This window comes from Mixophyes fleayi, chromosome 7, assembly GCF_038048845.1.
Source record: "Mixophyes fleayi isolate aMixFle1 chromosome 7, aMixFle1.hap1, whole genome shotgun sequence".
NCBI classification, from domain to species: Eukaryota; Metazoa; Chordata; class Amphibia; order Anura; family Limnodynastidae; genus Mixophyes; species Mixophyes fleayi.
The window spans coordinates 52867098-52939186 of record NC_134408.1 but is presented as its reverse complement, the minus strand read 5'-3'; the positions used below and the strand labels follow the sequence as shown (position 1 = coordinate 52939186).

Sequence of the window (72089 nt, the reverse complement as noted above, 5' to 3'; positions counted from 1 at the left end):
AAGTTGTTTTCTTCAATATGGGGCAATTGACACTGATGTGCCCCACTTCATCACATTGTAAAACACCTGCGGCCAGTTGCCAAAACAGGTTTACCCCTGCCGCCCAAAAGGTTCAGCACCAGCTGGTTTGGTTGACGGGGAACTCAGGGGTGATCCACCAGGTTGCCTCCCTTTCCACGTAGTTTGCCCTGGCGCTCCCCATCTCTTCTTTATTACAGGAGCCCTGATAACTGGTGTACTTGTCGGCCAGGCTAGCAGCCGCTTGCGCTGTCTTAGGGTCAAGATCCACAGCCCATTCCCTCACCTCAGCTGGGCACAGTGTGAGGAACTGCTCCTGGAAAATAAGATCCTTTAGCTTTTCATAGTGCAGGACCTGCAATCCCTCAATCCATTGATGCATCATGGATAATAATAGAGCTAACAGTCCGGTATAAGTATCAGAGGGACTGTGCCTTGAGTCTCGGCATTTCCGCGGTAAGCCTCAGGAGTTATGTTGAAATGAAGTAACAAAGCTTTCTTAATTGCGACATAATCGCTATCCAGTTCCTGGGGAAGATCTACAAATGCTTCCAAAGCTTTCTCTCTCAGTCCAGGGGTTAAATAGCTGGCTCATTCACTGGGGTCTAGTTCACACTGTCAGCAAGTCCCTTCAAATCCCCTCAGGAACGTATCAAGGTTGACATCTTTTTCCAACACAGGGAATTGGTCGTACCTGGGTTTTTCCATACCCGGACCTCGGTCCGCCGACTGTATGTTGAGCCTGGCTAGTTCCAGCTGGTGTTCGCGTTCGGCTTGACGCAATGCAGCGGCAGCCTCCCTTTCTGCATGGCATTCTGCAACCTGTTGGAATTGCTGGATCAGCCACAGTGATGTTGCAGGAACAGCATCTTTCAGCTGTTTGAGAGCAGTGTGAAGGGAACTGTCCAAGGTAAACTCCCCACTTGATTGAACAGAGGTATTTGGTGGTTATGTCTAGTGCTGACTGTTCTCCTGAAGTAGAAAGATTTTCACTCTTAAATGGATAAGAATGTAACTTAAATTATCCTTAAATTATTTAAAATTACGCTGTGTGTTCTCACTATTAAAACAACGTTAGTTAGGAGTCTATAGGGCTCTAGAGATGGCGGCATGTTTGGCTGTTTGTTTAAAGTCTGAAGACTGCCTAATTAGATAAAAGCTCACAATTTAGAAGAAAATAGATTTATGAGACACAAGCAGTGAACGCGGCGTCCACCAACGCGCGTTTCGCTAATAGCTTTAACTAGGCCTGACAAGTATCATTGTCTATTTTATCAGTCAATTGTTCTTTTCATTTGAATTCATAAACATTTTTTAATATTTCGCTATTAGAAATGATTTTATGATGAATTTACTTAATAAAGATGTATTTAACAGAATTTAAGGATAATTTAAGATACATTCTTGTCCATTTGAGTGCCCCTTAGGATCATTTGTTTCTACTTTGGTTCCAAATACTAATGATTGGGTGCACCCTTCCCAGATCTGGATAGTTACTATTATCCAAGCCGAATTGGTGTATTTATCTGAGAGGAAGTTAAATGGACCACCTAGTGCGGTCTTTCTTTTCATTGTATTAAAGGTTTTCACCACTGTCTTCTCCAGTTCTTAGTTTCTGATCAGCCTCTACAAGCGCTTGAATCAGTTGCTCAAAGTTCCTGCAGGGGACAACAGCAATTCCTCTTTTGACACACAAAGTCAAAAGCTCATCCTTTTTCATGTGTTTATAGTCAGGGGCCATCATGAACTTCACACTTCCACCAAATAGAAAATAGAAAGAAAACAAGAAGGAGGGGAAAAGAAATTATTTGCGCAGTATGTCTTTTAAAATTGTGTAAGCCTTGAGCATAATCTCCGGTCAATTAGGATGCTGACTTTCTCTAAAATTACACACCAATAATTCACTTAAGTTCTTATGTTAAAAAGAAAAATATTATCAATCCCACCAAGCTGCTACCAGTTTGTCACGAACGCCCAACCTGTCCCAGATACAGAACAGCTGGCCGTGACTGGCGTCACCTTGGTCCATTAGCAATGAATACACCTTTTCTGCCACCACAAAGGATTTATTATGGTGTCCTTACGTTCACCAGAACCACTTATTAATGTTTCACACTTAAATCATATACACATGTAGCATGAGCCTCCCTGGGCTTTGTAAGTTCACAAAGAATCACTAGATTAAATGTATTTAATCTGAAAAATGTTTCCAAGGCTTACTTACAAAATTAATAACAAGACATACAATATGTTACACAAATGAGTTTCAGAAAATAAAACAGGAAATAAAATCAGAGTTACTACTTACTAGCTATGACCTGATGTGTGAGGAAACACAATTGAGGAAAATGACATATTTCAGTCTTGACTGACTCCCTCATGAAAATGCACAATCTGAATCTAAAGCAGAAGATTTTAAACCCTTTTTCCACATAGCACTCCCCCCCACCTTTGAAGTTTAGCTGTCAATAAAGACAGATTGATCTCCCAAATGTCACAGGGCTTTCGAAGTGAGCTAGGGATGTCCTGAGATCGGAATGTTCACAGGGCCTTGAATTCTCACCTCTGCTCCTTCTGCTTTGCTACATGCTTTACAACTTTGGGCTTCAAATTCCTCCAAGATGCTTATCTATCCTTGGTCTGGCTAATTTCAACAGATTAATGACACTGCATAGGTTTCAGACTCATGTCATTAAGCAAAGCACACGCTGAGATTGCATTACAAGGTTACATCAAATATTCACATTGTCATACATGAATTCAACAGAAAATAACAATCAGCCATTAGATAATACTACATAATCGTCACCTTTTATTTTGGTCCCCAAAATAAAAGGTAATCTTTCAACCTTAGTACACAGCTAACTGGGGTGCAAACAATTGACATTGTTTAATATATTGCAAAATTCTGTGTTTGTGAATAACTATATATTTGCCTTTTGTCTCTTTTTACAGGTGATGAAGGGGAGGAGTGTGGCTGGATCACTTATCGATAACTTAATGTATAAATTTATTTGAATTAGTAGCTCAGTGCGCCAATGTACATCATTGCAAATTAACTGATTTTTGTATTGGAACTGTATTAATTTCTGAGGCTGGATGCCATGTAAGAGGAAATTTGGTGTAGCTTTTTATCCTTTTTATTTAGAGAGATAGAAAACCCAACAGCAAGTATTTTAGGAAATCATTGATTGATGTGAATTTTGCGAAATCCAAGATCAGAGAATATATTACATCCTGATGATAAATATCTGATGTAATATCTCAGACTTTTTGGTGCCAGCTAGGAACGGAGCTGGGTTACGCCCTGCCAACATGTGTGTTAGAAACTGTATAAAAAAGTCCAGTTTGGCCATGTTATGTATTATTCTATATGTGATATCAGGATGATCACTAGTACGTCAAACTAATGTGTAACTGTCCTTGTAAGGACTTCTTGAGCTAACACCACTTTAAGATCCTGCTTTTAATACCTACTTAACTGCTGTAATTCCTGTGACCTACAGATTAGATCACTCTAATATGTTATCCAGCTGTTCTAAAGTTGGGACACAGCATCTAATAGCAAAGCTCTGCCCACTACCCAGCAGCTCTGGCCAGTTTAATAGGCCAGGGGGAACCATCTACAGCAACCCTGATCTGAACAAAGGGGTACCAGCCCATGCGCCCAGCAAGGATGTACACTAGCAGCGAGCTACCAAGAACAAGCCATTCTAGGTGCCATTGAAGAAGCCAATTGGTGGCAGCAAAGTCCCTCCTACTGTGTTTAGAAGAGCGAAATTTGGATAAAGAAAGGGAACGATGGCAAAACAAGCCCAGTCGTACCCCAACAACATGACAGGGTAGCATAGGAGGTCCTATAGCAGATACATAGATTAATTGTTTTTTATTTATGATAGGTGTCACGAGCCACGGCGGTACTCACAGCCGCCGCGGCTCGCTTCTGGCGACGTCATTTCCTATTCCTGCCCGGCCGTCACCATGGCAACGGCCGGACGCCTCTACTATAGCGCTGCGTCCTGGCAGTAGGCGGGCGCATGCGCATGGCAGGCAGCCTGTGGGCTGATTAATCTGAGGTCTGATTTACAGGCATTAGCCTGCATCTGTTTATTTCAGGGACAAGCCCTGATTGGCCCTGCTCTGTATGAGCAATTAGTCTGCAGCAGTGTATCCTACTCCTGATTGGTCTGTATTTGTATTTAAGGCAATGAGGTCTGCTGCCTCATTGCCGGTTATATAGTCTCTGTATCCAGTCTGCTGTACCTGCTCTCTGCCCTGTTCCTGTCTATTGGACCTGCTGTTGTTTACCCGTGTATGACCCTTGGCTTGGATTTGGACTTTGTTTGTGAATCTCGTGACCCTGACCTCTGGCTTGAATACCGACCTCCCTGTCTGCTCGTGACCCTTTGACCTCAGCTTGTATACTGGTACTGTTGTCTGCTGCCGGCCCCTGACCTCTGCTTGGATTCCACTCCGCTTGCTTGGGTTCTCCCCAGCCAGTACACACTTCACGACCCTCTGTCAGTCTGCAGCCCAGTCTGTCCCCACCATCAGGGGCTCCAGTGAACACCTGACTGGCAGAGTAGATTCCGGGTTGTGTTGTGCCATCTGGAGGGGTTCCTAATAATGGGGATGCACTTTTAGGTGCTTTTTTCAATGAACACTGTAATTGTAATGATTGTAATCTAAAAATCATTAACATTTGGCACCCCACTTGTATAACATTTTTGGATAGCTCCCTCTCAATAAAAGACGAAACAATTGTCACAAAAACATTCTGCAACATTGGAACTGCTTTTTAGATACTCATTATGGCCTTTGGAAGATGAATATACTAAAATGTTTCTTTATTTAGATTAGATGACATTGTAAGACCTATTTTACCTGATAAACCCAGTTCTTTTCAAAAGGGCAGATACATTAAAAATTAAACCTGAGCAAAGATTACCTAGGCGGAAAGTAAAAGAGAGAGAAGGGGTGAGAAATAATTCCTTGGACAATAGATGGACATTTCCAAAGATTATTGTGTGCTATAAATGTGGCAGAAGTGTATGTATTATGTGCAAATAAATGGTACATGAATATAAAAGCTTTATATCTTACACCACATTAAGTAATTATTACATAGAGTTTCATTAATTGTCAAAATGATTATATTATTTAGTTATTGGAATGTAATTGTGGCAAACAATATGTGGGTTGCATGACTCGGACTTTAAATATGTTTCCACGAACATAGGAGGATTATCCAAATACATCTTCTCACGCAGTGTGTCACATCACTTGAATATTTGTCACAGTGGGCAATTGCAAGGAATTAAGGTCCGTGGGATAGAACAGATTAATGCTACTATATGTGGAGGTGATAGGTATAAGCAACTTAGCCGCAGTGAGGCATATTGGATTTTTAATTTGTTTATATTCAGAGGGGTTAAACGGATCAAAAGAAATAGAATTAAATTACTTGTGATTATTTGGTATAAGCATCTTTCAACATATATATGTGTGTGAATTTACTCTGATTTGTATATAATATAGTCCCCTCCTTTGAAGATTGAACTCTGAGATGTTGATAGAGTGCATTATAACTAAATGATGTGTATTTGAACAAATATTTTTAAATTTATTGACACTCTAATTAGGATCTGATAAGAGATAGGTTTAAAATGTAAAATGATGACATTAAAACTACACTGTCATCAAGAAACTATTCAAGAGCTATTTATGAGATATGCATAATTAAGTAACTGCCTTTATTTTAGTATTGGCTAGAAGAGGCTTTTCATGTGCCTATTCAGGTGCACCTTCACCTTCATCATCATCATTTATTTATATAGCGCCACTAATTCCGCAGCGCTGTACAGAGAACTCATTCACATCAGTCCCTGCCCCATTGGAGCTTACAGTCTAAATTCCCTAATATAGACACACACACACGCACAGACAGACAGAAAGGGAGACAGACAGAAGTATACAGTCAAATGCACACAGGAGCGTTATATTACAGGATCAGGTGGTCTAATCTTCAGCCGTCCTACAAACTGAACTCCAGCTGGATCCATTGGTGGGAATTGCCGCTATACAGGAAAATTCTGATTTGGGAAGAGAAAGGAAAGAGTAGTTTGCCCATGAGTCTTCCAAGCAGTAACGTACATGACATTTCAGTCGTTCACGTGTCGGGCTCTGTAGTGTATGATTTTTGCCCATGAAGGTCATTTACATCGGAGTCCTAATATTCAACCTAAGTCTTTCAACCAGCAGCATAAAATGTCTTTACCAACTTTTTACGGACTTTTTGTCACAAGAGTGAATATTTTAGCTCTCTTGTCTGTATTACTCAGTATTGTTTAATTAATGTTTGTTCCCAATTGTAAAGCACTATGGAATTTGCTGGCTCTATATAAATAAATGTTGATGATATAGGTGAATCTGATAGTATTTTCTATGCAGAATTCAAACTTAGTTTTAGAATGTCTCTATCATGTAAGGAGTACATCCCAAGGTCTTGTAAGATTTTAAAAGATTGTCCACTATTTCTTCATAGTTGCCTGCTTTATGTTTCCCTGAAAAATTCTGGCAAGTACTCTTGAAAGATTCCCATGCAGCTTTTTCAGCCTGATTCAACTGACCATCGAAGCTCTCATCTTGAATCAGTTCTCTTATTTGAGGCCCTACAGAGATCCTCTCTTTGATCTTCAGATCACTGATCTTCTGGAATTTTTTCCTCAAGTATGCAAATTCATGTCCAGTTCGATCTAATGCTTTAATAAAGTTCTTCATAAGACCAAGCTTTATATGTAGTGGAGGTAGATATACTTTTTCCAGATCAACAAGTAGTGTACTGACAACATTCTTCTTTCCTGGGGTTAGTGATGTTCACTTTGGAAAACTGCTTCTGAGTGTAATGATTTCTCCGGTCTCTGCTGACCCACTCACAAAGAAAACAACAGTACTTTGTGAGACCGACTTGTAGTTCAAGCAAAAGAGCAATGACTTTTAAGTCACCACAGACATTCCAATTGTATTCTTCATACCTTATTTTATCCAGTAGAAGTTTCATGCTCTCATGTTTCTTTGCTATCTGCAGCATGAGCTAGTGGTACAAATGGAAACTTATTTCCATTGTGGCTAAACGTTACAAAAATCGTTATAATATATGCCAATCTTCTGTTTTGTACTTGTGGGAAAGTGCTTCCTTAATATTATTGATATCATGGAAAAAAATAAGTCCATCTTTAAGGAAAAAGAAATCCTTAATGTACCTATATCTAAACACACATACTCAAATTTCTTTGTGGAGGAGATTCCAGCCTTTCAATATGGAGCCTAACATTTCTGCTTGCTATATGAGATTTCAAATCTCAGACAAGGTCATTGAGATCTCTTTGGGTAAGTAAATGTGGTTCAGAGAACGAACAGGAAGCTTCAACGGTTGGATCAAGCCTTACATGATCGTCACCATGCTCTACAGCAGGCCTGTCAGACTTGCGGCCCTCCAGCTGTTGTGAAACTACAAGCCCCAGCATGCTTTGCTGGTAGACAACCAGTTGATAGCTGGAAGAGCATGCTGGGACTTGTAGTTTCACAACATCTGGAGGGCCGCAGGTTGGACAGGCCTGCTCTACAGGCTCTACTTCTTGTTCATCATTACTTAGTATAACATTTTCTGCAGGCTTTGCGCAGGTTTTATGATAAATTAGGGTATGTCACAGCGTGCATCAACTTAGAACTGATGCCTGAAATGTTCATAAGTAAACACAGAAAAGTTTTCTCAGTCCTATAGTGGAAAAATTCAACCCAGTGCTTCTACAAGGTGTTAGCTTTATATAGGAGGGTTTTTATATTTAGAAACAGGAGCTACAGCAATATATTTTATATGCGGTAGGATGCTCCTGTACGTAATTACCCTAGCTGGAGATTTTTTCTGAGTTTTAAGTGATTGATCAAACGTATTTGTTGTGAAAGACTCTATTTATGCTATGTTTCATTTATTTATTATAAAGTTATTATCACACTACTTGTTAGCTCTCTGTTAACATTTTAAATATTTTATATGTTTATTTTTTATATGTATATTTGATGTGGTAATTTAGAACCTAATAAACATCTTAATGAAATGTTGATAAGACAAAAGTAACAATATGTACAGTGATCTTTTGGCTCCAACCAAATCATTGGAACAGCAAAATTCATGTGCCAAGAACCCTTTGAGCAACCTGAGAGGAGTCTAACACAAGTGATGCAACAAAAATGAGGGGCCCAACTTTTATCCTTCTCTCCAACTTTGCATCCCAAGTAAAGCTCATAATAACACTTCTTAATGAGTGAAGTAAAACAAGGTTTCTGAAATTTAAATGTTACCTCACCACAAATGTAGCAAAAAGAGTTTGGATAGTTAACACAATTTTTAGGCATTGTGTCACGTTGTATTCTAAACACTATAAAATATATACCAAACTATATAAATATCCACTTATGATAAAGAAACACACAGCATTACATGTTTACAGAACAAACTGACCACCAGTTAGGAATAGTGACTTAAGGGTTCATGTTGCCAATAGCAAGCAATCAGCATCTATTTTTATAGAATGTGTTTGATAAATGCTCCCTTAAAGTTGATTGGTTGCTAAGGGTAACTTCTCCACTGCTTGATACATGAACCCCTTAGTAAGAAAGATTTATTTGCTTAGTGATCATTCTTAAGACTCGTGTCCAAAGTGCATCATCCTGCAGAATGTGTCTCAACTGTTTAGTATTCTGCACCATTCTTAACTTATACTAATCTTCCCTTACAAATATAAATTAGCAAAAATAATTTTTTGTTAATTGAACTGAAGAAACCCCCTCCCCCTAATACTGTATAAATGTATTATATTGAATATTCTTACAAAGGGTGTACATTATGGGTGACAGAATTTAAGATTTTAAATCAACGTAGAAAATAAATATTTACAACCTGAGGTGCCCTGTGACTAAATATTTTGTTTACCAGTGTTATCAAATAAATTGTTCTGACATTTAATGGTAAGATTCTAACTATATGGATGAAAGACCTTGGAGTAGGCTGTTATTCATTGGTTAGATTGTGTTCTATTTGGTGTCAAGAACTTTCATATTTTATATATTTTCCCCTGACCACCTTACGCGTTTCTCCACACCAGAAACCACATATGTGGAGAAAGGCGTAAGTCAGGTGGTCACTCGTTGATGCAGGACTTCACTTTGCAGCGCTGGCAACTAATTGCAACATACAATTCCAAAGACCCGGGTCTAAAAAGTGGTGATAAACACCCAGATATAAAGCCCATAATATTGAATGCCATCACAAAGAAGCCGGAATTTGATTATTGGAGAGGAGACATATCGATTGTCTGCAACCAGTGGTGTGCTTAACCCAGATCCGAACAGGATGACTTTAAGGGAAACAAATATTTTATATAGTGAAAGTTTACTTCCTTGATATACAGTGATATAAATTGTTTTGATTATCTGCTTTCATCATACAGTTTGTAACCAACAGTTGATTATAAGCAGCACTTTACCAACTAATCTTCCTCTCATTTTGCATGAAAGGAGGCGATGTGGAACATTGAGTGAGAGTCCTGATATACATAAAGTGTGATCATTGATAGACACATCATGGATTGCTTTATTATGTGGAGTTTTTTTTTTATATGTTTATACCATGTTTTATTTGTTATTACATTTGTTTATTAAGGGAAATGTGTGAATTGTTATCATATGGTGGCATCCAATTATGGTATATTGATTGCACTTAAATTCGGGAAAAAAAAAGTTGTTTTTATGTATCAATGGGTTGTAACACAAACAACCCTCTAAGGAGTAACAAGTAATTGGTCCTTTATTAATTATTAGGTATAAATTGTTTAACTAACTTAATATAAAGTACAGATTTTAGAATCGAAGTTGGTCAGCACCCATTAGCAGTCCGTTTAGCTGGGCAGCAATATATGTATACATTTAGAGCATTTGTATCATATATTCATCTCTTATTGCCGATTTTATGTTTTGTAATGATGGAATAAAAACTTATTGAATTTGAAGCTCGTCCAACTTAAGTTTATACAATTTCTTGTGGAATGTTCAGTCTTAAGGTTTCTCGAGTGTTGTTTAAGATTTGTGTAAGAATTTTAACATTTTAGAATACAGTGCAAAAAAAGTAATGTTTTACTTTTGGTTCTCTTATTGTCACTGTGTGTGCTGTTTTTGATATTGGATTACACTATTCTGGTATTATATAGATCACGTAGTTGTCCAAGGGGGAGATGTCTCAATCTCTCCAGTATTGTGCTGTGACTCGCCTCCATATCAGGTGAGGGTCCCAGGCAACTGAACACTGCATCATTTAATAACAGATAAAACTACATGCTCTTGGTATATTTACAGGCAATGCATTAACATCCTTTTTTGTCAAATAATCATTTTTGACAGCCCTTGTAAACTAAGCACTGATTCATATGTCAGATTTTTTAGTTGTCAATGTAGCTTGGTCACAGCACTTTTTTTTTTTGTTTGTTTTAAGCCAAGGCAGCAAGTTAGTATTTAGTATTTCATTAGCTAAATCGCCAGTAGGGTATAAAATGGTTTTCAAGATGAAGTAATTAGCCCAAAGAGCAATTAAAGGCACACAAAGCTAGCTAAAACAAAAATGAAATACACTGGTAGGGACTTCCATTGTAAAAAAAAATGCCATCTAAGGCATACGTAAGGGCTAAACTTTATTCAAAGGTGGACATATTATTTAAGGAAGCCCAAATCAATATCTGTTATTTACATGACAGAACAGAGGAGTCTGTAATAGCTTCCAGTATAGCGATATCTCAGCTGACATTTTCTATTCACCTTTGCCCTCTTCTCTATAAGGCTCCCCATACGCATACAACGGTATACATCTGTAAGGTGCACCTGAATGGACCAGCTGTACAATTTGTTAAATGCAAGTGTATGAGCGCAATAAAGGCAGATGCAGTATGACAAACGTAAAGGACTTCAGGCTTACCTCTGTATATTCGTTTTCTTGCTAGTTTCATATGAATAATGTGACAAGCTACACCACTACTCTCCAAATATAATGCTAGTTTATGGGACTGTGTATATATGTATCAGCGACAACATTAAAACCACTGACAAGTGAAGTGAATAACATTGATTTATTTTGTCACAATGGCATCTGTCAAGGGGTGAGCTATATTAGGCAGCAAGTGAACAGTCAGTTCTTGAAGTTGATGTGTTGGAAGCAAGTAAAATGGGCAATGGTAAGGAATTGAGCAACTTTGACAAGGGACAAATTGTGATGGCTAGACGACTAGGCTAGAGCATCGCCAAAATGGCAAGTCTTATGGAGTGTTCCCAGTATGCAGTGGTTAGTGCAAAAAGTGGTCCAAGGAAGGACAACCGGGAGCCGAAGACAGGATCATGGACGCTTGAGGCTCACTGATGCATGTGGGGAGTGAAAGCTAGCCCATCTGGCCCAATACCACAGAAGAGCTACTGTAGCACAAATTGCTGAAAAAGTTAATGCTGGCTATGCTAGACACTGCATCGCAGGTTGCTGCCTAGCCACAGCTTGCATCCATGCTTAATTCTGTCCACCTCCAAAAGCGTCTATAATAGGCATAGAAGTTAGTCTTATCTGATGAATCAGGTTTTCTTTTACAACATGTGGACGGCCGGGTGAGTCTGTATCGTTTACCTGGGGAAGAAATGGCACCAGAATGCACTATGGGAAGAAGTGAAGCTCTAGGCAATGTTCTGCTGGGAAACCTTGGGTCCTGGCATTCATGTGGATGTTACTTTGACATGTACCACGTACCTAGACAATGTTGCAGACCAAGTACACCCCTTCGTGGCAACGGTGTTCCCTGATGGCAGAGGCCCCCTGCCACACTGCAAAAAGTGTACAGGAACTGTTTGAGGAATATGACAGACTTCAAGGTGTTGATTTAACCGCCAAATTCCCCAGATCACAATCTGATAGAGCAACTGTGGGATGTGCTGGAAAAACAAGTCCGAGCCATGCAGGCCGCACCGCACAACTTACGGAACTTAAAGAATTTGCTGCTAACGTCTTTGTGTCAGATACCACAAGACACCTTAAGAGATCTTGGAGTCCATGCCTTGACTGGTCAAAGCAGTTTTGGTGGCACGAGGGGGACCTACATGATACTGAGCAGGTGGTTTTAATATTGTGGCTGATCTGTGTATAATACACATACAAGTCAATTGTATATTATACAGACATGTCTTCATTATACAGCTATTTACAGCACACCTGTATTATAGCATGTCAGTAGCACAACTTTCCTGGTTTACCGGAGGCACTGTAACATTCTGAGTTTTTCTACATTTAAATACAAATTAAAAAATAAACAAAAATTAGTGGCTTTCTTGTAAGGACGGAACTACTTTTATGAAAGACTAGCAGGGATTTGATATTTTAGGTTACAGTGTAGTTTTATTTACATATTCTACCACACCAAGAGGACCTGAAACTGCATTAATTTTATTCACCTGAAGACCTTTTAAAAAATAAATAAAACCAAAAACAAATATAAGTAACAAATACGGAACTGGGCACAAATCTGCAGAATCAATACATTACATTTCTGTAAAATCTTCCTTCTGACGGAGAAACTCATTTTGGTGTTATAAATGGAGAGCAGTGTTAATATTGCATATCATTCACAGAAATCTCAATTTTTTAGAAAACTTTTATTCAACAGACAACATTTTCCAGCAAAAAGGCAATATACAGGTAGAGTTGTACACTGCTGCTAACAGAGCGGAAGAAACCCCCCCCCCTCCCCCCCAAAAAACAAAACAAAAAAGGAAAGAATGTAAAAATTATTTGAATGGCTGTAACCTATTTACTGCACTCAAACTAGACACACTTCTGTCCGTAAGTGTAAAGGAGCAAGATCCAATAGAAATAAGAAAAACAGAAAAAAAAAAACAAAAAAAAACAATAACAAAGAACACCCTCCCAGAAAATTAAGGAGAAAACGGGGAAAACAAACAAAACAAAAAAATTCCCACGGAAATTAAACTACACACAAGAATATCAACATCAGTGAAAGACCGAGACTCAACCAACAATATGAACCTCCATGTGTTAATTTGTACAAGTTCAATATACAGTTTTAATTTTAGGTCTGTAGTTTTTGTACATAGTTATCCTACTAAACACTAGTGAGCATGCCCTCTGTGCTCAAAGGCAGTAAATGACAATGGTGTTTTTTATTCCAATCAGCATCAACAGCTATATACACACACGTGGGCATACAAAGATTTTTGCCAAGTTTGGGTGTCTTTCTAAATTGCATACAGGCAGCCCTGTACATCTTGCTTCTCCTAAGCATCTGAATTGTAGTCTGCTCTCCAAATTGGTGGTTTAACAATATAGAAAGACAACGTTTGAAGATATTGTGTGGTAGTATTTGACCATTCCCAAAAAAGTGCCAACAATGTACACGATGAAGTAGATTGCTATTTATTGAAGTAAGGGTTTCTGCATTTACAAATGCACAAGGAAGTAATTTAAAGGGAGAAAATTTGTTGCGAGTGTAAACATAAGTTACTTGCTGCAATGACGGTGGAATAGGAACACCAGGGTTGGCATGCAGCCAGCCATCTTATGCCTCATACACTATCTTCTATGAACAAATTGGGCCAATTCCTTTGTTCTAGAAAAGCCATCCCACAATCTCCTTACTTTATTCTTGCTTTAGTTACCATAAAATATTTCACTGGCATTCAAGCTTTATAAAATCACCTTCATTTTTCCTCAAAAAGGGCAGTCAACAGATACAAAGAAGCCAAACGGAACAGGCTCAACAAAATAAAATTAACATCAGCAGCAAATCTTCTTGCTGTAGACTTCGGATATAGTGCACGTGTACCAAAGTTCTAGCGTTGTTAGAAAGGTGCACACACACACACACACACTTATTTGTCCCTTGTCTCGGATAACTTGGTTACGGTGAGTCAGTTATGGATCTTAATTGCTTTCTCAAGGTATGTATAGCGGCTTCTCTTTGGGGCTTTATTGAAGTGGTCAAGTCCTAGCCAAGGCTTAGGATGGGACATGTTGCCTGGAAAAGGGAGAGAAAATATTGTAATTAAGTCCAGCATTTTGTACTACATTAATGACCAATAATAATTAGTTTGAATTGAAAATATTTTTTTTTTAAATAAAAAAATCAAAAAACAAAACTATTGTTTTTACAGGACATCCTTTAGCAATTTCTGCCCAGCACTGATTTTAGGTCACCAAATATAGCAGCCTGACACGCAATCCGAACTTGTGTGTTCACATGGATAATTATTTGTCCATTTACTCAATTACTGTAGACAAGCCTGAAAAGGATAAACAGAGTTAAATGACTACCTAAGTCTGTGGGCTGAAGTCAGCCTTAAAGAGCTTTATTTATGGTCACTAACCATGGGAAGGCACTAACCGTACAAGCTACTGCTTGTGGCTACTACATATCACCATGATACCCAAACAAAAACATGAATATACCCCTAATTATCATAACATGTTTCATTGTGAATAGCTTACAAACACTTAGCTATTTATAAGCGTCATCAATTGTACACTGCATTAATGAACAGAGTGGACACTTAATAGTGCAGCATATAAACCAAACCACCACCACCTGCAAGGATATAAATATTGTGTACTGTGTCTCCTGAGGAAGTTTGATTTTATGATAATATATTGTGTTAGTTTTAAATTAAGATTTGGGAGTTACTGGTTATTTTAACTCCATCAGCTGCACCAGGTACAAATTTATTTATCTTGCGATTGACTTTTGATTTTTTTTATTATATACGGGAGTTGGCAGTGCTGTCCCCACCCCACTGTGTGATATTTCACTATATAGGGTTTTTTACTTGTTCTATTTTGTCTGTATTGTTGGAACTTTCACAAAAAGGAAGAAAGATGTAAATCGGACAGGCCAAAAAGATCATGCGACACTAATGTTTATATATCGTATCCTTGAATGTGGTGGAGGTGGTGGTGTGTTAATATACTTGCACTGTTAGGCGCCCTTTGTGTACGTTATTTTCAGATTGCTGACAAACTTCAGAGGAGGCTGCCAACCTGAATTCTAAGAGGTGATAGCTCAATATCCATAAGAAATACTGTGCGTCTTATTAAAGAGTGGTGTTTAAATGCTTTGAAATTAGCACACTATATTAGTATGCAGTACAATAGTTATTCTTTTCATAGGATCAGTAAGGATTATCTTTATACATACATTTTCCTTTTTTCTTGTTAATGCAAATTATACTCACCAGGCTGGGCCTCAAAATCTTTTACGCTCACTTCATAATCCTCTTCGTTTATGTACTGGTGCCGGCCCATCATCACAATAGCAAACTTGAACTGTAACCAGAAAATAATTTTTAAGACTTCTATTTGCATATGCTAACATCCTTCTTCAGTCAAATAAGGCTGCCAACTTCCTCTCACTAAAACCTCTAACTTATCCATCCTTGTGGAAGACTTGGCTATGAGCAGGAGACTGCTAATGAAGAGTACATCTTCCGTTGAAATAGCTTTAAGAAACTGAGAAGAACTGTGCACACACAGGTAGTGAACAAGAAAAATGTAAACACCAAAGTCACTTAATAATTGGGCTTTGGGCCACCAGTACAGCCTGTATGTGCCAAGGCATCAAGCCTTCCAATGGTGGTTTCCAACTCTCAGGTTTCATTCCAGAATAACCCATAAATGTTCAGACCTGGTGGAACAGAAGGCCATGACATATGGATATCAATGTCATGCTTACCAAACCTTTGGGTAATCACTAGTGATCTTTGGGTGGAAGCAATGTCATCCTGGATGACACCCCTCAATCAGCGTCAACAATGTCTCCTAATGGAATGACTGCATCCAAACCAAGCCAGAATAATTCTTTAGGAAAGCTGCACACATGCTCTCATCTGTTTTGTCCAGAACATGTTGAAAAATGATTGATCGGAACATATATCCTCCACCGTTCGGTAATCCATTATCTGTGCTCTGCATTACCGGGTGTGAAGAGTGGTATATGCACTGCAACCCAGCTATGCCATCCTGCTCTGTGGAGTGCTTGCTGGCTTTAACATTTTATTAGCAAGTTATCTAGATCACTATTCATACTGAAAGTAATGTGACGTTATGCAAGAAATATTAAAACATGGAGAACTAGCTTGAATGTAGCCTCTAGAAGAAAAAAAACCAGATTGTATTCTTGTATATTCTTTTTGTATATTTAATTTCTATTCCACAAATATAAACAAATGTAATAGTATTCCTGTTTCAGACTGTTCCCTAAAATAAACAAAAGTGTTGCAAACTGTAATGCACTGCAAACAGGGAGCTATTGTATTAGTCTCCAAACCAAAACCCCCATATCTCCTATAAAAGCACACCTATCCTAACCATGTGGGATTATCTGCTCAATAAACCTCAGAGGTGTGACTGAATGTGGTGTTGGTCTCTGATATTAGAAGTCACTGGGGTGAATGACCTGGCTGCAGCGGTTATGAGCAGACTTAGGTGATGTCTGTTTTGTGCCTTCATAGTCCTTTTCCCATTCTTTCAGAGATAACATAGGAAAGGATAAGACATAGGGTTAGAGTATCTTTTAACAGTACATTTCTACATACAGACAGACTTGCTTAGTAACAAAATGTAGCACTGGTACAAGAGTTCTTATCTGCACTGATCAAGAGATACACTTACATATTACTCCACAGAAGACAAATCCAACACTACCTTTTCAAACTCTTTTTCTTGTATTTCCAGCATAACTTGAATCCTCTTCATTACCTCTCTGAAAGGCTCCCCCTAATGAGAATAATGCTGGAATTTACCTCTTCAAAGAATGTTTTATGAGAAAAAAACAACTGGGCAACACAAAGAACAGCTCCCTGTACAAAGCAAACTGAAATATCAAACTGCAGTTCTCAGTCTACATTGCAAGAATCTATATAAACTTGTCACATTAATATACAGACTTCAAGAACCATTAAAACATTTTTTTGGTTTACAAGTTTATAACAGCAACATAACACATTTGAATGTGGTTACTATAAATCACAAAATTGGCAATGAATATTAATTTTCATCAAATGGATATACTAAAAATACAAACTACAAGCAGGGCCGGATTAAGGGAATGGAGGCCCCTGGGCTAAGAGGGTCTCCATTCTCCCGTGATCCGAGGTGCTCCCAAGGCACTTACCTCCTTCTCCCGGCATTGTAGTCCTTCCCCGGCGCTCTGTACGCTCTTTACTGAGGAGATCTCGTGAGAGTGAGACTCACGAGATTTCCTCAGTAAGGAGAATACAGCGCGCTGGGGTAGGACCGCAGTGAAAGTGCTCAGCAGCATTGATCGCGCCGGGAACGCCCCCGCCCGATCAATACTGCTGCTGAGCACTTTCAAGGGCCCCCTGGATGCCCGAGGCCCCTAGCCCTGTTAGCCCTAGGGTTAATCTGGCCCTGACTACAAGACATGATGACCAAATATAAAAAAAGAAAATTTATATATTTTTAATTTCATGACCGTTCTCCTTTAATTAGTCAGGTTTAAAAAAGCTAAAAACTTTACATTTCCCGTATTGTAGTCTGTACATATAAGTCACCAACAGACTTTCTTTGGAGCCATTATGTGCAACTCCTGCGCATAGTCACATACATGTAAACTGGGCTGTGGAAGTTCTGCACACATTTGGCTAGGAACTGCTCTGTACAGCTGCAACTGGGGAGTAAAGGACATATGAAATTAGAGCACCAGGCAGTGTGACATGCTGCCTGAGGAACTGTTGCTCCAAGTAAAACCCAGTAAGGACAGACAAACAATCTGCCCTGTGGGTGTGAAAGCTGCTGGGTCTAAACAAGGCCAAGATGAGCTCTCACTTGAAAAAAAATACAGTGTTTTATATAACAGTATTAATGAAGTGGGCTCATCTTTAGTTCAATAAGTCAAATGTTATTTTTCCAGTTTAGAAAAGTAAATGGCGAAATGGTTGCTACAAGCAACACCACCTTTTCTTCACTTATCTTGGGAAGAACTTCCATAATGTCCACAATTGCATTTTTCAGAAAAAAACAACTAAAATGTATGTTTTAAGTAAGCATATAACAAGGTAACAGACACCAGTAACAAAAGTCAAAATAAATTGTGCTACAATATACTCAAATTTATACCACTTGCACAAGTGAAGTTATTTAAAAGTATAAAAGGTGTACTGTATTTTAACGCCAACTTATAAAATTCGAGATATTGTTTGACCGCTGGTTGGATAAAAACGTAACATCAGACCACTGTAGGCAATGAAATACATCGATACATACCTGTTGTACCCTTAGCAAAAATGGAATTCCAAATGTGCCAAACACCTCCTTGTGAAAATGTGCCACATGAATTAATATCTCATTTTCTTTGTCTGTGTCTACCTGGTCCAGAGGAATTTCCTGTAAAGCCAAAAAGGTAGTATGTATGAGAGATAATAAACAACATGTTCTAGACACGTTTCAATGATCTTATCAACTGCATTTTTCATACAAACCACAACTAATGAAACCTATTGGCTGCTAAAACTGCCATACAGAGATTATGTGATACATCACTATTATGGAAAAGCTGTTTAGCAGAAGATAGCCAGGTCATCAATTTACCTCTATTCGAAATGTTCGACTTGTAGCAGGTGATAAGCACTCTAATAGTTCCTCCTCTTGGTGTGTCCCGATTATTTTATAGCTAACGATCTCTAGTAGTCTAAATACAAAAAAAAAAAAAAATACATTTAAATTACCATTCATTTTATTTGGTTTGAGAACTAATAAAAAGCATTAATGGGAATGCATAACGCTCATATACAAGACAAGTAAAAACACCCCATTGCCATCGTTTTGTCACCAGCAGATGGACCTAGACCAAAGCAAATAAGATATACCACAATGACATAATATCTAGCACACCAAGATAGCAATGTTAGTAACACAAAGCAGTACAAAATCTTCATAACATTAGTTGGACATAAAATTATATTAACCTCTTACCTCCAATGCTGCATGTGGCAGCCTACCTCGAGCTAGGCAATCTTAGCCGGCTCAGGACTGTTGTATTGCATCCAGGAACATAATACTCTACACTCCCTCACTAAGAGCTAAGTATTAAAGTCCCAGTGAACGAATATACCACATAACAGGAATTTTAAGCAGACCTCCATACTTGAAACTATACCTCATTTCATATAAATTAGCACATTCATATTACTGTATAACATCAATTATTAATAAATTAAGATAGATGAGAGGCTAGAAGTCTGCGGAAGGGATATATAGCACGGGGAAGTTCTACAGATGCCAATCAAGCTAAGCACAAACCTAGAAACAAACATAAGCTTTTAAATAAATAGAGAAGTTGTTCAATTGTGGGAACGCAAAGAAATAACTGTAAAAAGATGGACATACAATTTTAGGTGGTGTACATGCAGGAATGTGTGTAGGATTTAATTAATTCTTAGGATGATGATCCCAGGCAGGAGCTTTCTACTGGCAGACTCATTTAATTATATTTTTTATAGCTTATCTGCTGTCAAGTGAACAAGTCGTATCCATTTTTCCCCAAGCATGAAACATTGGGGGTATAAGATTTTAGAAAATGACTTTAATGATTTTGAAAATAATTTACCTCAATTTACCCGATCCCTTGTCAGAGAGTTCAACAGCTCTTTTACATTCTTCTAGAAGATCTCGTACACAACCGTGCTTGTCTGGATATAGTGTTATTTCCTATTAAAAAAACACAAGCAAAATGTTAACACTAGAACCACAGTAAGTGGTGTCTTTATAGTGTAATGAACAATGGCCAATCCAGTTTATTCCGACACAATGGGACATATTCAATTGTCCGCGGGATTGCCGAAAATCCTGCGGTCCGCGCACGATTACCGATATTACAGTAATCGTGCGCGGAAAAAACATGTAATACGGTAATTTACTCGCTCAGGGAGCTGCGAGCTGAAATCCAGCTACAAATTACCGTATTACATGTATTAGTTTTTCCGCAGTGGGATTTTCGGCGATCCCGCCGACAATTGAATATGCCCCAATGGGTGAGAAGGGGGCTGTACTTAAAATGCTCTCCTGACACAAAGTGAACTGTCCAAAGGAAGCAAGAGCAAATATGGTTGAACATTTCCGAGATTAAACAGAGTGCACTGCCAAAGAGACAAAAAGTCCTGTCTCACTTTTGTACAAGAGAAAAGGAATTAATGTACATAAATCCTCATTTCCTCTCCATAATATTAGGTGACAGGAACCATGGAAACACCCAAAAATTGTTGCAATAAATAGGAGGGGGCTTGACAAAACATAACACCAAAAAACTGCCAACAAAAAATGTGCTGACCAGAAAACTAACCTCTGCCGGGTAAATCATCTTTGCTTCACAGTGTTTGGATTTCAGTGCATACTTTGGGTTAAAGTATACACATATATCCACACAGCAACTTTGCAAATCCAGATAATATGCTTTAAGAGGTTTTCCATGGGAAAATCAATTTTAATAAATAATTTCAGACATAGCAAGTCTAAAGCTTTCAATTAAAGCCTCTGCATTGGATCTCACCTTACAGAGAAAAGCAAGCAGTAGCACCGTAGGTGATAAGCTAGAGGTCCCAGCGGAGATACATCAACCAAAAACTATTGTTGAAAGGGGGAGGTGATATTTAGAAAAACATATGTGCAGTAGGTGTTGTTTCAGTGCAGCTCATTATTGAGCAGAGCCCAACCAAGAACCACACTGAAAATCCTTTCCCATACATTGCAGTTACAAGTAATGGCGGTGGCCCAAATAAATAGAGAGATTCTTACACCAGTACTACTACATTAGTAATGTATGCTTAAAAAATTCCACAAAGGGTTTAGATTAAGCGTCCATGTCTGATACTGGTAGTTGCATAAATGCCACTGAATAGCATTAGGGGACATCAAATCACCAAATTTAAAAGAAACCTTATAAAGGCACATTTACTACACACCTTCTTGCAAGTTTAATTAAGAACATTCAAAAATTGCCCAAGCAGATCTCTTTGTGAAAATGATATAGTACACGATTTCCCCAATATACCTACCTCTTCTCTAAACTGACTATTCAGCCATATGCATTTGAAACTCCTCCTGTTCTCAAAGTCTGTGATTTTCATTTTAAGCTGGAATACAGAAATATATCAGTCACTCACACAACCACATTATACAATATAAAACAACATTTTCAAAAGAGAACATACCTGTTGATAATATAGTTTCTTAGGTTGTCTAGGCTTGAAGAACTGCAGAAGGTCCCTTAAAGTTCCTTCATAATTATGCCTAAGAGGGTTTCCAGGACCATCCCTGTAACTATAGATACTACACAGTAAAAATAATGTCCACTAGAATGTCAGCAAGGTAATGACTATATTAAGGAGTGAATTCAATTCTGAGCAAAGTCTCACCAGACCCAAGCGTGATGTGCACGCATTTTCAGGTATTACAAAATTTAAAACATTCCTGATCTTTGCTCACAACTCTGAGATACTACATTCCATGGAGTTTCAACACGCAAAGCTCTGATAGGACTTGAATTGAACCCCCCCCCCCTTATGTCAGATTTTCTAAACTCTCAAATCTCAGCTGCAACTTAGCTTTTAGGGTATTGGAGCATAACTAAAGTGTGGCTAAATCGGTTAAAAAACAAAACAAAATATTTAATCTAGTGGAAGATGTACGACAAATAAGCACATACAACGCTTACCAATTAGGTATTCTATTTGTTAAAGTTGCTTGAATGCAGTGTGTATACATTATCTGAAATAGGGATCAGTGATCCATGTACGCGTGCCAATAGTAGTGAACCCTTAAAGGACCGGCACCAAAATTATTATAGCCTTCAGTCTGTCAACTGCAAATGTTCAAAAGTCATGCGTACTGAGGGATTAAAGAGCCATACACCAAAATATTGGTAGGCTGCATTCATAATGTGGATGAAGAAGTTCCATGGGTACCCAGCTAAAAGGTCAGCTGAATAAATCTCAGATCTACTTTGAAGAAAAAACTCCCCAGAGCAGCACACATCTGAAGGAAATGTTGTGAAACTGCAGAAATATGGAGGAAGCTTTTGCTTACAAATTTGGTGCAGTAACTAACTACCTGACATAAGTTATCCCAAAAAGTACCATAAATGTGGTGTTAGTACACAATTTGAAAGATTAAATAATCTTTTTGAAAAAATTCAATTGAACGAACACAGCACTTACCCTTGTGATTTAAAAAACTGTAGAAGCATTGGATCAGTGTTGAGTCTTTGTGCAACAGTCTTTGCAACCTATAAATTGCAATACAATTTTTTTTTAGAAAAAAAACAAAGCAAAACACACACAAATATTAAAATGCTCGTTTCGAAGCTTCATATTTTACACAATTTACTTTATGTAAACACAACTCTTTCTTTTAGAAGCTTTAGTAAATCTACCCCTAGGACCGCGGTTCCCAAGGGTGCCGCAGCACTGTCACAGGGGTGCCACGGGCCAGCCATAGAAAAAACAAACACAAACTTACCAATCCGCGCGGCGCCGGGACCCAGCATCCTCCTCTCTCATGCAGCTTGTCACAAGCTGTGTGAGAGAGGAGGATGCTGGGTCCCGGCGCCGCGCGGATTGGTAAGTTTATGTGTTTGTTTTTTTTTATGGCTGGCGCGGTGCAGCGTGAGAGGGGGCAGCGTGAGAGGGGACAGAGGGGGGCATTTTTGCATACAACTAAATAAGTATTTCTGTCCTGACCTAAATACTTATTACGTTTTTTTTTTAACCAAACTACTTCTGAAACAGGACTGCTCAGTAATTATTTTGGAGGGGTGCCTTAAAAAAATTATGGAGACTCTAAAGGTGCCACGAACTGCAAAAGTTTGGGAACCACTGCACTAGGAGTTAAACACAGCCATGTAATAATAAATGTGAATCATTATGTACGATTGAACAGCAGCAAAGACATGTTAATCTGAGAGGTGTACCACGAACATAGACTTGGGTTGTGCTATTGCTCCCAGTAAAAATATGGCCATCTTTATCCAAGAGTCGTTTATTTTCCTTGCTCTTGGATATAATACAGTTTAGCTTTGTGTACTGGTACAACATGCTCTTGCAGGACCAAAAAAAAAAATATACAACTCCAGCAACTAATATACAGGACTAAGAAATTCAGGGAATTTAAAATGTGCTCAGTAGAAGTTTACAATACCATAAAGAAACAAATGAAAATTGCCTATACATGGACAAACTACCAGCAATCGTGAAATGTAAAATACATACATGAGAGTAATTCATTCTGTTGGACAATGTCACAACGAATCCTGGATCATTAGGAATTGTTTTGTCACAGAAGATTACATCAACACGGTGATAAAGGTCTCTGAAGTATTCCTTGGCAGTTGCCAATTCACTGTTCTCGTTCTCTGGATCATCTCTAGACAAGATCAAATGGAATGGTAGATATGGAGACTCTAGATACAATCATCACACATTTACATTGTTCTGAGAACTGACATAATGACTCATGCTTATCACAATAGATATGGGATACAGTTATAGGTAGACAAGCTCATAATAGAGCCAGTTATAGTTAGAAGGTGATAAGTTTCCCTAATAAGACTCTTGACTAAATAAACAGGCATCATATTACCATGGTTTAGCTTCCAGGACTTAAAGGTATGAGTAGTGGTATGAAGGGTAACTGAAGAGGCCACAGCAATGTGGAGTTTTCCTATGAAAACTGCTAGACATCACATTTACCCTAGATGAGCTATCCTACAGTATATCTGGTATCACCTATGTTGGCCATGTGAAATTAAAAATGTAAACAAAGAACCCACTGAGCAGTGTATCCACTGTATGAAGGGTGCATGAGCACTGCCATTTTAAAAACATTTTACATGCGTTATCACATTTAAAACACATTTGAGTCTACACCAATTTGCAGTTTTACTTGTGGTGCGTTTTCAAATGCCTCTTGTCCCATTTCCATGTGCTTCCATGTTTCAATGCATTTTGAAACTATACACTCATCTCTAAAATGCTAGTAAAAAAGTAATATTAAATGCATATTTGTTTGATGTGCATTTTTCCAATGACATAAACCTTTCAAACACCAGTGGGAAGTTATCCTTTTAAACTGTGACAATGGAACAGAAAATAACTCAAATATGGCAGCATGAGCACCTACTAGAGGATTTTCTGGTTAGCCATGGCTATTGTTCCATTTCAGGAAATGTATTAGCGCTTACCCTTTTCTAGAACATTTCAAAAGATCTTGGGGAGTGGAATATGTTTCAATTTAACAGAACACAAATGATCTCCTATAATTGCAGATATGAAATCAAAAACAATTTGACAATTTTACTTTTTTGATATACTTTTTTTTTTTTTTTTTTAGATCTGTGTGGAAATCACGCTACCTTAACTACAGTCATGGGCAAAAGTTTTCAGAATAACAAGTATTGGTTTTCACAAACTTTGCTGCTTCATTGTTTTTAGACCTTTTTGTCAGATGTTACTATGGTATACTGAAATAATAATACAAGCATTTCATAAGTTTCAAAGGATTTTATTGACAATTACATTAAGTTTATGCAAAGAGTTAATATTTGCAGTGTGACCCTTCTTTTTGAAGACCTCTGCAATTCGCCCTGGCATGCTGTCAATCAACTTCTGGGCCACATACTGACTGATGGCCACTCATTCTAATCAATGCTTGGAGTTTGTCACAATTTGGGAGTTTTCGTTTGACCACCCGCCTCTTGAGGATTGACCACAAGTTCTCAATGGGATTAAGATCTGGGGAGTTTCCTGGCTATGGACCCAAAATTTTGATGTTTTGATTCCCGAGCCACTTGGTTATCCCTTTTGCCTTATGGCAAGGTGCTCCATCATATGGAAAAAGGCATTGTTCGGCACCAAACTGTTGCATTCTTATGCAAAATTGTGAGTGAGCCCACTCTCTTAGCTGAGAATCAACCACACACATGGTCTCAGGATGCTTTACTGTTGGCATGACACAGGACTGATAGTAGCGCTCACCTTTCCTTCTCCAGACAAGCGTTTTTCCTAAAGCCCCACACAATCTGAAAGGGGAGTCCTCAGCAGTCCAATCCCTGCACCTTTTGCAGAATATCAGTCTGTCCCTGATGTTTTTCCTGGAGAGAAGCGGCTTCTTTGCTGGCCTTCTTGACACCAGGCTATCCTCCAAAAGTATTCACCTCACTGTGCATGCAGATGCACTCACACTTGCCTGCTGCCATTCCTGAGCATGCTCTGCACTGGTGGTGCCCTGATCCCACACAGCTGAATCAACTTTAGGAAACTGTCCTGGCGCTTACAGGACATTCTTGGGCACCCTGAAGCCTTCTATAACTATTGAATTTCTCTCCTTAAAGTTCTTGAAAATTCAATAAATGGTTGATTTAGGTACAAACTTACTAGCAGCAATATCCTTGCCTGTGAACCCCTTTTTTTGCAAAAGCAATGATGACTGTACGTTTCTCCTTACAGATAACCATGGAAGAAACAATGGAAGAACAATGATTTCAAGCACCACCCTACTTTTAAAGCTTCCAGTGCTATTCTAACTGAATCAGTGTAACAGACTGATCTCCAGCCTTGTCCTTGTCAACACGCTCATCTGTGTTAACGAGTGTGAATGACTGACCTGATGTCAGTTGGTCCTTTTGTGGCAGGGCTGAAATGCAATGGAAATATTTTTGGGATAAAGTTCACTGTCATGGCAAAGAGGGACTTTGAAATTAATTGCAATTCATCTGATCACTCTTCATGACATCCTGGAGTATATGCAAATTGCCATCATAAGAACTGAGGCCGCAGACTGTGAAAAATAATATTTGTGTCATTCTCAAAACTTTTGGCCATGACTGTACATTACTGCTACTCCCTCAATTTCCTCTACTAGGCTTGCACTGCTAAGTATCACATTACTTAGAGTTTGACAGACTCCAAGGAACATTACTAGATAACACTACAGAGCAGACCCTGTATTAATGGGTGAAATCCACACACATCTTAGCAATAATTGATAGAAGAGGCCAGATCATAACGTTGGATGGCAATAAATGGAGAAAATATACTCACTTTTGGAATACTATAATGTCTCCATCCATAAGCTCATCAAGTGCTTTATCAAGGGACACATCATAATCTTGAATGCGTTCAGTTAAATTCGGTTTAACTTCCTATGAAACCAACCAAAATTTAGTTCAACATTGCAATTTAAGACGTTGTTGTCCTAAACAACGAAATTAAATAGACACACTGGGATTTGTTGACTGTTATAAACTTATCTTTTTTTTGTACTTTGGAAAATAAAACTGAAGGAATTTGGAAAATTTCTTGAAAAGGGCTACTGGAATTTCAGGGGCTCAGTCCTGTAGCTGTGAAATAGCCAACATCTCTGCAGACTTAACATACTACAGTTTCTCGCCCACATTATCAAGAAGCAGTCATGGCAATGAGTGACAACTAACGACAGTACCCGTTTCTACTGTGTTCCATCTAATTATACATATTGTGTGGTGTTATAGCGTTAATATCACCAGACCAGTAAGCTCGACTGTGTGTGTGTAATAATGTGACAAGTAGGTTATATTCACCATATTTACAATTATATAGCTGCTTGCTGCTTTAACATTTATTTATTTTTTGCACTTTAACAACAACTGTTGATTAAAAACTGGCAATAGATTACCCAGCTGCCCTGCAATTGCAAGTTACTATGTAAAGCAGAGGTGCAGAACTGCGATCTGTGTGAGCGACGTACTGGGAGTTAATTACATGATGTAGAACCGGATGCCATACACTGTCACAGCTGGTGCAGCGCTTTCAGAGGGCCAGTGCGTGATTGGACAGGTCAAACCTAAAGTGTTCTTGGTTTGGTCCAGCTTGTTATGGAGGGCTAAATTCAGGCAGTGAGAAGGGATGAATGTAAAGGCATAGATAATATGAATGGTGTAAACGGATGGATAATACCACTAAGGGAAGGAGTGGCCATTCAACAAACATGGACACATTCAGGCAATGGCAGTTACGGATAGGACACAGAAGCCAAGGTAACAGATTTCGTTTTAAAGGAGTGAATAAAAGGGTAATCTATAAAATGAAAGGCACACAAATGTTATTTATTTATTTGTACCTCATAGAGGATAAGGTTAGTTCCTTGCGGAAATCCAGCTCTCTCACACATAACTGGCAGTAGATCACCTATTGGACAAGGTGAGGGATTAATGTACAATTAAAAGATAATAATCAAACCATTATAAGCCCACAATGCAAGAAACTTACGTATTTTACAGGAAATTGGGGTGTAGATATGTCCACAGTAATTTAAACTTCGACCTTTCGGATCATACATTTTTAAAAACAGCATAACGTCATCTGTGGAAGATAAAGGTAAAGATTAACAAATCAGAAAGCAACTTACAAGCACTGTGCAACTACAGGAAACTTCTTAAGGTAAACAAACAACCACCTTTTCAGAGGAAACTCACTATTGTTATCAGGCACAAGAGAGACATCTATCCCCCAAATCAGCATCTGTTCATGTAATTTAAATGGCAAGTATGAATAGGGATTAATACTAGAAAAGCTACACAAACTGCATCCGAAATTGTTTCCAAAATGAAAGCAGCTGCAACTTAATGGCCCAAGTGAGGTTGTATGAAATGTGGAAGAACTCCGTACTGAAAAGGTCGGTTCTAGACATAGAATCTGCATTTATGGAACGAAAATCTACTGAAAACATTATAAACTAAACCCTTTGTGATATTTTTATTTTTAGTAATAAAAATAAAATGAAAAAGACTTAATGGAAATCAATTGACCTTCAGGTGAAGCAGGTCTATTGAAGGTTATAGTAATTACAAAGCAGCAAAGACAACCCATTTTACATAAAGCAAAATTTAATCCCTAAATAATGGAAAACTGCACATTACAAACAAATTGAAAACATTTTACATAAATCAAAAAACAAATTAAAGCTCCTCCAAACGGATTCCATGTAGAAAGAGAAAAATATTGAGAGGATAGCCTACACTTACGATCTTTGTCAAATTTGGGAAGTGTTGCCCCACTAGCAGCCATTTCTGGATCTACAGTTTCCAAAAAAATTGTCCACGGGTTTTCATTGTCACTCAGCTCAATCATCTACATGATAAACAAAGTTAATTTAAAGAATATGTACAAACATTAAAGCTAAACAAACATTAATGCTTTCAGTAACAATACTGCAACACCAAATAGATATCCATTGTAGTAAAAAGTGTCCCAGTTGCAAAAATGGCCACGTGGTTTCATCCTCTGGTCATTTGTACGATCGCCACCCATGCCGAAATTTCATTTGCATCTATTTTCTCCCCAGATGAGGGTGAGGTGGGAGCAGGAAATCATCTATTACAAACTGGAGATGACCCTGGTTCTACCAATCCCATTTTAGCAAGATGCTTATGAAAACTTGAGTAATGTCACTCTAACCCGGCGGTTCCCAAAGTGTGCGCCGCTGTCACTGGGGTGCTGCGGGCCAGCCATAGAAAAAAGAAAAAAACACAAAAACTTACCAATCCGCGCGGCGCCGGGACCCAGCATCCACCTCTCTCCCGCAGCTGTCACTGAATATCGACGTCACTGACAGCTGCGGGAGAGAGGTGGATGCTGGGTACCGGCGCTGCGCGGATTGGTAAGTTTTTGTGTTTTCTTTTTTTATGGCTGGCGCGGGGCACAGTGTGAAGGATCGTGACAGCAGGGGGGGGGGGGGGCAGCGTGGCAGCAGCGTGCCTAGGGCAGAGGGGGCATTTTTGCATATAACTAAATAAGTATTTCTGTCCTGACCTAAATACTTATTACAATTTTTTGACCCAACTACTTCTAAAACAGGACTGCTCAGTAATTATTTTGGAGGGGTGCCTTGAGACTAAGGGTGCCGTGAACTGGAAAAGTTTGGGAACCACTGCTCTAACCAATATATTCCCTTGTAGTGTTATGCACTTTGAAATGATTACACTTTCCCACCTGAAAGCAAAGTATAACAAAAATCAGTTTAAATTGAAAATTTTCTCCTATTTAATGTAAAAAAAATAGTTTGGCTGCTTTTTAAAAGATACAGTTTATGCTCCATGACTAGTGTTCTAAAACAATTGTCAGGAATAAAAGCGGACGTAGGACACAAGATTTAGCAGCAGATTAAAAAATAGTGACAGCAAGAATACGATTATGCTGTCGTATTGATCACTATGGATGTTTAAATCTCTATCTACATTCAAGCTTGAGCAGAGTGTAGCCGATCTTCACTGAATGCCCAGATAGAGTGTGTTCCTTGTAGAAAATCACTAGCATAATGCAAATCTCAATGAAGAGGATAGAGCAGTTACATCCAAACTAAAATAGGACTCAAACCAGAACTATTTTAGCAGGACAAATTCATAATGTGAATTCAGTCAATGAAGGTATTTCAATTGGTTCTAAAATACCAGGAATTGTCAAAACAGCTTTGTCCTGACACCATGGTTCATTCCCACTCTCTTTCAAAACTCCAGACTCGAAAGCCATGAGCAAGCGGAGAGACTAACTAGAGAATGGCATAAGTTCTGGGGGTGTTAATATTTCCTGGATCCTGCAGTTCTTCTTAAGCAATATACAGGCTCTCATCAACATTTACAAAAAAAAAAACACCCCCAAAAAACGTTTACTTGCTCTTTAATTTTGAAACTTATAAGCTTTGCCCCCATTTCTTTAGTAAATGAAAAACAGACATCATAAAAAGAAAATGGAAGTCAATTTAAATAGCCTGTACTGTCAGCTGTCATTTGTACACAAAAATGCATTGTTAGCAATAAAAGAAATGGCAGGTACTGATATTTCAAATCAAAGTTCTGTTATGAGAATGTACATATATACATTTAAGGGAACTTATTATAGAACTTGCTTACACATAAGCAACTACACATGGTTAATGTTAGAGATTGGCAATTTTCATTCCCTAGGCAAAAACTTCATGTATGCCAGAGAAAAAAAATGTTATTTAGAAGAATGGCATTATCAATTGCCTGGAGCTAGGAGTGTTGATCGGACAGCCACACTCACATGAGACTACCAAGCGGGTGGGCCTTTTGCATGTATTCCATTTATATGCCAGCTAGACAATGTTAGGAAGAAGACAAAAACTAAAACACTAAATTGCCTTCTAATATTTAGGAAAAATAATCTTTACTTTTGTACCAAACCAGAAAATCATGAGCTCTATAATAGTAATGGATCACCTTGTGTCTTAACTATACATTTCAGTTTGAGAGAGCCATCTTCCCTTTAAAGGGACACTATCACAAAAATAAAGGATTGACATAATTAACAAGGCAATAGCTACCATTTCAGGGATCCCATTCATTTATTCATTACCCTGTGCTAACCAGGCTATTATAATACTACTTATTACTAGTATAATACTACTTATTATAAACGGAGGATCTCTGTTATAACAATAAGCAGCTAAGGCTGGCTATAGAATTTGTGGGTGGGTCATGCTGCCCTTTTTTTATTGACTGCATTGGTCCTATTTTAATAGGAAGTTCAAGCCGTCTTATTCCTGCAGTAATAATTTCAAAGACTGAACCCCCCCCCTTCCCATAAATGATATTCCCCACCCTCATAATTAGTTATTCTGGACGGATTATGATTTATGAAATGATAATAACTAGCTCAGAGACTGATCGGTGCAGGGCTAGCGCCTCTCTTAAAGGCTACCATTCCTGTACTGAAAAGTGCTAGGGCTCTTCCAGAGCTCGCCTGGGCTGTGTTCCCTGGGTAATGAATAAATGGGAACCCCAGGGTGACAACTGTGCCACCCCTGCCATCCATGAATAGAGGACAACGAGTGCCTCTAAAAGGACAAAATTAGAAATAAAAACAGACCCATGGCTTATACATAAATTAAAAACGAAAATAAAGTTCCACCCTTCATTTAAAAACTCTTGGATACAACATAGTCCAGGCACCAACTGTGCTTTCCAATTCCAAGGAGAGCGCCCCATAAAACACCACAGACCACAGGGAGGATTGGGGGTTCAAGTCTCAGCATGTTGGAACTTGTAATACTGCAAATGCCAGAGTGCCTCAGATTTTCTTATCAGCACTGTACAGAAGACAGCCTTCAAGTCAGAACCCTAATAGTGTGTCGTTATTCCTCAGAAGCAGGTGATCGCTTTCTGCTGCAGCAATCATTGGCTTCTACATAACAGAAACACTATGCGTAGGAGCAGATTCTGGAATCCTGAAAGCTCCTCCTGTTGACATGGTGGTTTTATTAAGCAGAAATCGATTACCACTAGTGCAGAAACAGATTGTTTGTTGAAGAACATTACACTGATAGTTGTCCTGCTCAGAGGAAGACGCCAGCGGTGGTCGAGCAATAGAAGGGAAGGTATAGTGACTTAATGACATCACTTTTCCATCCCCTCAATCTCCCCCTGCTTTCCCACTGTAAGGGATAGAGCTAGGCCTCAAGCCTACCTTTTACACACAAGGAGGGAAAATATATCAAAAGGGAATAAAGTTGTACAGCAAGAAATACTGCTGTGAATGGAGCTGGGGAGGGAAGTGTTAGGAGCACTACAGTCCGGCATGACCTCCAGATATAAAAATACACGCTGAATTAAAAAAACAGTACTAGATTGAGTGCTACTAAAAAAAAAAAAAAAAACCAAAACAAACCAAAACCCAACACACAATGTACAATTTTTTTATTTTTTTTTTTTAAAAATGATAGTGTCCCTTTAAACTAATAAGAGGTTGCATTTAAAAATACCACACTAATTACATTCAGCACATGAATCCAGAAGAGAAGTGAAGTCTCTCCTTATATATTGAATATTTACAGTTTTGCTGCAATCCGCTTCATAATCCAACATTGCTGGTCTTTTAGTTCCGTTACTGCGGGCTTGCATGGGCCATAACCGAATTTGGTCTTGTGGAAATCCCTGCAAGAGGTAAAAAGCAGTATGTACATTTATATTTCAATCTACTAGTTATTAAAGTGTGGTTAATAAAGTTGGCGATTTATCTGCTGTAAATTAACTTGATGTCTGCAATATATTATACATCTAACGCAGGCACATCAGCCTGTTTTTATTTATTTAATTTTATAGCTTGACAAGGTTTTCACTAGCAATGTGTGAACCTTGCTTTCCATCATGTTTTATCATCAGACTGATGGCGGGTCTACTAACCTACTACAGCACTGTTAATTGTAGACTGCATGCTACAAAAAAATAGCACAGCGAAAAACTGACAGTTCAGCTTCGGATATCTAAAAAGAACCAGTTGGACAATGAATTCATGAATTAATCTCAATGAATTTGCTTACCATAGTCTGTGAAAGATTTTGAACAAATTCGGCCAGGGTGGAGTTTTTTAATACTTTGAACACAGTGTATTTAACTTTCTCCTCATCGTACATGTCATTCCCTTGATGTCCACAGAACTGGTCCTCTGCCACTATCTGATAGAGTGAAACAAAAAGGTCTCAATTATTTCTAAAGTAATTTACCAGGCAGAAATAGAGAGTACCCAGGTTTTCAAGTATGTCCTGGATATATCATACACAGTCGTGACCAAATTAGACAAAAGGCATTAAGCATTCTAAAAGAAAAATGTCTAAAAAGAGGCAAATTACACTTTGGTTTTGACAGATCTCAAAAAGATGGCAGATGTAAGAGATTCCCATAGGTTGTTCCATAAATGTGGGACTTTGGTAGAAGAAAACAGAGTGCCCAGGTTTCTTAATGAATTTAGGAACCATTAGTTGGCTTCTGGAGTTAGATCTTAGATGGTAAGTCTGGTTTGCTGCTGGGATAAGAAATGTGTTCAGGTAATTGGATAACCTGTCAAGAAAGAATATGAAGGACAGTCTTGGCAATAACTGCCATTAGTTGCTGATGTATGATGCACATTCTGGCATATTACAATTTTGATGTCAGGGTGACTATTTGCAAACCAAATGAAATTTCAAGATTATTGTGTTATATCCAAGTATTTTATATTTGGATACTGATGTCAGAATAGTGTTGAGTTTTCTCCAACCCATAGATTAGGTATAATACACTTTGCAAGTGTATACTTTGTCCCAAACAAACATGGACATTGTTGTATCAGTTAAAGCAATGTGCATTTAAAACCCCTTTAATATATTTCAATAATTTCTATCAACACTAACTGGAGAAGAATGTACAGGTTTTACTACACGTGCAGCTATCTCCCTGGCTTCCTTATATGCCTTTCAAATATATATTTCTATCAACCAAGGAGAGCTATTCATTTTAATTGCTCTCTGGATACTACACATCAGGTCTCTGAAAACAACTATACCCAATGCATAGACCATGGAAACATCCATGGGTAAAAAAATAAACAATGCCTAACAAATATAGTATAAAAAATAGTAATCTAAGTATAGTTGAAGTATTCAATGCATTCAGCAAACTTGAAGGGAATGTGCAAGACAATACATATAACTTATCTAAAATTATGGACAATTCTTTCAAGAGCTATAATTTAGCTTTTTTTGTTACTGCAATTTATTTGCATTTATGGGGTAAAATTATAGTTATAATTTATTTATTTTTTACACTTTCACTGTATTTTAGAGCTTGGTGTAGGACAGCACTGTCCAATTTCCAACCCCTTCCATCTCTCTAATGGAGAGCCGAGATTATACTAAATACAATGAATGAATGAATAAGATAGGTTTAGTGATGTGAAGAGAACCAAGATGCATAAGACAAATATTACAAAACAGGTAACCTGTGATTCTCCAGCTGCTGTGGATCTACATGTCCCAGCAAGCTGAGACTGTGATTCACTAGAATAGGAGAGCCACAGCTTGACCTGCTCCAACCTTTTAGGTATAATGGATAGGGGTCTTAACCATAATGGAGGGGCCACAGGGGTAGCAAAGTTGCTGCACCTGGCGTCACTATGTTAAAAATTATCCCATGGAAGCTCTGGGGCTGGATAGAATTTGAAGTGTGGTGGGGCATCTGGTATATAGGATTTCTATTATGTACTGTTTTTAAAAGCAGCACTAGCCCTGCACCATTAGGAAGATTTTAAATTGTGCTAGACTGGAAGAACCAAGAACTGTAAAGTATAAAGCTGTTTCCAGGGAGACAGAGAATTGAAATGTGGATAAACAGCAGTAAACTAATAATCACATGTAATTATTGATACTAGGGATATATACTAACAAACACCAACAATTGGGTATGTAAATATAAAGGAAAACAACTGCTAGCACTTTAAAAAATATTAAGTTTAAAATAAAAATTTTAAAAAAAATCTCCTAAAAATGACTAGATATCCCATGAAACTGCCACATATCAGTGGTAAAAAGCTGTTGCCAGTTCTCTTCATAATAAGTAGCATTTCTCATTATATATGATGAAAGTAGCCATAGCGGACTGACCTGTACTTGCATGTACAGATGAGCTTCCTGTCGTTCTTTTCTCTTCTGAGCTTCTATCCGTTTTTCTTCCTGTAGCCGCTCAACAAGCTGCTGGGGAATATCATGATCTGTGACAGCTTGTAAAACCTCATCTAAGAGATAGAGAGAGAGATAGAATGAATGTTAATATTCTTATACTCTACATTCGTGGTGGGCAACAGGCAGTCCTCCGAGTCCTCACCTGCATTACATTAGAGCAGAAAGGATTGGGGGGATCCTTTCTGCTCTAATGTCAGCTCAGACAACTTGCTTATCTTACATTAAAATGTCTGCTGAAACTTCATTACAGACAGGTGTCTCTTTCTTTGTTTAAATGTATTGTTTTAAAATATTACTGAGATCAAGTGCCCTTTTGAATATTAGAGGGCTGAGTATGCTACACCAGAAAATATATCCGGTCGCCATCACGGTTCTACAGCATGCAAACATTAGGTTAATATTTTTATGACATCCAAATGATCATTATAAGCACTACATTCTAATACAGGTATGTAGCAGGATATTTTACATAGCAGACTGAAAATTATTGTTCTCTATCAGATATTTCAGGATATGGAAGGTAATGCAGACTGGAAATCAGGTTTACAGAAAACAAAATATTTCACTTCCCCAAAGTCACTGGGAGTTGCCAACACCTTGTGTAAAACACCCTTTGTTCTGGGTGTTTAGGACCCTCTTGCTGGTGGGAAAATGACACAGGTGGGCCCCATACAATCATTTTCAATGGGAACATTTTCTAAACAATTCGGGACATAAACCACTGAACTAGGAGTATCTACCCAACTATCAATACATAGTAAATACATTTTTGCAAGGAACAATTTGAGTTCTGTTCATTTGAAATATAAGAGACTTAACTGCACCCTTTAAGAAGCATAATAGACAGAACATAGAAAATGTATGGAACCACTTCATATAGATTATAAGACACTTACTAAGCTTGGATTCCCTGATGTAAACCAGCATGTAAGCATTCGTACAATGCCGTACAGATAAGTCATCATCATGGCCTCCATAATTATGCTCAATAGCTTCCTCCTTTGTACATCTTGAGACAACATCATCGTCAAATTTACACCACTGAAGAAAGAAGAAATGCATCTCAAAGATAGAAATAGCTAAAAGGATATCAAGTGAATGGCCCAAAAAACAGAAACTCAGACTACTGTTTAGCATGGCTATTACATCCATTCATGTTTACTGTATCATGAAAACATGATTCACCACTTTTCCAACACTATAGCGACAACTGCTCATTGGTGTCATGCTTTCAGACAGTCAGATATCCAAAACTCATACTGACAAGCCAAGATTAATGGCTATTTTTTTCATGCTACCAAGTTCTCTGTAAATAAGAATTCCTGAAGTAAACCAGTGTTATGCATTAAACAAAATACAAAACAGGACCATGCAAACTACAATGTCATGAAGAGGCAAATGTAAAGATCTGGCATATCATATTTTCATATAAAGAAATTAAGTCTGCAGTGAAAGCAAGTAAATTAACATATGTCTAAAATATCATTAGGGCTTTGATACCTAGAATAGTAAAACCTGTTTAGTATTCTGCTGCTTTACATAGTAGTAATGTTTCAGCTGGCAAGCCATTCTAATTTACTAGATAGCATATAACCCCCCCCCTTTTTTTTTTTTTCACAGTAGTGTAACACAAGAAGGTAAAATCACTTTCCCAGAGTACACTCTGAACAAAAGAATAGGCCACTGTAACAAAAACATTGCAGACTGGTGTTAAAGCAAAAATCTGCATAAGCACAGTTATAGGTCTCATGTTTTACTATCAGATGATTCAGAAGCTAATTAAGAGTCATGCAGCCGTACTTACTTTTGTGCTTTAACAGTTAAAAGACTACAGAGAAAAACACATTTTTCACATCATCTAACATGTATGTATATGATCTTATCCAGAAAGGTCCAAATTATGTAAAGGATAAAGCAAATGTGATTTAGGTCAGATACAAAGATATTACCACCAAGTAATTCCCCATCGTTACTATGAGGAGCTCTGCTAAACGATTTAAGGACAAGAGGCATGCAAAGGGTAGTACCAGGGGATATTTCAATGTGTGTTAGTAAATTTTAGGCATGATGTCCCAATTTTACACATGTAATTGTACTCATTTTCATCAGCTTCTCAAGAAAATATAAGAAAACATCTTAATAAGGGTTACTCCACTACTATGCTAACACAGGAAAGCCATATTAAACTGCAAGTTAAGACATTATCGTGGGCAATAATTGCCATGTAAAATAAATTATCGATGATTTAAAGCAGCAGTATTTTTATTTATTAACTACCTTTCCATTGCCTTTATCATCCTGATCACATACGTCACTGTAAATGCCTCCAGTAGTTATCTATTTCAGAGAAAAAACAATAATTTAGGAGAATATTTGCAGGACGTGGGCTGCAGCCTGACCCCAGTTAATAAGCAGTTTTACCCTTCAAGTTCACTAAGTAACCGTCAAAATCATGAACTAGATACTTGAACTGCAGAAACAAATGTGAAAGTAAACTGTATAAAGAATAAAAACATTTCCGTTGGACTGCTGCTTTAAATTGATTAAGTCTCACAGGTCCAGGGCAGTATTGTCCACCACTAAGCCAACAACAGCTATAAAACATCTCTCACAGACAGGTAATTCGTACTTTAATTCCATGATTCCAAAGCCTTAAGTCACCTTAGTCCCCTAGATTAGGTAAACACATACTTTGCCTTCTCCTTTGGGATTCAAATAAACAACATAATGCCCTCCATGGTTGTCCCCACTGTGCACCAATACGGCATGTAGTATGTAGTTAGCAGGGTCCTTGACATCGGGTTTTTGCAGGAATTCATCCAGTGGCAATTGTTCCGGAAACTCAAACCTGACAAAAGAAGGAAAAACCAAAAGGCAGTGACCTATGACAGGCAAACAAACAATCTGAGCATAGACTCACAAGTAACAAAATCATTTTGTACACGTTTGGTTCAATGGAATTATGTTCATCCCTGGTATCGATACAAGCTATTGTTCCTTAAGTGCATAGAACTTAATCTTAAAGCAGAATTGGGCACAGTGTTTGATTAATTGAATATGGTTAGGTTTTGTTTTTCTATAAAATAAACCTTCCATCAAACCATTCTAAATTACACAGGATTTTCACAAGTCCGGAATAAAATGAAACTAAAGAATGTTTAAATTATCCTGCTCTTAAGACTGTACTTGGCTCACACCAGTAACCAGATTGCGTGTTCTGGCATCCGAGGCAAAGTTACTAATCTTCCTTCTCTCCATTAAATCACCAATATTGTCTGCATAGTAACAGTGTATGGCCACAAAGAAGTTTGGCAGTCCATGGAAAGGGTATGAGATTGCGCTCTCCATTGTCAACCATGTTTGCAGCTAATTTCCAAAATTGTTCTGTGTCCAAGGCAAGTAACTCTTCTGGCTACTATTCATCCCAGGCAACTTCCTGCTAAAGTCCTGATTAACAAAAGCTCTATTTTAAATGGATTACCTGTCATTGATCTTGATATTTTGATCGGTTTGAGGATCATACATGAATCGCATTAGTTGAAGATGTAATACAGGTGGTAAAGTTACAAATTTTACACCTTTCTCTGCTTCCTACAAAAAGAAATACATAGATAAGTTAGCTACAAACACTACAAATGGCACTAAAAACCCCCCCCCAAAAAAACAGTATTCCCTTACCTATAGATTAGAAATAAGGGATTTATATCAAAAAGTCACAAGCTAAATGTTTCCTTTTCAAAGTAAAAAAGGCAGATTGGAACGTTGGGCCATAAATGGCAGTCCCAAGAGTTGGGGCAAAAAAAAAAAAAGTGCCAGATGCCAAGCATGGATATTAGAACTTGTGAAAAGGTGTTTATATGCAACATTCACTGATGAGTACATGTATTTACCTGCAAGCCATGTTCCCCAGCATCATACTTGTTATCACCATCTAGCTGTTCCACTGCTACATAGTCAATAAAAGACTCAAAGACTGCAGAAAAGTAAAACAAAAAAAAACCCACAAACATTTTACAACTACGATCCAACAAGCTTATTCTGCTGTAATAGTTATTCTTATATAAAATGAGATTAAGAACGAAGGCTTCTTTCTCACGCTACTAAGACGGCAATGCCACTTTTACATTTGTAAGCGAGACAAATAATGAGCACAGAGTTCCTAATAAAAATAAATGGAAAGTCCCCGTATCTCATAAGGCTGTGTACTGGTTGTTTAAGTTGCTGTAACGTTGCATCACATTCAAAACATACCATACAATGTTTTTCTTTAAAGCCCAGTTAGTATTGTTAGAACTAGAGTTAGCTACTAGATTGGGTGAAATTTTTCTGTGCTGTACAAAAACTACCTAAAATAGAAAATTTCAATGTAAAAATAAATAGGAAGAGTTCAGCCAACCACAAGCAATGTTTGCACAATTGTGAATGGCAGACCTCTCCAACCAGTTCCACTGAAAACAAAGCTGCAGGTCCCATTAAATACAGAGTGTAGGCCGGTACCAATATTTCCAAAATCGCCTAAGAGTCCAAGTGTAGCTTAGTTTAAAAAAAAAATAAAAAAAATCCACAAAGGAGATACATGACCCAATACCAAATTATTAATGTTCTTTTTACAACTAACTAAAATGTCCGTTGCTTATTTACATCCTGACTGCAAGATATGTCCTAAGGTACTAAAAATAATAAGGTTAGCAAACTATTAATAGAGGATTTATGCAAATGGATAAGCATATGCACAAGGATAAAACACAAGTTTTCAATGGCACAAATATTTGTCCGATTCAGCTCCCTCTCTGTAATCCATAATGTACGGTAGCTGAACATACATACTTTGTACTATGCTATGAATAAATATTGCCAGCAAGTACAGATATATAAACACGGACACTCGTACATAAAAAAAACTCAACTGAGAAGTTTGCTTAATTAAATAAGTAACTAGTTTACCATTTACAGTAGATTCATCTATAATCTGGTATTGTGTAAGAGTATTGTACATTGGTAATAAAACATGGTACTCACTGTTTTTCTTTCCTTTTATACTTAGCTGTATGTCATAATAGTCCTCTATTCGTTCAGACCGGTAGTCTACATGCTTACACTGTATGTAGGACTGAAAGAAAATGAGAAAGTTTCAGTACCTATTGTAGAAATTAAATGCCTATTAGTCAGTACTTAAAATTTTAAAAAACAAAAAAACACATACCACCATCTTTCCTCGGAATAATTTTGGAATAGTTCCTTCTACACAGGTTCCTTTCATTTTGTTTTCCACGTTATCCAGTAACTAAGATGAAAAGATTAACCGAACATTAGTTATTTTTACAAAACTATTGCACCAGGTACAAACACCCAAGCGGCAAGGGCTTGCAAAGCATGCATGTATGTATATATATCTATCTATATCTATATCTATCTCCCAGCTGGGGTATTACCAAATAGGACATGATATTAATCCAGTGGAAGGACTGGAAACTAGTTGCTGGTCTCAGCTGATGATCATTTCTCCTCTTGTGTTACACATTTAGAACATTTCATATTTTGTCAACTTACCACTCTACATAATTCTTGGACATCATGTTGCATAAAGCTGTCTAAAGTTTCCCATCTAAAAAAAAAAAATACAAAATTACGCTACTTAACAAATGCAAGTGAACACAAACACAAGTTTATTTAATGATCTTGACTTATGTCAACAATTGGATTAGTTGAAGTGTTAAGTTTAATACCTCTGAATAATAGACTGGAATTTGGTATCTGTGGAACAATACAGGCAGTGGACAAAAGATAAAAAAAAAAATGAAAACACGGGTAAAAAGGGACACATCAAGCTTTAGGGAGCTTCAGTGACCAAGACCGTTTCACATGCAACCATGTCTTAGATTACTTCAACATGGAACCAGGAGAAAAACATTAACAGTCTAAGGGGTAAATTTATCAAGCTGCGGGTTTGAAAAAGTGGAGATGTTGCCTATAGTAACCAGATTCTAGCTGTCATATTGTAGGATGTACTAAATAAAAGATAACTAGAAATCTGATTGGTTGCTCTAGGTAACATCTCCACTTTTTCAAACCCGCAGCTTGATAAATTTATCTCCAAGAGAGCAATCATTTAAAGCGCAAGGCAAGACAGGTAAGCAACCGCAGATCAATTGACTAAAACTAGTGTTCAACCCCAGTTTCATCACAAAACGGACTGACAAGGCTATGGTACCTACACATCCCATGATCACATTTCCAAAGGAATTGGCCGATTTCCACTTTTAAATTTGTAAATTAATAAAATCTAAAATGGTAGCTATGCCCCCGCAACCCTATAAACTTTTACAACCTGGCTTTTATTCGAAATACAAGGTCATTTAGAAGATTACAAGCTTCTATGAATCGTTTAGAGCCAACAACAATCCCCCCCTCCACCCCCATAACAGCCAAGTTGACAAAACTGATGTACCCATTTCATGTGTTAACGGTTAAGGTTCCTAATTCTGCTCTTTTGGTTCAGAAGTTAGTCAACAACCATCTGAATGGGTAAGAAACATCCCACATAAAATCTAGTATCTTAAGAAAACAGACATGATTGCGGGCTTGGGGTCCCACAATATGTATTACAGAACCACTCAATTAGAGCAAAAATTATTTATTAGTATTATCCTAGAGGTGTAAAACGGTGGGTTGATGGAGAGACTTTTTTTTTTTAAATAAAGAAGTGTCCCTCTGGACTCCCTTCCTTTGTTTCCACAAAGAGCATGAACTTTCTCCTTTAGAACAAATCCCATCATCTCACACTCCCTTGAGATCTGGAAACCCAGTTTTTTTTATAAACTAAAAACGGACCCTATGACCCTCCAGTATTCTGGACTTTACTCCCAGAATGCAGTCTTTTCATGGTGGAAGGGGTTTACCAAGAAAAACTTTGTTGACTCCCCCACAAACACAAATTATGAAGATTTCCTTGTGGACTAGCTTTCCTCACAGAGTTGTTCTCCTTTTATCATAATAAAACTGAGAATACTTAGATTACGAGCATTTGTTATTTTTAAATAACCAGCACCCACTCCCACTATAACATTATTAACTTAATCAATAAAATTACAATTAGCAAAATTTAACAAGAAGAAACACCAATATGTGTGTTGGTGAGAAAGTGTTTTAAACAGTTACCTTTCCATGAAACAATAGAAAAGCATTTGGAAAAGTTGCTGCTTGGGAGATTCCAGGACACCAAGCACAATTAACTGCATTACTTTAGATGCCAAGCGCCTAATTGTTGGACACTGGAGGGAAACGCCTCAATTTTCATTTCACCAGTGATAACCAGAAGATAGGGGATGTTTTACAAATGGAGAAGATAATCCTTTTCCAGATTTACAGTAGCTGAATTCCAAAATATCTGTTTTCCCTGGTTATTTTTTTGTGAAATCTTTATTAAATAAAAAAATTCTCCATATTCTTTCTACAATGTAATTAAAGACAAACCACCAGTACGGCCTAGTAGTGGTACATTCTCCATAACTGCTTAGGTTTTCTTTCTTGGGGGTAGTATTCTAAAGTGCATCCTAAAGTGAAACAGCTTGAATACTTAAGTGAATTGTGAGTTTGAAACAGAATCAGGCGAGTTAGAATAATACAGAAACAGCTACACAAATATAGTCACTACCAAGGACATCTGATACGATGTGCAGTGGGTGTAATGCATTTGTTTTGTGGAAGGCATTCTAGAAATTCAGCTATGGTCTAATCTGTAAAGTTTTCTTTGTTGCGGGAGGAGATAGCTAAACTGCAGGCCAAGAAATGTAGGATGTCTGTATCCTTGAGGACACCACTGCCTCAGAGAGCCCCCAGAAGATTTTCTGCCTGGACTACTGTGAGCTCTGAAAGGAGGAGATTTCCAGAGGGACACAGACACATCCCCGCAAGCTGTGACATTGCAAACCTCATATGCTGTTCCCGCAGCACTGGAATGTACAACTAATATAGGTAATACAGAACATAAGAACATGGGGACTTCTAACTATAGGAACAGAAAAATTAAGTCTCCAAAAATGACCTCACTTCTTTTGGTGGATTTCATTATAAGAGGCATACAGGTGAGGTGAAGGCAGCACTCATTGCATCAGAGACTTCAATGTGTGACTAAGGAAGTGGTGTAATGAGGAGAGTTTTAGATTTATATACCATGTTCATGCCATCTAGCAAAATAAGGAGTCCTAGAAAAGGGACGAGCTGCATCCATCTTCAAGGACGACCAAACTACTAAGTAAGCAGTTTGGAAGCTTCACCAGGAACTATTTTAAACAGATGGGGGCAGTGAACTAAATAGGAATAAAACAATCTGCTCCCCAAACCAAGAGGTATTGGATATTGGAACAGAAAACATATCTGCGATATACCTCAAGGTCCTGAAAGGACATCCAGACATTGCAGAGAGGACCTTAATCGGGTTTCCAGCATCAGGATCAGACAGAGAGAAGACTTTACCGCACAGAGGAGTCATCTGACAGGGTAAGTGCTACTACCCCTGTATAAGATGCACCCAGTTATTAGACCCAAAATTTTGGGGGAAAAGGTGCGTCTTATACATGGGGCAATACGGTAGATACATCAGAGACTGTACATAGAAGGGCAACTAAAATGGTGCATGTTCTAAAGCACAAAACTTACCCGGAAAGACAAAGATCTATAGTTTGGAACAGAGTAGAGGAAAGGGGAGACATGAAAGAAACTTTCAAATATATCAAGGGTTTTAACAAGGTACTGGAGATAAACATTCTTCAAATGAAAAGAAGTATTAGAACATGATGACATGCACTGAAACTGGAAGGAAGAAGGTTCAGAGGATATTTGAGTAAAAATGTCTTCCCAAAGGTGTAGTAGATAAATGGAATAACCTCCCATCAGAGGTGGAAGAGGCTATTAGAGTAGGTCAATTTAAACATGCTTGGGCTAGACATAAAGATATCCTTACAAAGAAATAAGGATTACATAGGGTTGGAGGTTAGCATAGGTTAAAAAATGGGCAGACTAGATGGGCCAAGCTGCTGTTATCTGCTGTCAAAATCTAGGTTTCTCTTACCTTCATTGTAACAATGGGTTCTAATGTATAACCCTCAGTAATGTATTCCTTATGCTAATTGTGAAAGATATGCGTTTATGTATCGGTTTTAAACCATTATATAAATGGAATAATGGTGTGTTATGTTCAATATGATTAACTGACTTGCCCCAAAATATTTTTTGAAAGTGGTAAAACAAGATCACCCCAAATCAGGAAGTCAGGCAATGCAAAAACCAATCACAGTGGCGCAAAAGGCATCAGGCAGTGAGAGACTAATCATCTGACCATATCTTCTTGACAAACACATAAGTGCACTTGTGGTGCTAACCTACAGCACTCTACAATCATTGTTTCCTACTGTGAATGGTTCTTGCTGTTCCATAATGCTGTGAGGTGCATTTTCCTGGTGTGGTTTGGGTGCAGTATTGCCATAGAAGGCCAGGTCAATGCTAATTGCAAGTTAGCGGTACTGAGGAACCATCATTACCCAATGCTAAAGCATTTATTTCCTTATCTTAGTGGTGTCTTCCAGGGTGACAATGCTCCATCCACAAATCATGTGTAGCTGCCTAATTGTTCCATGAGCATGTTACATGTGTTACCCATATATCATCAACTTTCAGTCACCAGATCTGAATTCAATCAAGCATTTCTGGGATATTTAGAAACAATGTCTGATACACTGTTTCCACCATCATCCAACAGTCATCAGTTGAGTTTCCTTGTGGAAGAATGGTAGTACATCCTTCCTGCACAGTTCCAGATATGGATAGACAATGCCACAGCACATACAACTGTACTAACCACACGCAGTGGTCCATCACCCTATTAGATGACTTCATTTAGGTGTTGCCATTTTTTGTGCACTACCTGTAATTGTGCCATTAAGTAATCAGGTTCAAGCTTTGCATGTATTTTAAAATAATGGTAGACAGATTAATTTAAATTTGAATACTGGTCTAGGTGAGTAAACTATGATACCAACGCTTCAATCTTCTAAAGAACTTTTAATACCATTAAGTGTCTAAAGATTTTAAAAACTTACCCAAATGATTTTGTTAATTTTTTAGTTCCTACAGGTTTGTCACTGTGTTGCAATTCATAGAATACTCTCTGTAAAGCTAGAGGAACACTCTTAGAGGAGTCATCGCCTTCTGTTGGCATCATATACACAGCCTGGGTGGAAAGAACACAGAATGATTATTAAATCATGCTAAACAACTGGACAAGGGACATTTTTAGCTTTTGCAACTGACTAAAATTAATATTCCTGTATGTTAGGTTGCTTTCTATTTGTATGTTATAAAATTCAGACGTAATTTAATTGTGCATCACAGTACTAAAATCTAAATATATAAGAAATCCTAATAAACTAGGAAAATTTGCAAGTGAGTCAAACAATGAAAACAAAACAAAACAAAGGACTATCAACTTTCAAAACTACGTTAAGAGCCATTGTTTGAAAACATACAGAATGTACGCTATAAAGCAATACTGCACATGGTTAGAAAAGAACAGCCTGTATACTTCGTCTTTTTGTAGGAATATAATGCATAGGTGATAAAATGTGCAACCAAACTACTTCATACCTCCATCTATTACTTACATCTAAAATGATCTTAGACCATGACTTTTTTCATAGCAGTAAAATGCTAAAACTCTTTTTATTAATATTATTTTTAAGGTATTACTAAATCTCCAAGTTACTTAAAACCCCAATGACTTGGTTACAATAACAAAAACTTTATTCAACTTCCCGACTTCTCCTGGCAACAGTTACATGCGGTAGCACTCTGAACAGTAAGGAGGTGTGCTAATTGGCATTGACTGTTTTCTAGAGAGAAAGTGAATAGAAATAGCTAATAACTAATTAAAATAATATTTGGGACAAAATGATTTTAAACGTATATGAAAATATAAAAAATTTGATAAAAGGAACAGACAGGACCAATTTAAAATTGATTTTTTAGAAACGTGTATTTTATCTGATATGACAAAGCTCAGCAAACAAGTAAAGTACGTACCTTGCGGAGTTGGTTTGTGAAAAACAATGTTTGCAGTAAACTGTTCATGTAACAAGTTGCTCCCTGATTCTTTAATCCAACATACCCAGTGTGCTTTTTTGAATCCCATCTACAGAGAAGAAACAAATGTGAACATACTACAAGCACAAAAATGAGGTTACAACCTGTATAGGTTTAAGAACAAAACTTAAAATACAAAGTTACCTTATACAAAAGAGCTAATAATATTACAAATATATATGAAAGATGTGTGCAACTTGCAAGAACTGGAGATAGAGATTTTATTCTACAAGACACAGCAGACATCCAGTCTTTAAGCCTGTTAAAGGACACAGCACACAGCCCAACTTCTGTTGGAGGTATGGGAACCCTTACATATTTATAGATTCTCTCCACCCTTAAAAATAAGGCAACATTTATTTTAGGTTTAGTGGACCTTTAATACTTACGCCACCCCATGAGGAGCATCTGCCTGCACATAGACTTCAAAAGTCACTTTGTCATCCTCTATGAAGCCTTTATCTGAATCAGTAACTTCCTGGAGAAAGGAAACACACGTATGTGTAGGTTGATAGCCAAGACTTTACTTTCATTGTCATGTCACTAAAATATTATTTATGCACACAAGTATTGCCAAAGTATTGAACTTGGCAACCATGATGAGTAAAACGTTCTACATATACATGTTCAAACAATATTCTAGAGTACTAAATTGGTCATATTTATGAAAACTGGTATACAAGAAAATGTACCTTAAACTCATAGAAAAATGTCAAGCATCTGCTTGCTAACAGTTTGGAAAATAAAAGCATTGGATTCTATGGGTTTCAGTACTTTCTCCCCGTTTACCCATTTTCAGAAAGGTCATGTAATGACTGCTCATATTACCCAACAAGAGTGGGCTGACTGTTCCTAGAGGCAATGTAAGGCTTTATCATCAACCAATTAATTTTTTGTTCTATTTCTCATTCCCCAACTGATGAGATGTTCTGCAAACATTGTCACTGATTTTTTTTTGGTGCCTTATTATTTGAAGAATATATGGACATATAGTGTTCCTAAATGGTATGGAGATATCCGGTGGTATCGGTACTCAGAGCAGAATAAAACAAACCCACACAAACTGTTGAACCTGTTGGCCAAGACCTGTTGTTAATGAACAGAAAGGAAAAAGGTAAGGGATGGTGGCAATCCCAACTTAGTAATTTTCTAACTTCCCCGGCGCAGTGAAAGTACAGAGTAAATGTAATTATTAATAAGACTTTTTATTGTTTGTGCATGTTATTTACCATTTGCATTTTGTTAAAATAAAGAGTGATCCCTCTAAAATCATTCCATAATATTGAAATAATGAAGGCAAACAGCATACATTCAAAAGAATACCATATCAATTCTTTGGTCATATTCTGGATACATACCAGCACAAGAATATGGATAAACACTGTCAAACCCACCGAGGGAGTCTTGATATTTAAGTTCCAAGAAACCGCCCTGTTAGTAACGGCAAAAAAGTTTATAGCCTGAACCGTGGCAAAGTAGGAATGGATGGATATTGACGAGTGTATAAAGACCAAGAGCTAGGTTTACTAAGCTGCGAGTTTGAAAAAGTGGGGATGTTGCCTATAGCAACCAATCAGATTCTAGCTTTCATTTATTTAGTACCTTCTACAAAATGACAGCTAGAATCTGATTGCTTGCTATAGGCAACATCCCTACTTTTTCAAACCCGCAGCTTAGTAAATCTAGCCCCAAGTCCCAATTCAAAGATGGTTATGAAATACCAAGGTACTGCAGCGGTGAACAGCGGTCTAGGAGGTATGTAAGCCGACACCCTCATACCATTTAGGCACACTATATGTCTTTTTACTGTTTGTGCATGCTATTCACCATTTGCATTTTGTTAATTTGTTAAGTCTTATTAATAATTACATTTACTCTGTACTTACACTGTGCCGGGGAAGTTAGAAAATTTCTTTCCATTCCAATAGGAGATTGGGCCCTTTCTGCTCAGCCTTTATTCCCCTGGCTGCATACTTTTCTATCAGGAAGCGCAGTTCTCTCATTATTCTATTTCTCGTTTGTAATCCCAACTTAGTATCTAGTCATACTTACTAGATGCATATTCCTCCATAGTCGACAATACTTTCAGAAATTGCAACTATTCTATAAATCAATAGCCTTTGTTCCTGTATTTCCAAATAGGACTTTCTTCTAGGGGTGCATGATAGAAATTACTACCCACCATTATCTGCACCAATCTCTCATATGGAAGTAAAAGTACTTTACTTTCTAAATCAGGTGTGCTTTGAGTAGGGGTGGGAGGGAAATGGAAGGAACCTAGGACCACTCATGGCTATCTGCAGTGTGAAAATATAGTCTGCTTTACTTTATATCTTAGGGTAAAGATATTCTCGACAGAAACTCAATTTAGCGCAATGTCCAATAGAAGCCTTGCACAATGTGTGGCTGTGCACACTTCCCGGTATTATGTGACCCAAAACATTGTGGTTTTTTGGGGGTTTTTTCTTTACGAATACTGAACACCCTCCGTCTGGACATCACATAGAAGTGAATCTGCCCGAAATAATCAAGTTTTGAAGCATCCCAATAAATTATTAAATGATCAACTCTATTAACACTATTAATCTTATACATAATCAAACTACAGAATATTACTTACACTCCACGCCATAAAATTGGAAAATCCCCAATCATTCTCTTTGTGAAAGAACAAGTGACTAATGCGTCTGCTAAATGATTTTTCGTCATCTTTGTAGTTAATTATCTTTAGCACTGCCTGTGCATGACAGGACCATGACCTGCAAAAATAGATAAACATTCTTTTTACATTTAAAATACCAGTGCAACAACACAATTCAGGAGACTACAGTTTACATTAGCTGACAGTGTCAACCAGATAAGCAAAAAATACTGCACAAGACTTTATTTTATTTTTAAATAAATAATATTTAACATGTTGTAGAGTTTAACCAAAATCATGCTTGCATTATATGAAGAAATGGGATAATTAACTCTTTTTTTTAATAACAAATGAGAAACAAAATATCAGCAGACATCTAATGTATTGGCTTATTTGTTTATGCTACAGGTAAAACTAATCAATTAAAAGTATTTAACAAACAGCAAAACCTTCTAAAAACATGTACAATCTAAAAAGGCAATAAATGAGATTCAGGTTTTACATCCCAATTAATGGGATTACACAATGTGTATATTTCAAACACTTCATTACTGGAGGGACTATCATAACTGGAGAAGTAAGACAATTAGGGGGGACTAAAATACTCAAAATATAATTAAAAACTGGTGCATAAAATGTGTTTTAAGAGTTGTCAGAAAAATTACAGAAAGTTAGGTTTGCTGTTTATACTTTACAGCAGATTTCTAATTTAGTTTATTATTTGTCAGATATTGGTTTTATATTTAACACAATCTCCAGTTATGAATATACACAGTGTCTGAAATATTTCACCAAGTTAACAGCTTCAAAAACAGTCATCGACAGACAGATTTCACAGGAAAATTAAAGTGGTCATACGTTGAATCAGATTCTGCGTTGCACTGAAGGAAAAATCCCACGCTTTTCTGATGTGGTCGATCTGGGTAAAATCGTGGCATCACCATTATTTTCCATGGGAGATTTCGCACAAAGCAGGGAGGGCTTAGCACAGATTCGCTAAGCCGGCTAAAGCGTTCCACAGTAAATTGAAATGTCGCTTCGGACCGCCAACTGGTATCTGGAAGCAGACAAGCTACTGTGACTATCATTTCAACTTTTCTATAAAAGTTAAAAGGATAAAAACAAACATGTACTACCAAAATTCTGTTAAAAGACAAGTCCATTTAACAATGGGCACAGAGCCCCCAACAAGGTGGATCAAAGGATTCTAAGGACTCGGGAGATACTACCGTGACACATTAGCTCCCACAATGGACCAGGTTTACACACTATTTGGAGACAGTGGGTTTACAGTGAAAGTGTAAAGTGAGTCCTCTAACAGTTTTGTAGAACTTTAAAGATTACTAGCTGAGAAAACCCATGTACCAAGAATGAACAAGGAAAAAAACACAAACAAAAAAACATGGAAATTAAACAGCATTGTTATAACTTATTTACTGACATTTTTAACTAACATGTTCTTTTGATCCACGCATTTTTTTTAAAAAAAGGTTCACTTTTTTTTTTTACACATAACTGGTCCAAAAAAAAACCCCAAACATTAGATGATTTTGGACCTGCACCCATAGATTAAAAAAAAACAAAAAAAAAAAAAACTTACAAACAGCTTTTCTAAGACCAGACAGATTAGAAAAGAAACAAAATACATACGAAACTGACTGTGCACAGATAACATTTTCATTACAGGATAACCATTTGCTTTTATTTTTAAAAAATAAAGAGAAATGCAGGTAGTGTACCACAAATTGGGGTTGGGAGTCTGATTAATCTTTAAATCTGCTATAGATTCTTTATTTCTAATCTGGGATTTTGATTGTTTTGATTGTGTAGGCAAAACAAGCACCTTTAACTATTAGGTAGTAAAAAGTATACCATAACTCTGTCAGCAGATGACAGGTGACAAACAGATGCATATACAGATATTTTAAACCATACTTTTCTAAGTCAGTGTAAGAACAAGCAAATGAGGTGGATTTTTGAAACAAATGCCCTATACATGTTCTAGGGTCTGAAAACTTCCCTATACAGGGATTTGTGAAACATTCTTAATATTTATTGCAAAGTGAGAAACAGCAGGAATGCATCATCATTGTCATAATGCACATTAACTAGAACGTACCATCTTCCATATCTTCTTCTGTATTATTGTGACCATCTGCCATAGCAACATTGCCATTTATTACTGGGTTAGGAGTGATTCTTGGAGGGTCATCAGTATCTCCAGCTTAGAAATAAGGAAAGAAAAAAAATTTAAATTTTTTTAAAAAAATAAATAAAGTCACCTACCTCACAAACGCATACAGCCTTAAAGAGGATCTGTTGCCATCATATTTTCATAAAAAACTCATTAGGGTATTATAGAAATAGTGCTATCAGGAAAGCCAGGACTAAAACTTACACTGCACATTGTGAACAATATGGAGTACATGACATAGCACACCAGGCACCTTATGTCCAGTCAGGTACAAAAAAATTGCCGAATCGAGAGAGATTAACGCAACCAGTTTCTACAGTACACAGCCATTTGCTAAATTAACTTAATATTTTTATTTTATGTTGAACAGGTTCCTTAGATAAGTGAAGTACAAACTGCCCAGTGGATGAAAACACATTTAAAGCACACAGATATTACAATTACTTAGCCATTTAAAAAGTGTACAATATGAGTGCACTAGCACGTCCTATAGAAAAAAAATATATATATATAATTAACAGTTAGGGTTTTTTAATGATCACTTTTACTTCCGAAGACTTGAGGTAGACTTAACTTGACTTAAGAGGTAGAAGTTTTGTCACCTCAGCAGTTCACCTAGGAAATAATTACCTTATAATTGCCTTGGAATGATTAGATAAGAAAATCAGGATATTACCTGTAGAACACATAACTGGTAGGTTATCTACTTACTATACACAAGTGAAGCTAATAAAAGTATAAACGCCTGTAAATAATAATGGGAAACACTGATGTCATCACTTTGTATTACAGATATTAGAAGCCACATTAGATTGATGTAAATCCCTCAAGCCTACAGCCTTCTGGTCACAGAACTCCTCTGACTTCTAATTCTTTCCAGTAAGGAGTGCATCATGCTCCCATATATAATATGTACATGTATAATAATCACTGCTTTCATCACTTGTCAGCCTGGATCCTCTCATTAGTACAGCAATGCACGTGAATGTGGCTTTTTGCTATAGCTAACAATGCCCCAGTATAAGAATAAACATGTAATAAACATAATGAGGTTAGCACAAAATGTGATCCTCACTGTGACTAGATAACTATTAACTAACTTTTGGCAAAAAATTATTTAAAGCAAATAGCGCAGGGCACTTATTTATGTAATTGCATTTGCACTTATTTTTTTATATTGTGTTTATTGTAAGATAGGAAATAGATATTTCTGAGACCAGGGGAAGACATTCGTCTCTTGTCTAACCTTGCTATAGGATGTGCCTATTTCTGATGTATATATCGGATACAATGAGCCTGTGTCTACCAAGCCTTTGGTGTATTGTGGTTTGGGGAAGTGGCTTGTTGTGGGTCCTTTTGTTGTTCTGTGGAAATGTGTATTCGGCGACTGTCTGAAGTATTTATGCCAGTCAGACCTTTTGACTTGCTAGTGAGTCTCCTGTCTCTGAAATAAAATCCAGGAAAAGGTTATAGCCAAGTATAAATATTAGTGGCTTTGCAATGTATGTAAATCAATGTTTTGGTAAACGGGGTTACATCCCGATTGCAAAAATAGCCTATGTCAGAATTGTATAAAAGATGAGCTGTTTGAGCATGCAATGTATCATTCTGATGTTCCATCTGACCTGACCACCGATACCCTAAATCAGTGGGACTGTCCTTGACAGGACACTTGAGCAATAAACATCACTCTGCTTCAAAGACCTGCTTGACAACTTCTTCATTATTACTGTAATCCTGTGACCTGCCGATAAGACCCTAAAATCGAATCCTTTCTCCGGCTGATTTTGAGGTTTAGACCCAAGCTTTTCCAGTACCACCGATCTGCCTGCTACCTGCAGCTCTGGTCATCTGGTCAGTGTGATAGGCCAGGGAGGATCCATCCACAGCAACCCGGATCCATAGTAAGAGGTCCAGAGTTACCAGCCCAAGTGTACCAGCACAGGAGTACACTAGCAGTGACCGTTAAACAGAAGGAACGTGGTTCTGAGCGACATAAAGGAGTTCAGTGGTGGCAGCATTATAAGCCCCTCCTACTACAGCAAGAGGGCACGTTTGGGATAACAATAGGGAACGGTGGCAAAGTAAGCCCAGCCGGTTCCCAGCAACAACAGACAGGGTGGCATAGGCGGTCCATCCTGTCACTCACACCTATTACAATAGACATCTAGAAAGAACAGATTTAGTGCACATAAAAACACTTATCTTTTTGTTTAAAGTTTATTTCCGCAACACTTACCAAAAATATTCTTAACTTGTTATATCATTTCTGCAATGTTAGCATTACATACCACCCCAAGTGTTTACATTATAAGGATATTAGAAGGGACCTTAGAACTCCATGACCTGTGTAAATAGAAGTCATGGACACACTCATCAATTTCTAATATTCTTACAATCTACAGCCGCAGACACATTATTCCCCATATAACACATTGTTAAAGATAATGGTACTATAATATAATGCAGACTATAGAAAACACAGTATATTGCAGCATCACTACTTCACTTTTCCAAAGTGTTACAAATAAAGTGCAATATACAACATAGTATGATCAATACATTGTACTTGTATTCAAAGATTATGCAGGGAAACCGCACTCCTATTTGTTGATCTAAAGTACTGAATATGGATGTTCACACAGGATACTGTCATAACACTGGTAAGCTGAAATATACATTAAGCCTACATAAGGGCACCAAGTAATATTTTGTCACCTCTATCCTATGTTATTATATTAACAGACTTATTGAAAATGCATAGACCATGAGAGTAGAATGTGTGCTTAACTTGTGACTGGTCTGATTAGTTCAGCAGTGAATAGCATAGGTTAATGGGTTTGGTTTCAAAATTAGTCTTTGCATGGTGAGTTCATCACTACATCACACAACAGTAATGATCCTAAAAGTTGGTTGGGGCAATGAGGGGCATTAGTAGTTCTGGAGACTTTGGTGATATCCAAGTCAAGGTTCTGCTCCCCATTTCCTTCCTGGATTCAGACCTCCAGCATACAGGCATGCCCCATTAAAACCTGTAGAAGACAGATCTGGTAAGCCAAATTGGGCAATGTAGACAGATACTGGATATGGTATGGCACCCCAAATGACCTTTTAATAACTCATAGTAAATACAACCACATACCAAGCAGTATGGTTTAGTATAAAGACAGAGACTTATATCACACAAAAACAAAGGTGTTAGGATTTAGGAATGCTGAGAAAGGAATATATGTAAGTGACTCTTTGGCAGAGTGAAGGAACTTGAAAGTTGTGAAAGGTGTGAAAAATTAGAAAGTGCAATACTAAAAGCAACAAACCATTGTACCAAAAGGGTTAGGAAAAGCACAAGGAAAAGGTAGCTAGTGTGGTTTGCAAAAGAAGTAATAAGTATTGCAAAAGCAAATAAGATTGCCTTTAGGAAATATAAGCAGACTCAGATCTTGTTAGACAAAAGAAGGCCAAGCAGGTAATCAGATGTGCAAAGGGAGAAGCTGAAGAAAAAATGTCCCAGTCACTAGGTAAAGTGGACAAAACTTTTTATTTTTTTAGGTATCATTTATTTATATAGCGGCACTTATTCCGCAGCACTGTACAGAGAACTCACATCAGTCCCTGTCACAATAGAGCTTACAGTGTAAATTCCCTAACACACACACAGATAGGTCAATTTGACAGCAGCCAATTAACCTAAGCACCCTGGGGAAAACCATGCAAACACTGGGAGAACATACAAACTCCACACAGATAAGGCCATGATCAAGAATCAAACTCATGATCCTAGTGCTGTGATACTGAAGTGCTAACAACCAAGTCACCATCCTGACCACAAGCAATGTAATGTAACAAAGCAATGAGAAAAGCAAGTCAGATGCTTGGTTTCATAGGGAGAGGAATCAGTAGAAGAAAGAAAGTAGTAATAATCCCACTGTATGGGTTATTGGTACAGCCTCCTCTAGAATACTGTATTCAGTTCTGGAGACCATATCTCCAGAAGGATATAGATACATTAGATTATACAAAGAACAACTAAAATGGTGTATGGTCTACAGCACAAAACTTACCCGGTAAGACTAAAAGATCTATAGTTTGGAGATGAGTAGAGAAAGGGGGATATGAAAGAAACTTTCAAATATATCAAGGGTTTTAACAAGACACAGTTTGGAAATATTCTTCAAAGCAAGAGAAGTAATAGAACACGAGGACATGTAGTGAAACTGGAAAGAAGTAGGTTCAGAGAGAAAACTTCAGAGTGAATTTGAGTAAAAATTATTTCACAGATAGAGTAGGGGTAGTAGATAAGTGAAATAGACCCAAAGTTGTTAGATAATTCAGTAAATACACTTGTGTTAGTTCTTTGTATGAATATCCTTATCTCCAAGGATCAAATAGGGTTTAAGGTTACTATAGGTTAAAAACTGGGCACACTAGATGGCCCAAGTGGTTCTTATCTGCCACCAAATTCTAAGTTACTATGTTACCAGGCTTTAACTTGTCTTACAATTTTGTACTTGCAAATTGGTGAGGTGAAAAAAAATGTAGCTTTAGGGTGGATCTATGCAAATCATGTAGGCATCATACCTTACATTGACAAGCATGCAGAAAATATGTCATAGCTCAAATGATCAACATGTAACACCAGTCTGTTCCCTTAAACATTACTGCCTTCTACTGGTCCAGTGTTTGTTGTTGAGCAACATGAGAACCAGTTACAAGCATTTCCAGTTTGTTTATTAGTTCATTATGTTTGTCCCCAATTGTAAAGCGCTACGGAATATGTTGGCGCTATATAAATAAATGATGATTTCCGAGTTCCCAAGAACAGTGCCACACAATTTTAAGCTATTGCTGTGGCCTAAGGGGCACTCAAACAGGAAACCTAGTTGTGACATCCTGATATAAATTAGAATTTGAGCAAGTACAAATAAAACTTATCAATGTATTTAACAAGATCAGTGTAGAGACAAAGTAAAAATGTCAATGAAAGTCTCAAAGCAGCAATGCCACATATATTTTATTTTAAAGGCAAGTTAAGTACCTTTTAAAATTGCATCTGTCATTTTTCTTAGCTGTCCATCAAACCATGATCCCTTTTCAAAATCTCTCTGGAGGTTACTAAATATGGCTGCGAGATTTACAGATAAAGGCTTACAGCATGTAATGTGAAGGCTAGGGGTGGTGGAGAGAAACAGAAAAGGACTACAGTAGACCATGGGGGGACTTCCAAAGCCTTCTCTTCTCACTACATCATGTGCCCTGTGACTGTGATTGCTAAGGTAGTCCATAAAACTGTACCGAATTATAAATTATTAGCACAATGAAAAACTAAGAAAAAAAAAAGTCAAATATGAACTGTTTATAGCCCGATACTGATTTATGTTAAGACACTTTATTTTTGCATTTAATTAGTACTTGTATAAGTAAAAACATTCAAACTGTACAACATAATTATATTTTAAACAGGATTAATATTTTATTTCAGACTACAAAGTTAACGGCACAATACTGTACTTTTAACATGCTCTACATGGCATCAAGCTCAACTTTATGGCATGTATCCAAATGTTAACAACACAGGCGGAGTAGAGGTTAAAAATTAAAACAGATAAATCACATGTCAAAGTGGTCACACATCACAGTATGTGGAGGAAGCATGCGAACAATTAAATTATCTTCACAATTTAATAAAAAAAACTCACCCCCACCCCATGGCCCCTATTTTTTTTTTTTTTTTTTTTTAATATAGGTGCAAGTTTAAAAACTTAGGAGCTAGGTAAATTTTAAAACATTTTTGATAAATGACGGACCCTACACTTAGCCCCCATACAGTACACTTGTTGTTTGGAAGTGGTCTGGTAAAGTGGCTTAATTGATGCTTAGGCAGCAGCAAACAAAAACAGCTGTAAATATGTGGCTCTCCATCTATATTATGCCTTCTGCAGAACGTAAATTAGCACTTGTTGGGGGCTATTATATGGATTGAATAATATGACACTAGTGTATGCTTCATTAAAATAACTAGTCAATATAATAATTGCAAAACTATCAGACCTATATTGTAAATTGACAGTGTATGCTCTACCTAGGACTTCCTACAGTTAAATGTAGTGAGCATTTTCCAGACAAATAATGCATCACTGGTCAGACCTGTAGCAATTAGGGACTGTGTAAAATGAACTTTTCCTTTTATTACATAGTTCATTATGATTTTAAAGTGCTGCAGTTTGTGTTGTGTTTTTCATCGTTTTATTTTTTGAAGCCATTCTTTCTACAAGGACCTCTCTCTGCACTGTGTCATCTACACTCCATTCACAGAATGAACCCTTATCAATTCAGCCACACATGAACATCCAAATGACAAGATCCAGATGTTCAGCACTCACATTTACAAACATGTAGGCTGATGATCTAATTAATTTATATTAAAGGCCAGTAGTACAGCGATAGCAGGACATCTTTACTTAATGATAATACAACCTTGTACTAAGAGAGAAAACCTATAGAGATATGGTATAGGTCCCTGCGCCACAAATATGTATCTATAAAAGAAAGGAAACTGGAAGCACTGCACTTAAGGAAGGAACCATCATCACTACCCGCTGGCAGCTCTACATTGATCATTCCCAAATTAATTTATTTTCATACAAAGTACTGAGGGGGTTGAGAGACTAATGCCTGTGGCCATACCGCAAAACATAAAAAAATTGTTAGGAAAATGCTATGAGGAACAATTCTAAATCAAACGTGGTAGAAGCGAGTTTGATACATCTCTTATTTCTGGAAAGGTAGTCACTATGTGGTGGGTATTTCAAATAGTATCTCCCCCCAAAATTCTTTTTAATAAGCACATTGCATTGACTGTATTCAAGTTAGAATACACACATGGCCCAAACAAAGCATGGATAGAAACAAGAGAATTTAGTGCTTTCAAGAGGAAAAAAAAAAAAAAAGTTACTCCATAGAAAATTCACCCAAGAAGGCTAGGTGGTATAACAGGACTACGATTGGACGAAAGCACGATAACGTTAATACAACGCTATTTCTTATTAGTATTTCCACTCCGCAATTTAAACTTTTCTTGTTTTCTTCAAGTGTATACCTAACTTTAACTTTACTATTAAGGTATTCAGGAAATTAAGGAAATAATGAGGCTGTCTTTAGCTCAATTGTCATATTTAAGTATTTTTCAATCTTAAACATGTTTTCATATGCCAATGTGTGTTCTTGCTTTCGTTTAAGCAAATAGAGGGAGCAAACTTTCCACCAGCACATATAAAGACAATCAGAGCTCCCATAACTCTGCTGTATCATAAGATCAGTTCACTCACAGTAGTACAGTAATAGTGTATGGTCTTGGCCACTTGCCTTAAGTGCATTGCAGCATCTAGTGGAACTATAATGCCATTAGCATTATACTCTACTCCACAAAGCAACATTTCTGTATTCATATGGACAGACACTTACAGATTCCCTCCACCCTAACTCCTGAACCGGACAGACAGGAAGGTGGGGAGCACTTGGGGAATGAAGTGGAACAAGCTCCTCTCACAATGGCATGCTGTAGCCAGAAGTCCTATGTTCAGCAGAAGCTGCATGGAAAAATGGAAGCTGCTGGGTTCCCAACACATCAAATGTATTAATTATTTAGTCCATCAAGTTAAACAAATAGTAATTGTACTGAAAAACCCATTTGGAACTGGGGGTGGGGCAAGGTGTATTGCAGACACACTATTAAACTACATCACAAACTGGGTGTTAGAGCACACATGATAATAAGAGCGTTTGGAGATATGGATGTAAATCTAAAGATTTAGAAACCCTTAACATCCCTATAATGTAGATTGCAGGTATTTGCTCAGTGCAATTTTATGTACTGGTTGCAACTAGAAGGCTATTCTGTGTGTATGAACAAGAGCTGAGGTAGCAGCAAACATTAAAACCTCCCTTATTTTCTGTTCCACATGACATCATTGGTTTGCTACATTTCCCTACTACACAATAACAAACTGTGTCCTTTGTTCATCTGTTCAAGTCCACCTGTCCTGTCAGTACTACATTGTGTCAGCCTGTGCACAATTTTGTAGAGTCATACTTTAAAGACCACTAAACTTAGACGACGGGGTATATGTACTAAACTGCGGGTTTGAAAAAGTGGTGAAGTTGCCTATAGCAACCAATCAGATTCTAGCTGTCATTTTGTAGAATTGTACTAAATAAATGACACCTAGAACCTGATTGGTTACTATAGGCATCACTGCCACTTTTTCAAAACCGCAATTTAGTAAATACACTTACAAGTTGATTCACTACCAAATAGCACTTACATGTACATCTGAGAATGTCACAAAAGGTTCCCATACTTCATAGGTGTTATAGAAGTCAACATTGCATCAAATGTCACTGCAAACTACTGCCCTTCCTTACCAATTCAAAGCTCAGACAGGCTGCGATGCTCTTCAAGGGGCTTACTGACAAGATATCTGATGTGCATATGAAGAAATGCCCCCAGCATGAAACATCATCTCATATCTTTATAAAGCTACTGCCATTTTAAGTCCTCTAAAGTTCTCTCTGCAATGTTTCTCCATTGCAATGGTCCCGGTTTATTTTTCCCTCACCTCCTCTCACTTAACTGCTCTGTAACTAGAGGTGAAAAATTAAAAAGGAAGAAACTTTTAGTATTAAATGTGCAAAATAAATGGAGTTTCTACAGTAACCTCAAAACATTAAGTATTTTAACCAGCATTTTGTTTTTAAGCACAAAAAAGAAAATAAAAACACACCAGTGAGCACGATGTCTAGAGAAAAAATAGCTTGTAATAAAAGGGTTACACATTTCAAATACACTCTCATATTAGGTTATCTCCTATATACCAATTTGAATTGTAACCTATAGTAACTGTCTGAATTGAGAACAATTAGATATGGATCCATTACCCACAATATATGAAACTTGGAAAGTCAACTTATCTCCTGAAATCCATTATTTGGAGCATCTTGCCTAATATATATGAAATTTAAACTTACACCCGTATTCCCCCACAGAAATCACAAATATTCGCCTCCTCAAGTTATTTAGCAATGCTTTGCACAATGACTACGAAAAAATTCAGTGATATCTGTGCATAAAAAAACAATTATTTACTTTTTATTTCTGGGTTTGTGGAACATTTGGAAATATGGGTTCCCACATAATGAATCCTGTATCTGTTCACAGACTCTGAAGAATTTTATGATTCTTAAGGCAAAGGAAAATGTGTGCCATGTTCAGCTTACCAATACGTACAAAATTTGTACATTTTCAGGTAACTACTGGAAAAAAATGAATCAGATGTTACAGCAAAGGCCTGTATGAAGCGGGCTTGGATTTCTTTACATGAAAATATTAATTCATTGGTAGCTGTTGGTTAGGCTGGTGTCACAACTTGTTTTGGAACTCCCCATTTTACCAGCCAGAACGCTGAAGCTCTCATTGTAACAAATGTGTATAATGGCAAATGTAGATGTTCCTATTATGACAGAACTGCTTCAGAGAGCGCTACAGAATCATAACCACCACATTAAGGCCACATGCACATTGGACTCTTACAACCACTTTAAAATGCATGTATTAATAAAACAATAAGAAAAAAATGTGTTTAATATGCATGTTTAATAGTGCCAACAGGCTTCCAAATGCAATGAAACATGAAAACAGAAGGAAATGGAACCAGTGGATTAACTGTAGATGCACTTTTATAATGGTTTGTCACATATGTGAAATATCATAATCTGCTACTAGGAATAGTGAATCTTCTAGTTTCCCCCAGGGAGCAGATTACCTTGAGACTGTAATTCTTGTTTCCATGTTTTATTTCTGCTCTATTTTAAAGAAACGGTTTTGTAATAATATTTGTCCATTTGCCACTTTCATCTAATAAGCATTATGAATTTTGTCATTACATTTAACATTGCTCCGTCTTTGAGTTCTTAAAGAATCTGTATGTTAGATAGGCTTGGTTTTTATAAAGATACAATAGCCAAGGAATTATTTGGTTTACGGTAACTGATTGAATGATTTGAGAATCCATTTTGGCATCAGACAAGGACTACAGGCATGACCAAAAGTTTTGAGAATGACAAGTATTGGTTTTCACAAAGTCTGCTGCTGTTTTAAGACTTTTTTTTTTTTAATCGGATGTTGCATTTATTGACAATTACATTATGTTTATGCAGAGAGTCAATATTTGCAGTGTTGACCCTTCTTTTTGAAGACCTCTACAATTCGCCCTGGCATGCTGTCAACTAACTTCTGGGCCACATACTGATGACCGCCCATTCTTGCCTAATCAATGCTTGGAGTTTATCAGAATTTGTGGGGTTTTTGCTTGTCCACCTGCCTCTTGTGGATTGACCACAAGTTTTCAATGGAATTAAGGTCTGGGGAGTTTCCTGGCTCTGGCCCCAAAATTTTGATGTTTTGATCCCCGAGCCACTTAGTTATCACTTTTGCCTTATGCAAAGTGCTCCATCATGCTGGAAAAGGCATTGTTCGTCACCAAACTGTTCTTGGATGATTTGGAGAAGTTGCTCTTGGAGGATATTTTGGTACCATTCTTTATTCATGGCTGTGTTCTTAGGCAAATTTTTGTGTGAGCCCACTCCCTTGGCCGAGAAGCAACCCCACACATGAATGGTCTCAGGAAGCTTTACCATAGGCATGACACAGGACTGATGATATTGCTCACATTTACTTCTCTGGAAAAACGTTTATCCAGATGCCCCACACAATCTGTAAGGGGATTCATCAGAGAAAATGACTTTACCCCAGTCCTCAGCAGTCCAATCCCTTTACCTTTTGCAGAATATCAGTCTGCCCCCTGTTTTTCCTGGAGAGAAGTGGCTTCTTTGCTGGCCTTTTTTACACCAAGCCATCCTCCAAAGTCTTTGCCACACTGTTGCGCAGATGCACTCTCACTTGCCTGCTGCGATTTCTGACCAAGCTCTGCACTGGTGGAGCCTCGAACCCGCAGCTGAATCAACTTTAGGACACAGTGCTGGCTCTTACTGGGCATTCTTGGCCACCCTGAAGCCTCCTTCAAAACTATTAAACCTCACTCCTTCAAGTTCTTAATGATCCGATAAATGGTTGATTTGGGTGCAATCTTACTAGCTGCAATATCCTTGCATGTGAAGCCCTTTTTGTGCAAAGCAATGATGACTGCACATGTTTCCTTGCAGATAAGTATGGTTAACAGAGGAAGAACAATGATTTCAAGCATAACCCTCCTTTTAAAGCTTCCAGTCTGTTACTCTAACTCAATCAGCATGAGAGTGATCTTCAGCCTTGTCCTCGTCAATACTCTCACCTGTGTTAAGAGAATCACTTAACACTCACTGGAAATGTTTTTTGGGATAATGTTCATTGTCATGGCAAAGAGGGACTTTGAAATTAATTGCAATTTATCTGATCAATCTTCATAACATTATGCAAACTGCTATGATAAAACCTGAGGCAGCAGACTTTGTGAAAAATAATATTTGTGTCATTCTCAAAAGTTTTGTCCATGACTAACTGTAGACTTCTTAAAAGTGCGAGCTCTAGAACTTCAATAGTGAGAAATAAAAGTTTTCCCATTCACACACACATAGCCCAAGTAGGTCTTTTTTATGACACTATATTTTACTTTTAAAGGCATTTGTCCAATTATAATATGAAGAAAAAGTTTCTAGCAGCTCATAAACCCCCTATATTAAGCTACCAGGAGAAACATAACACAAACTAACAGTTTAGTATAATTAAAATGCGTATATATCCTATACTAACCTATTATAATGCACAGCAGAAGATAGTTAGGCTATAATAATTAGACTAAAAAAAAAATAATATTGCTTCTTTTAGGGAAAGGGTGAATGGCAGCTGGAGAAACACCAAAAACATTTAATGTTCCATAACTAGAGAAAAAAAAAAGGTGAAAGCAAAAATATCCAAAGGAAAATAGATTACTAAGAACAAAGACAAAATATAATTTGGGCAAACCAGATGATTCATTTATAAAAAATGTTAAAAATCCTCAAATTAATTAAATATATAACGATTCTGGGACCTTAGACAAAAAAAGTCAATAAAAACAAACAAGAACATGCACATCATGATCAAGCCAAGCATAGTGCTGTACATGTTTGTCAACATCAGTACCAAATTACTTTTACTCACCAGCAAAGGGTACTTTACTTTAAAATGGCAAATTAAGGATCACACTAGTACTCAAATGCTCATCTATGGCACTAAATTACCCTCATAAAGCAGGGTTGAACCGAATCAAATACCAAACTATGCTATTTTGTTGGGGGGGGGGGGGGTTATAAACCAATCAATTACAATTTCTGCTTAAGGTAGAAGATATGCCCTAAATAAAAGATTTAGCCCAAAAGAATCATTTCACTTTTCCCCATATATTTTTTGCACTTTTATGCAATTGTGTTTATATATGGCCAGAATAGCCAAAGATTAAACCTGTATTCGATTTAACAGTCACTTATTATAATGCATCCTGTCAAATATATGGTACATGTACAGACAAAAACTCACACAGATGTATTAGCAAAGTTAAATACAATTTCTATATACCATCCCCACATCACATAGATTACTAAAACCACATTCTAGGGACACACTTTAGGAATGTATAAAGGTTTCCAAATGTTTCCAAAGTGCTGACTGCCTGAAAGTGATCAGTCATATCATGAACCCTCCCTCTACAATCGCCAGCAATAATGTGCAAAATATATCTCCTGTAAATACATCCCCCTCCCCGGCAGGGCGATGACTCTGCACGATCGCGGGGTGCTGGAAAACAATATTATTCAGCCAGGACCGGGGAATCGCCCAGGTAACCACTTAACTGCCAGGCACAATGTAGTATCCCTGCCAGTATAGAGATTACATGGAGTTAGATGTGACCGACCTCAATTCATACCCTGGTAGCCAGAAATATGGCGAGAGTACAGCGTGCTTGGCTGGCTTTGATAGGCACAATGATTCTGTTTGTGCGATCTCCAAAACCTAGAGCCTTCCTCCCTCTGAGCGACCGCCCCCCTTTATTCCATATACATGTCGCTCTATGGGACCCCCTGATCACACCAATTCCCCTCACTACTGCAAATGGTTAAGTCTAATTCAGTGCTAGTAACTAACCTCTGTGACTTCACTGCTCGTGCATGTAATAGATGAGGCTCTTGTGTGGAGAGATTAGATCGACTCTATGCAGATGCAGAATAAGAAGCTACATATACAATCACGGGATGGGACTGATATGGTGGGTGGAAAAAATAATCAACTAAGTGTAATAATTTTCAGCAAACAACTTTAATATGGACTATGTGGCAACTAACCTTAACTAGCCATAATCCCATATCAGTCCTGTACACCCACCCACAGCACTAAACAGTTTATAATGTTTACTAATAATCCATGTAAAGCAACTACGACACTTGGCTAAGTGACAGTCACTGATGGGTCACTAATGTGGATGCAGATAAACAGAGCTGTATCTTATCTACAGAGGGTAGCGTTTACTGCTACAATGATGCAGATTCTCCAGTCTGGTGACACATTACCCCAGGGTGATTATGCAGAGAGCAATTACAGTGACCATCCGCAGATGCTAGAGACACAAGGCAGAAGCAGCTATTATGCAAAGTGTTGTATCATGATGGGAAAAGGGGTAGGGATGCCATGTACCTTCCATCTCCATGTCCTCGGGCTCACTGAGCTGCTGCTCCCCGGGTTTCTGCTGCTGCTGCTGATGGTGGTTCATATCTCTAGGTTCGGCCTCCAAGGCCTCGATCAATTCTGCTCGCTGCGCCGGCTTAGATTTGGGCTGTGGGCCCGGCTGGATTGGGGCGGAGAGCGGCCTCGGCAGGGCCTGCGCAGCGGCTGCAGCCTGGGCCTTTCCCGCTGGCGGTTGCAGATGTGCTGGAGGGAGAGCAGAGGGGGCCGGCGGCAGAGACACGCGAACGTATTTGCTCGCTATTCGCCCAATTTCGGCGCCTTTAAAGGGTAGGCGCAGGGGGGATGCGTCTCCCCGGGGGCCCTCAACGGCTGCCGGTGTAGAGAGACCTGCTGACACCCACCCGGTGACACTCGCTGCACGGAGCCAGGCGGGTCCGGGGAACCGTTACTGGGCCTTGCAGCTCCGGGCCGCTGGGAGCTCGTGTGCTGCTCTCAGGTTTCCTCCCCTTGCTCATTGGTTGGACAGCACAGCCGGTGCAGCGGGAGCTCTGCGGCCTGACACTTTCCTAGCCCCCGCGTCCCAATCTACTCAACGCTTCATCTACCCCGCTGCACGCACACGGTCGTCCCCTTCCCCGTTTCTATTCCGTCTGGAGGACGGGAGCAGCCAATGTCACGGAACCCCCTCCTCTGTCCCCTTTCTGCCTTTGCTCTTTTCCTCTCTGTGCTGGCCGCCTGTTCAGCCTGTGTGTGGAGACGCCAGGCTCTCAAAATGGCGGCTCAGTGAAATGTCACATCCGCATGGGGCAGCGTGATAGAGGGAGGGGGAGAGGGGAGGGAGGAAGAGATAATCAAAGCGTGAGAGCACCACAGCCCTCCTCTATAACACTGTTCATCAAACACCTCCCTGCTGCCCAGGGCTTCCATATTACTCTGTCTGTATTATGTCGGGACTCGGAATCCTCACATTCTATGTGATGTTATGTCGGGATTCGAAATCTTTACATTAACTGTATTGTTATGTCGGGACCCGGAGTCTGTACATTTAAAGTATTGTTATGTCGGGACTCGGGAGTCTTTACAGAAGATTTACATCACTTCTGAAATAAATGGTATGCTGTTCATGGGAACGCTGAACTTTAGTATGTCATATGTTTAATTAATCTGTCCATAAACAGTCTATGGGCTAGATTTACTAAGATGCGGGTTTGAAAAAGTGGGTATGTTGCCTATAGCAACCAATCAGATTCTAGCTTTCATTGTGTAGAAAGCGCTAAATAAATGAAAGCTAGAATCTGATTGGTTGCTATAGGCAACATCCCCATTTTTTTTTCAAACCCGCAGTTTAGTAAATCTAGACCATAGACTGTTTATGGACAGATTAATTAAACATATGACATACTAAAGTTCAGCGTTCCCCATGAACAGCCTACCATTTTTTTCAGAAGTGATGTACATCTTCTGTAAAGACTCCCGTGTCCTGACATAACAATACTTTAAATGTACAGACTCCGAGTCCCGACATAACAATACAGTTAATGTAAAGATTTCGAATCCCGACATAACATCACATAGAATGTGAGGACTCCGAGTCCCGACATAATACAAACAGAGGAATATGGAAGCCCTGTATTCGCCGACGTGGGATTTGTGGTGATCAGCTGCAATTAGTGTAGGATATGTGGGAGCCGTCAGGGTAGCGGGGAACACAATCCTACATGTTATATTTTCAGCATGCTAAAGTGGCAGTAGTGCTATCCACTTGCCATTGAGCATACATTATACCAATTTGTATTTAGTAGTTTGATATAAACTTTCAATTCATTGCCACAGTTTGTTGCATTGTTTGAAAAGGATGAACAAATGCCGATTGTCACTTTCTTTGCTATCCTTAAAAACCAAATGTAGCTATATCGGTCAGGCTAAATAGGGCTATTACTGTATCTTAACTTTAGCCGTTTTTTTTGCCTAATTATAGTGCTATTTTTAATGCAACATTAAAAGAGCCAGAAAGTCCGAAAATACAGATGTCCTCTTACTAAAGAACAGGTTAGACCAGTGGTTCCAAACTTTTGCAGTTTGCGGCACCCCTAGAGTCTCCATAATTTTTTTAAGGCACCCCTCCAAAATAATTACAGAGCAGTCCCGTTTTATAAGTAGTCAAAAAACGTAATAAGTATTTAGGTCAGGACAGAAATACCTGTTTAGTTGCATGCAAAAATAATACACATAAATTCAAGGGAAAAGAATATTTTTATATTTTTTTTTCAATTATATTTCTGTCAAACAATAATTTACAGCTAACACACTGTGCCCCCTGCATCCACATACCCTGTGCCCCCTGCATCCACACACTCTGCCCCCTCTGCATCCACACACTCTGCCCCCTCTGCATCCTTTCTGCCACCTCTGCATCCGCGCTCTGCATCCTCGCTCTGTCCACAAACAAACAGAAAAACCTTACCAATCATTCGGTGCCAGGGACCCAGCATCCCCTCTCCTGCCGCTTTTCACTGAATATGTCGGCCGTGATGAATACACACCCGACACTTAGTGAGAAGCGAAGAGGGAGGAGGATACTAGGTCTTGGGCGCCGCCGGATTGGTAAGTATTTTTTTTCCTCTTCCAGTCCACGGCACCCCTGTGACAGCACCGCGGCACCCCTGGGAGCTGCGGCGCACAGTTTGGGAACCTAGGGGTTAGACCCATTTACACATCTATGCCACTGTGATACTAATGGAATGGGTAGTTTATTAAACAACCATGGCTAATTCTACTCTTTCTTTAGTCCTGTGTATCATTTCCCCATGATGTCCTACAACCTGAGATGCAACTACCCACCTTTCACCTAACCTCTTTATGCTTTGTAATATAAAGTAGTCTGTAAAACAATCTATTGTTATCCAAGTACAGTCATGGCCAAAAGTTTTGAGAATGAGACAGATATTATTTTTCACAAAGTCTGCTGCCTAAGTTTTTATGATGGCAATTTACATATACTCCAGAATGTCATGAAGAGTGATAAGATGAATTGCAAATAATTTCAAAGCTCCTCTTTGCCATGATAATGAACTTTATCCCAAAAATAACACTTCCACTGCACTTCAGCCCTGCCACAAAAGAACAAGTTGACATCAGGTCAGAGATTCTCTCGTTAACACAAGTGAGAGTGTTGACGAGGACAAGGCTGGAGATCACTCTGTCATGCTGATTGAGTTAGAATAACAGACTGGAATATTTAAAAGGAGTGTGGTGCTTGAAATCATTGTTCTTCCTCTGTTAACCATGGTTATATGCAAGGAAACACATGCCGTCATCATTGCTTTGTACAAAAAGGGCTCCACAGACAAGGATATTGCAGCTAGTAAGATTGCACCCAAATCAACCATTTATTGGATCATCAAGAACTTCAAGGAGAGAGGTTCAATAGTTATGAAGAAGGCTTCAGGGTGCACAAAAACGTCCAGCAAGTGCCAGGACCATCTCCTAAATTTGATTCAGCTGCGGGATCGCAGCTGAATCAACAGGTGTGAGTGCATGTGCATGCACAGTGAGGCAAAGACTTTGGAGGATGACCTGGTGTCAAGAAGGTCAGCAAAGAAGACACTTCTCTCCAGGAAAAACATCAGGGACAGACTGATATTCTGCAAAAGGTGCAGGGATTGGACTGCTGAGGACTGGGGTAAATTCATTTTCTCTGATGAATCCCCTTTCAGATTGTTTGGGGCATCTGGAAAAACACTTGTCCGGAGAAGGAAAGGTGAGCGCTACTATCAGTCCTGTGTCATGCCAACAGTAAAGCATCCTGAGACCATTCATGTGTGGGGTTGCTTCTCAGCTAAGGCAGTGGGCTCACTCACAGTTTTGCCTAAGAACACAGCCATGAACAAAGAATGGTACTAAAACATCCTCCAAGAGCACCTTCTCCCAACCATCCTCCTAACACTTCAAATGGCCAAAGAGGAATGTATAAGATTTGTTATGTAGCTATTCTTTCTTCAAATGTTCAAACATCAGAGCAGACTCAAAATACAAACACAGTTAGCTGTCAGTGGCACCCACGTTTAACGTCAAGGAAAAAGTGGGGAAATTTGTTTTAAGTTAAGGAACTACTGATCCTAATGCTAATACATGCAGGCCATTCACACATGCATACTAGCAAAACAGATAAACTGGCATGTATCCATGCTGCTTTTTTTCTGTGTGCTGTCTGTTTTGCTAAAATGCATGTGTGAACATCATATATGTATATTCAGCGCCATCAGGGGCGTACAGCCGGTACAGTTGTGGGGGACTTGGACAGACCTCTCTGTCTGGGCCCCTACTCTGTCCACCTGACGCCTGTCCTTCCTCGATGCTGCGGCTCCCAGTCACTGATAAGCTAAGTGCACGTGGCGTGGCGACGTCATCACTGTGCGTCGCGCTCCCATTTACTGTGATATGGAAGGGGGTGAGCAGAGCATTTACTGTGATATCGGAGGGAAGGGGGAGCGGAGCATGTAATATGAGGGAGGAGCAGAGCATGTAATGTGATGGGGGGGTACAGCATGTAATATGAGGGGGGAGCAGAGCATGTAATGTGATGGGGGGGTACAGCATGTAATATGCGGGAGGAGCAGAGCATGTAATATGAGGGAGGAGCAGAGCATGTAATGTGATGGGGGGGTACAGCATGTAATGTGATGGGGGGTACAGCATGTAATATGAGGGAGGAGCAGAGCATGTAATATGAGGGAGGAGCAGAGCATGTAATGTGATGGGGGGTACAGCATGTAATATGAGGGAGGAGCAGAGCATGTAATATGAGGGAGGAGCAGAGCCTGTGATGGGGGGGTACAGCATGTAATGTGAGGGAGGAGCAGAGCATGTAATGTGATGGGGGGTACAGCATGTAATATGAGGGAGGAGCAGAGCATGTGATGGGGGTACAGCATGTAATATGAGGGAGGAGCAGAGCATGTAATGTGATGGGGGGGTACAGCATGTAATATGAGGGAGAAGCAGAGCATGTAATGTGATGGGGGGGTACAGCATGTAATATGAGGGGGAGCAGAGCATGTAATGTGATGGGGAGGTACAGCATGTAATATGAGGGGGGAGCAGAGCATGTAATGTGATGGGGGGGTACAGCATGTAATATAAGGGAGGAGCAGAGCATGTAATGTGATGGGGGGGTACAGCATGTAATATGAGGGGGGTAGAGCATGTAATGTGATGGGGGGGTAGAGCATGTAAGGTGATAAAGGAGATATTTACTGTGATAAGGGAGGGGGCTGGCAAATTTTATCCTGGGGAGCAAGACTCGACTCAACTGCCTATTAGGAACAATTTAAAGGGTACAAAATGCAGGTGAACCTGTGACCCAGCCCAGGGTAGCCCACAATGGGACCTACCCGGGGGGCAGGGATGGGGGGACCCTGCTAGATTAATTAGTCCTGGGCCCCAGTTTTTGATTGCAGCCCTGCAAATACTAGTATAAGGACAGTGATCTGTGTGTGTTCTGTGGGGAACCTGGAAAAAGTGCGATTCCCTAGCCTCACTGAGTGTCAAACATCACTGGAAACTTATTTTACATTTAATCTGTCCGCATAGTATATTTTTTATTTAATTTTCAAGGAGGTGCACCTATATATTTATTTAGTAATTCACACACAAAAAAGTAAGAAACAGGAGTATATTTTTGTGCAGCACTCTGGAATATGTAATACTATAAAATAAAATAATTCTTTATTATGAACTAATTTAAAATTAAGTATCCTCCCTGATTACATGGACACTAGCAAAACATTGTTTTAAAAACAAATTAAAATCCATACAAACATGCTTTTGTGAAACAATGTGAAAACTAGAATAAAAATGCAGTATTAACTGCAATGCCTGTATTAACCTTACATATGCTTAATAGAGTCCAATGTTCATAGCTTTAAGGCTCAATAAGTTAATATAACTACTTGTGGAGACTTGAAGCCAAAATATAAGTTTTGGAGTCCTTATTAAGAATATTTAAAATCAATACAGGCATTGCAGTTAGTACTCCAATTTTATTTTAATTAACCTATTAATGTCAGACCCATTTCTCCTACCAGTCTTCCACATTGCAGGAAACATCCGTGTGGGTCTCACTGTCCCAGCTACAGCCTCAGCAGCCCCAGCACAGCAATAGGCAGCCTCAGTGACTGCAAAGACCTCTTCACTGCCAGGACCTCCCCCTTCATGTCGGGCTGGTCTGGCATAGATAAAAATTCTAACTCCCGTCGCCCCCTGCTGGTTGTTAAAAAAAAAAAAAAGGAATGAAGACAACTAAATAAAAAAAACATAGACACATCTGACTGCCTCCAGCTGGCCTCTTTAGACCACTGGCTCTATGGCCAATCCGCCCCTGCCATTGAGAACTTGTGGTCAATCCTGAAGAGGCAGGTGGACAAACAAAAACCCACGAATTCTGACAAACTCCAAGCATTGATTAGGCAAGAATGAGCGGCTATCAGTCAGTATGTGGCCCAGAAGTTGATTGACAGCATGCCAGGGCGAATTGCAGAAGTCTTCAAAAGAAGGATGAACACTGCAAATATTGACTCTTTGCATAAACTTAATGTAATTGTCAATAAAAAACCTTTGACACTTATGAAATGCTTGTAATTTTACTTTAGTATACCATAGCAACATCAGACAAAAAGGTCTAAAAACACTGAAGCAGCAAACTTTGTGAAAACCAATAGTTGTGTCATTCTCAAAACTTTTGGCCATAACTGTACTTCTTGGTTACTGGCATTTAATATAAAGGAGAGAAAGAAAAAAGATTTAATGTGTATTCATTTAACTTTTTTGATACTACAGGAGTTGTACATATTTTATGTACCATGTGTTTACACCATTTTTTACATTTTGATCTTTTAGTTTTGCCGAAAATAACTTTTTGGCCCACTCAAGCATATAATTTTAAACCACAAAAATGGTTTTGAGAATTTACCATTATGGTTCACAACTGAGCCCATTTGTCAACTTTTGGTACATTTTGGTACTAAAATTATTAGGCGCGAGAACATTTCTATTCAATTGGCAATTTATCAAAAGAAACATTTCAACTGATAGCAACATATATATTCATGAACTTCACTGAAGCACCTTGTTTGGCCATTCCATAAATTAAAATACATCTGATTGCTATCAGATTACACACATTGGCAATGTAATAAACACAATCTTGAATTCATATACTACATGCTATTAATCTTTCTGAAAAAATATTAAAAACTTTGAGATTCAATCATTCTAACCGTACAAGTTCATTAGCTGTGCTTGGGGTGTAAACGTGCACTTTAATACCCGATTTTCATTGACATTTCACATTTTGTAAATGCTTCTTTTTTTAGATAAAAATATAATGTGCAACAGCAATGTTTCATAGGGAATAGAGGAAACAGATTTGGGCATACAGAGAAAATCCTGTGCTAAATATGTACCCCAGGGGAAGTTGAGCATAATTATTGCAATTTACAAACCTTATTGTGAGTAGTAGATATAGTAGAGAGAGATAAAGCAATTATGGTTGAAAAGTTCAAGAGATCTGAAAACCAGGTGCTCTACCACAAACAACTTTATTGACAGCCTGTCATGGTAACAATGTAGCAGTTTATCCAGACACAGCAGGCAGAAAAGAGACATTAGATGAGGTGTTCAGGTCAATCACAACTGCATCTCCAACTGTATGCAGCCAGATGGGGGGAATCATGGGCCAATA

The 72089-nt window shown here is 38.2% G+C and overlaps 1 protein-coding gene across 2 annotated transcripts; it reads right to left on the bottom strand.

The window, feature by feature from the left end:
- Window positions 1-13515: 13515 nt before the first annotated feature.
- Window positions 13516-65133, bottom strand: USP7 (ubiquitin specific peptidase 7). Of its 2 annotated transcripts, XM_075179829.1 has the most exons (33): window positions 64358-64372; window positions 58959-59277; window positions 50563-50667; window positions 49302-49500; window positions 48423-48561; window positions 46192-46280; window positions 45743-45851; window positions 44764-44894; window positions 40217-40271; window positions 39870-39950; window positions 39686-39776; window positions 38557-38639; window positions 38148-38257; window positions 37358-37514; window positions 36944-37003; window positions 35563-35707; window positions 34589-34719; window positions 32492-32626; window positions 32004-32105; window positions 28179-28284; window positions 27424-27516; window positions 27275-27342; window positions 26218-26318; window positions 23389-23542; window positions 22339-22406; window positions 21334-21442; window positions 21178-21255; window positions 19734-19834; window positions 18716-18815; window positions 18392-18511; window positions 16811-16882; window positions 15343-15433; window positions 13516-14132 (listed from the first exon to the last, which is right to left on the bottom strand). In XM_075179829.1, exons 2-33 carry the CDS (start codon window positions 58990-58992, stop codon window positions 14026-14028), a joined length of 3324 nt encoding a protein of 1107 aa, XP_075035930.1. In that variant the 5' UTR covers window positions 58993-59277; window positions 64358-64372; the 3' UTR covers window positions 13516-14025. The 2 variants fall into 2 exon arrangements, with proteins under 2 accessions (XP_075035930.1, XP_075035929.1); XM_075179828.1 differs by lacking the exon at window positions 58959-59277 and having other exon boundaries at window positions 64358-65133.
- Between the last annotated feature and the right edge of the window lie 6956 nt (window positions 65134-72089).

What these genes read in the sequence shown, in the direction of transcription:
- USP7 (XM_075179828.1), bottom strand. Translation starts at nt 64,433, where the DNA reads ATGAACCACCATCAGCAGCAGCAGCAGAAACCCGGGGAGCAGCAGCTC. An exon ending in CCCAATTTCCTGTAAAATAC is followed by an intron (nt 27,343 to 27,423) that starts GTAAGTTTCTTG and finishes CTTGTCCAATAG; the next exon opens with GTGATCTACTGCCAGTTATG. An exon ending in AAGAAAAAGAGTTTGAAAAG is followed by an intron (nt 15,434 to 16,810) that starts GTAGTGTTGGAT and finishes TTCTGGTTACAG; the next exon opens with TTCAAGTTTGCTATTGTGAT.